This window comes from Cetorhinus maximus, unplaced genomic scaffold, assembly GCF_964194155.1.
Source record: "Cetorhinus maximus unplaced genomic scaffold, sCetMax3.hap1.1 HAP1_SCAFFOLD_737, whole genome shotgun sequence".
NCBI classification, from domain to species: domain Eukaryota; kingdom Metazoa; phylum Chordata; class Chondrichthyes; order Lamniformes; family Cetorhinidae; genus Cetorhinus; species Cetorhinus maximus.
In genome coordinates, this window is record NW_027596679.1 from 1545 (window position 1) to 73633 (window position 72089).

General features: G+C 47.1%; 1 protein-coding gene across 3 annotated transcripts; it reads left to right on the top strand.

The window, feature by feature from the left end:
- The first annotated feature begins 13006 nt into the window (after positions 1–13006).
- Positions 13007–51392, top strand: LOC144674638 (atlastin-1-like). Of its 3 annotated transcripts, XM_078535901.1 has the most exons (13): positions 13007–13145; positions 15661–15895; positions 18599–18733; positions 22879–22983; positions 25754–25804; positions 29057–29113; positions 29704–29790; positions 33005–33128; positions 33354–33484; positions 45687–45740; positions 47948–48022; positions 49557–49820; positions 50592–51392. In XM_078535901.1, the coding sequence occupies exons 2-13, from the start codon at positions 15689–15691 to the stop codon at positions 51150–51152; spliced, it is 1851 nt and encodes a 616-aa protein (XP_078392027.1). In that variant the 5' UTR covers positions 13007–13145; positions 15661–15688; the 3' UTR covers positions 51153–51392. The 3 variants fall into 3 exon arrangements, with proteins under 3 accessions (XP_078392027.1, XP_078392028.1, XP_078392029.1); XM_078535902.1 differs by lacking the exon at positions 47948–48022; XM_078535903.1 differs by lacking the exons at positions 13007–13145; positions 15661–15895; positions 18599–18733 and adding an exon at positions 22298–22370.
- Positions 51393–72089: the final 20697 nt, after the last annotated feature.

A 72089-nucleotide genomic window follows, 5' to 3' on the forward strand; every position in this document is an offset into this window, starting at 1 on the left:
TCTCTTCTTATACTCTCTCTTTAATTCTCTTATTTGCTGAACCTTCAATATTCACCCTGCTTCTCTATTGTATTAACCACGTGACATCTGTCATAAGAACGCTTTTGCTGTTTCATCTTAACCTCTATCACTTTCACCATCCAGGGAGCTCTGGATTTGTTTCCCTGCTTTACATCTTTGTGGGAATATACCTTATCTGTGTCTGAATTACCTCTTCTTTAAAGGCAGCCCATTGTTCAGTTACAGTTTCGCTTGGCAATCTTTCGTTCCAATTTATTTAGGCCAGATCCATTTTTACCCTATTGAAATTGCCTTTCCCCCAGTTAATTATTGTTACTCTGGATTGCTCCTTGTCCTCTTCCAGAGCCAACCTAAACCTTATGATACAATGGTCACTGTCTCCTAATTATTCCCCAGCTGACACTGGATCCACTTTGTCCAGGGGGGGCGGGTTGTATTTTGCACATCCGTGCTTCAGGGAGGCAACTGCACACATTAAGGTGTAGCTGCCCTCAGTCAGGCCTGATTTTCACTTGTGGGATGTCCAGAACATGACTTGTTCACTTTAGACCTGCTGGTAAACGTCTAAACTCATTGGAGTTCTTTGGAGGGGTAGGGTACCTATTTGGAGAGTTAAGGCACCGTTTTGGATATGGCCCTGGTCTACCTTTGGGAGAGGTAAAGTGCCTTTTGAGAGAGGTAACGCACCCTTTTGGATATGGCCTCAGGACATCTTTGGGAGAGGTAAGTTGCCGTTTGGGAGAGGTAAGGTACCCTTTCAGAGAGATAAGGTGCCCTTTGGGAGAGGGAATGTGTTCCTTAAGAGAGGGAAGGTGTCCTTAGGGAGCAGTAAGATACCCTTTGGGAGAGGGATGGTACCCCTTCAGAGAGGTAAGGTACCCTCTGGGAGAGGTAAGGAGCCCTTTGAGAGAGATAAGATACCCTTTGGGAGAGGGATGGTGTCCTTTGGGATTGTTAAGTAGACATGAATGTGCATAAAAAGTGGATAAGCTCAGTGGAACTGTCCAACTCTTTGGAATTGTCTAAGGGAGCTGTGAAGCTGTTAAGGCATTTAACTCTCGTGCCCTTTACATTTTGAAAATAAATACCATATTATGTGTTTTTAAAAAAAATCAGTGCCTGCTATTTCACTTTTGTTTGTTGAATTAAGTCTGAGGGCTATCCTTACAGCGTTAGTGCTGCATGACAAATTTCACAACCTATCATTATCACAGTGGGGTGCCTGCTCATTCACAGTTTGGTTGACAGCTCCAAATACTTATACAGTCTTTGAAGTGAGTCTATGAATACAAGTATTTGTTTATATAAGGGATGAGGGAAGTTAAATATAATGAATGCGTTTTTATCAATGAGGGATTTTTTTTTGCTAAATACTGAATTCATCAATAGATACTTAAGAACTTTATTGAATCTCAACATAGGTGAATTGGCTTGGAGTGTGTAAGGGCAAAGGGTGGTGGGCAGCACAAAGTTGGCATATGGGCTGTAAAGGGCCATGGGGGTGTTGGCAGAGAGCATAGGTTGGCATGGGGTATATGAGGGCCGTTGGGGCCATATGGGGAACATGAGGTGGCATGGGAAGTGCTTGGGGGCAGGAGGGCTGCTTGTTTAATCTTCTTTTCACAGTTGTGACAATGTGACTTATCACCAAGTTCAGCCTCCCCACCCCCAGCCAACGACCCCTCCATCCTGAACAAAATCCAAACTTTGGGGAAAGTTTGGATTGCTTGTTAAGTTTGAGGTTCTGGTGTTGATGTTTTGAGAGCTCAAAGGATGTGGGAGGCTGCACCCTTTTCAGCTTTTTGACACTCAGAGGACTGTTATAGCACAGACAGAGGCCATTCGGCCTGTCATGTCTATGCGGGCTCTTTGATAGAAAAATTGAAATCCTCGCACTCCACAACTCTTTCCTCATAGCCCTGCACATTCCTCCTTTTCCGATAATAATTGCATTCCCTCTCGAACGCCTCGATTGACCCTCCCTCCCCCACACTCTCAGCGCGTTCCAGATCCTAACCCCTCGATTGACCCTCCCTCCCCCACACTGTCAGGCAGCACGTTCCAGATCCTAACCCCTCGATTGACCCTCCCTCCCCCACATTCTCAGCGTGTTCCAGACCCTAACCTCTCGATTGACCCTCCCTCCCCCACACTCTCAGGCAGCGCGTTCCAGATCCTAACCCCTCGATTGACCCTCCCTCCCCCACACTCTCAGGCAGTGTGTTCCAGATCCTAACCCCTCACTGCGTGAAGAAGTTTCTCCTCGTGTTTCCATCGCTCCTTTTACCGATCGCCTTCAATCTGTGTCTCTCTGGTTCTCGATCCTTCCCCCAATGGGAACAGTTTCTCCTCATCCACTCTGTCCCAGACCCCCTCATGATTTCGATCACCTCTATCAAATCTCCTCTCGACCTTCTCTTCTCCGAGGAGAACAGTCCCAACTTCTCCAATCTATCCATGGAACTGAAGTTCCTCGTCCCTGGAACCATTCTCGTGAATCTTTTCTGCACTCTCTCTCTCTCCAATTCCCTCACATCCTTCCTAAAGTGCGGAGCCCAGAACTGGACACAATACTCCAGCTGAGGCTGAACTAGTGTTTAATGAAGGGTTTAACATAACCAGCACTGATCCCTGTGGCACTCTAATAGTTACGCTTTATGAATCCAAAAATGGCCCATTTACCCTGACTCTGTTTTCCATTAGCGAGCCAACCTTTCATCCATTTTTACACAAAAATGTGGCAGGGCAGGTTAAGCAAGTGATTAAAAACACATACTCTATGCCTCTATTAATAAAGCCCAGAATCCCACATGTCTTTTTTATCACTTGCTCAACCTGCCCCTGTCACGTGAGTTGGGACATATCCATCACTTTTAAAAAAAACTTTAATTAAATTTTTAAAGACCTACGAGAAACCCCATCCCGCCCGTGGATAAAGTTTCATGCTTTCTCTAAGGTTGGACAGGCAGGTCCATTAATTACTTTAATGACTCTGTCAATGGCATCAATTGGCCATTGACAGGTCAGTTGACGCACAGCTGATTCAGCTGAGCCCCCGCCTACCTGAAATTCAAATGGGACGTGGTGACGTCAGGAGTTCCGCCCGATGTCACCGTGTGTCATTTTACGTGTCGGCAAGTGGGCCCTGTCCCCCGCTCGCCGACGGGAAAATCCTGGCCTTAATGTGTTGTAACCAACTTTCTGATACTGTTACAATGGTGAGGTTTGTAAGATTATGAGGTTTCAGGACTGTATCTTTTGGTTTATAAGATTACTACATTTGGGGACTGTAGCTTTGGCGATAGGATAGATGAAATGGGCCGTGTGACCAGTCTGGAGTCTGCCTGAGAGTAAAACCTGGGTAGTTGTATTGTCAGAGCTGTGAGGAAGATTCAATTGCTCTATTGAGAGGGAGGTGCAAGGTATTTACGTTCAGGGACAAATCTATAATGAGTAGATTCTGAGGCTGGGATTTCCCAGCCCCGCCATGGAGGCATCCGCTGCGAGGGATGCAGCGGCCCGAATGATCCCGGCGGTGGGCGGGGCTGGAAAATCCCGTCCTGAGTCTCCCAATGCCCCAGAAGGGTGCTTTAGATATTAAGTTGTAAACAGTTTTCCTGTAAACTATCCCTTTACTTCTCATATGAGACGAAGTTGGGATCAAGGGTAACTAATTAGCATTTCTACTTAGATACAAAGTTAATGTGTTTCCTGTTGCCATGGGGAAGAGGGTAGAGGAAGCCATTTTGAGATTGGGTTGCAAGCTTTCCAATAAACTCAGGGATATCACAGACAGGCAGCAGTTGCAGTTTTGTCTTGGCTAGTCTTATGCAGCCATCTGACAGGTAGAGAGAGCAAAAGATCGAATCAGCCAGGCTTGCACCATAAGCAGAGAAAGAGCTGACTCTATTGTTCATCAAACAAAATGTGGATGGGAGCTTGCACTCAGAATGAAGACCGAGTTTGTGAGGAGTTAAAGGAGGCTGGAGGATTTGCCTAACTTGAAGCTGGAGGAAGAAATCTACAGTGTAACCCGCACATGGAGAGATAGTTGCGGGATTAGAAGTTACTCGGCTGGGAACGTGAAAAGGAAGCAATCCTTTGGAAGCTGGGAGCAACTGTGAACTCTTTATGAAAAGGATTGTAGTTCTGTAGAGAGTGTGATGCGCATTAAGTAAAAAGGGACCACTTATTTCTATAGTTTAAAGTATCAGTTGCCTACAAAAGAAATATTGTATTGTCAATAGTATTTGTAGTCAGTGTTACTGTAAAATTTTAAAATTTGAAAGCTGGACGTGTTATTCTTTCAGACATTTCTCTTTAAAGGTTCTTTATTGGCCTCCACAGAGGTAATGACAAAATCAATATAGGTAGGAAAGCAAGTTGTGAGGAGGTTACAAAGATTCTGTAAAGCGAAATAGATAGGTTAATGGAGTGGGAAAAAATGGCAGATACTGTATAATGTGGGAAAATGTGAGGTTGATCACATTGACAGGAAGAATAGAAAACTAGAACAATATTTAAATGGAAAGCGATTGCAGAATGCTGCAGTACGGAGAGATCTGGCTGTCCTTCTACATGAATCATAAAATGTCCGCATGCAGGTACAGATTCAGACATTGGCGGAGTGTCTGGATTGCCCTCAAAGAGCGACACGGTGCAAATGTCTATGGCTTCCTTGAGGGGTACATTGGTGAATAGGCTAGCAATGTCTGAAGAACACATGGACAGCCCTGCTCGAAAGCAAATTACAAAAACGCTTGTTGGACTTGTGTAATAGTCCAGCTGCCAGATGGTATATATGATAGGATTCGTCCTTACGGTTCAATGTGTCCGTTTATGTATGGGCTGTCCAAGACACACAGATGTCCCTTTATGCCCCATCTTATCTATGACTGGGTCTGCATAACATGAAGATAAAAGCAAAGTACTGCGGATGCTGGAAATCTGAAACAAAATACTACAGATGCTGGAAATCTGAAACAAAAGAGCTCTGAAGAAGAGTCGTACGGATTCGAAACGTTAACTCTGTCTTTCTCTCCACAGATGCTGTTACACCTGCTGTGTTTTTCCAGCATTTTCTGTTTTTGTTTCTACAAAACATGAATTGGCCAAATGGTTGGGCGAGTTCTGAGTAAGTTTTCCACATACGGGGTGAAGGATTCCTCCACCTTTGTGAAGACCATACAGGACTTGTATATTAATAGCAATGCCATGTCCATGTGCTCATTTGACATTAATAGTCTATTCACCAATGTACCGATCAAGGAAGCCATAGACCTTTGCACTGTGTCACTATATCATGGCGAGCTGGATGCAGGGCCAATGTCTGAATCAGTATTCACTCTCGTATAGCTGAGTTCAGTTTTAACGACACCATGTATGTCCAAATAGATGGTGTCGGATCCCCTCAAGGCTCAGCCCTCGCAAACATCTTTGTGGGCTTCCATGAGAAATTCACCTTCAATGGAATGATACCTAACCTTCTACCCCATGCATATTTCTGATATGTAGATGATACATATGCTACATTTGAATCTGCAGCTGCATGTAAGAACTTCCTTACAAACCTTAATGGTCTCCATCCTGCGTTCAAATTCACTTTTGATATGGAACTGTCAAATGAGCTCCAATTTCTCAACGTGGTAGTTCTGTACTACTGTGTGCCACAAGCTTACCTTCACTCTTCAATATACGCATTGGGATTCCTTATCAGCAACCTCGTAAATATGGCCCAAACCATTTGCTCATCATGTAAGCTTGATGCCGAAATAAGGCACATCAAAGCCATCCTGTGGGATAATGGCTACTCTGATCAGATCATTAATAAAATTATAAAAACAAAAATAAAAACAAAAGATAAAAACAAAAAACTGCGGATGCTGGAAATCCAAAACAAAAACAGAAACAGAAATACCTTCAACACCTCTTTGTTCTCTTGTCTGTGACATCTTTTGATTATCTGCTCCTATCACTGCTTGCTTGTCCGTACAACCACCACCCCCCCCCCCCACTTCTCTCCCCCCACCCCCCTACCTTAAACCAGCTTATATTTCACCCCTCTCTTATTTTTACTTCTGTTGAAGGGTCGTGAGGGCTCGAAACGTCAACTTTGTTCTTCTCTGCCGATGCTGCCAGACCTGCTGGTGTTTTTCCAGGTATTTCTGTTTCTGATCAGACCATTGCTCGCTATATATCATGCAAACTCATGAATGGACCTAAGGCCATGACCTTTGGTCCTGAAAAGTTCCCAGTCTACCTCAGATTACCCAGGGAGGGTAAGCTGGCTCGAAAAATTGAGCAAGAGGTGAAGCTAGCTGTTTCACGCTGTTAATAAGCAGTAGCAACACAAGTGCTATTCTCCACTAACAGGAGGCCAAAAAGACGTGCTAAGAATTACACTGAAAACCAACTGAAGATTGTCAGTTGAGCTCGCAGTGTGGCTCATTTGTGCATGCCAGAAGCCATGTATATTCACAAACGGGCCCTGTCCTTTGCAGATAGAAGGAGCATGTCCACACACTGCCCATTTTTCCATGAAACAAAAGTTTTGGGGACAGCCATTCCCTGGTTCATTCTTCATGGCGATGCCTTGACCAGTCAGAGTTGTGCTTCCTGGTTTGAATTTGAAGCAAAGCTTGGCAGTAACTGTTTCCTGCTGCCTTCTCCATGGCAACGCCTCTACCAATCAGAGTCCATTTGCCAACCAAACAGAACTGTCTTCTCAAGCAGTATAAATTGTTGTTCCACTTACAGTTGTTATTTCTTGCGAGCTGTACTGAAGAGTGCAAGACGAAAAGCTTTGATAGCATGCCTCTTTTTTTCAGCAATAGTCAAGTTTCAGAAAACGAGGTCTCCCATTTAATACAGAGAAGACGAGGAATTTCTTCTCTCAGAGGGTCGTCAGTCTGTGGAATTCTCTCTCCCAGACAGCAGTGGAGGCCAGGTCATTGAATATGTTCAAGGCTGAGTCAGGCAGATTTCTGATTGACAGGGGAGGCGAGGGTTATGGCGGGGGGGGAGGTTGCAGACAGGAAAGTGGAGTTAAGGCCACAGTCAGATCAGCCATGACCTTATTGAATATGGAGCAGGCTCAAGGGGCTGAATGGCCTACTCCTGCCCCCAATTCTTATGTTATTATGAGAGAAGAAAGTTGTGGATGACCCTCCAACTGTCACCCCTGGAAAATCTACCTTGCAGTTCACTTACAGATCTTAATTCTCTAGCCTTTGTCTCTCCATTCACCATGACATTTCTACAACTACTGATTTGCTCAACCATACCCTCACCTCCATCTTTCATCCCATAGTCGCCATTTAAACAATGACTCCCTCTCTCTCTCTAACCCTGACCATCGTCCTGGTACGGCTCTCATCTCTGGTCTCTTAAGCCCGAGGTTCGCAGACTTGAACAGATATGGCGGACAGTTGGTTCAACCATCCATCACCAGATCTGGCTGCACCACATAAAGCACCATTAGGTTGTGCTCTGGTCTGCTAAAACAGCTCACTATTCCACAGACTAGTCAAGCAACAGCCTGACATAGTTATACTCAGGGAATCACACCTTAGAAGACAATGTCCCAGACATCATCATCCCTGGGTATTTCCTGACCAACCGGCAGGACAGACCCAGCAGAAGTGGTGGCACAGTCGGGAAGGAGTTTCCCGGGAGTCCTCAACATCGATTCCGGACCACCTTGAAGTTTCATGGCATCAGGTCAAACATGGAAAAGTTAACCTCCTGCTGATTACCACATTTCATACCCCACACCGCCACCCCCACTCCCCCTTCAGCTGGCAAATCAGCGTTCAATGTTGAACACCACTTGAAAGAAGCACTGAGGGTGACAAGGGTGCAGAATGTACTCTGGCTGGGGGACTTCAATGTCCATCACCAGGAGTGGCTCGGTAGCACCACTACTGGCCGAGCTGGCCAAGTCCTTAAAGGACATAGCTGCTAGACGGGGTCTGCAGAAGGTGGTGAGGGAACCAACAAGAGGGAAAAACATACTTGATCTCATCCTCACCAACCTGCCTGCCGCAGATGCATCTGTCCATGACTATTGGTAGGAGTCACCACTGCATAGTCCTTGTGGAGATGGAGACCCATCTTTATACTGAGGATACCCTCCATCATGTTGTGTGGAACCACCAACGTGCTAAATGGGATAGATTTTGAACAGATTGTAGCAACTCAAGACTGGGCATCCATGAGATGCTGTGGACCATCAGCAGCAGCAGAAGTGTCCTCGAACACAATCTGGAGCCCACTAGGGAACAGGCAATTCTAGATTTAGTGATGTGTAATGAGGCAAATTTGATAAGGGAGCTTAAGGTGAAGGAACCCTTAGGAGGAAGTGACCATAATATGATAGAATTTACCCTGCAATTTGAGAGGAAAAAGCTGGAATCAGATGTAACGGTATTACAGTTGAATAAAGGTAACTACAGAGGCATGAGGGAGGAGCTAGCCAGAATTGACTGGGAGATGAGCCTAGCAGGAAAGACAGTGGAACAGCAATGGCAGGAGTTCTTGGGAGTGATTTGGGAGACACAGCAAAAATTCATCCCTAGGAAGAAGAAGCATACTAAAGGGACGACGAGGCAACCATGGCTGACAAGGGAAGTCAGGAACAGCATAAAAGCTAAAGAGAAAGCATACAATGCGGCGAAGAGCAGTGGGAAACCAGGGGATTGGGAAGCCTACAAAGACCAACTGAGGACAACTAAAAATTAAATAAGGAGGGAGAAGATTAAATATGAGGGTAAACTAGCCAGTAATATAAAAGAAGATTGCAAGAGTTTTTTTAGATATATAAAGGGTAAGAGAGAGGCAAAACTGGACATTGGGCCACTGGAAAATGACACTGGAGAAGTAATAATGGGGAACAAAGAAATGGCGGAGGAACTGAATAGGTACTTTGCGTCAGTCTTCACGGTGGAAGACACGAGTAACATTCCCAAAATTCAAGAGAGTCGGGGTGCAGAGGTGAGTATGGTGGCCATTACCAAGGAAAACTGAAAGGTCTGAAGGTGGATAAATCACCTGGACCAGATGGATTACACCCCAGAGTTCTGAAGGAGATAGCTGAAGACATAGTGGAGGCGTTAGTGGTGATCTTTCAGGAATCACTGGAGTCAGGGAGGCTCCCAGAGGACTGGAAAATTGCTAATGTAACCCCCCCTGTTTAAGAAGGGAGTGAGGCAAAAGACGGGAAATTACAGGTCAATTAGCCTGACCTCAGTCGTTGGTAAGATTTTAGAGTCCATTATTAAGGATGAGATTTCAGAATACTTGGAAGTGCATGGTAAAATAGAGCAAAGTCAGCATGGTTTCATCAAGGGGAGGTCATGCCTGACAAATCTGTTAGAATTCTTTGAAGAGGTAACGAGTAGGTTAGACAAAGGAGAACCAATGGATGTCATCTACTTGGACTTCCAGAAGGCCTTTGACAAGGTGCCGCACAGGAGGCTGCTCAGTAAGATAAGAGCCCATGGTGTTCGAGGCAAGGTACTAACATGGATAGAAGATTGGCTGTCTGGCAGGAGGCAGAGAGTGGGGATAAGGGGGTCCTTCTCAGGATGGCGGCCGGTGACTAGTGGAGTTCCGCAAGGGTCAGTGTTGGGACCACAACTTTTCACTTTAAACATTAATGATCTAAATGAAGGAACTGAGGGCATTCTGGCTTAGTTTGCAGATGATACAAAGATAGGTGGAGAGACAGGTAGTATTGAGGAGGTGGGGAGGCTGCAGAAGGATTTAGACAGGTTAGGAGAATGGGCAAAGAAGTGGCAGATGGAATACAACATTGGGAAGTGTGAGGTCATGCACTTTGGTAGGAAGAATAGAGGCATAGACTATTTTCAAAATGGGGAGAGAATTCAGAAATCTGGAGTGCAAAGGAACTTGGGAGTCCTAGTCCAGGATTCTCTTAAGGTTAACTTGCAGGTTGAGTCGGTAGTTAGGAAGGCAAATGCAATGTTGGCATTTATTTTGAGAGGGCTAGAATATAAAAGCAGGGATGTGCTGCTGAGGCTTTATAAAGCTCTGGTCAGACCACATTTAAAATATTGTGAGCAATTTTGGGCCCCGTATCTCAGGAAGGATGTGCTGGCCCTGGAGAGGGTCCAGAGGAGGTTCACAAGAATGATCCCAGGAGTGAAAGGCTTAACATATGAGGAACGTTTGAGGACTCTGGGTCCAAACTCGATGGAGTTTAGAAGGATGAGGGGGGAATCTTATTGAAACTTACAGAATACTGAAAGGCCTGGATAGAGTGGACATGGGGAAGATGTTTCCATTAGTAGGAGAGACTAGGACCCGAGGGCACAGCCTCAGAGTAAAGGGAAGACCTTTTGGAACAGAGATGAGGAGAAACTTCTTTAGCCAGAGAGTGGTGAATCTATGGAATTCATTGCCACAGAAGGCTGTGGAGGCCAGGTCATTGAGTGTATTTAAGACCGAGATAGATAGATTCTTGATTGGTAAAGGGATCAAAGGTTACGGGGAGAAGGCGGGAGAGTGGGGTTGAGAAACTTATCAGCCATGATTGAAAGGCGGAGCAGACTCGATGGGCCGAATGGTCTAATTTCTGCTCCTATGTCTTATGGTCTAACCTCATGGCCTTGCATATCCCCCACTCTACCATTACCATCAAGCCATGGGACCGACCTTGGTTCAATGAGGAGTGCAGGAGTGCATGCCAGGAGTAGCATCAGGCATACCAGAAATGAGGTCTCAACCTGGTGAAGCTACAACAAAGGACCAATTGTGTGCCAAACAGTGTTAGCAGCATGGATAGACAGAGCTAAACGATCCCACAACCAATGGATCAGATCCAGGCTCTGTAGTCCTGCCACATACACTGGAGGAAGAGGCTCCACAAATGTCCCCAGCCTCAATGATGCAGTTGCCTAGCACATCAGTGGAAATGATAAGAATCTTCAGCCAGAAATGCTGAGTGGATGATGCATCTTGGCCTCCTCTGGAGGCCCCCAGCATCACAGATGCCAGTCTTCAGCCAATTTGATTCACTTCGTGTCAAGAAATGGTGGAAGGTACTAAATACTGCAAAGGCTGTGGGTCCTGACAATATTCCAGTAATAGTACTGAAGACTTGTACTGCAGAACTTGCTGCGCCCTTAGCCAAGCTGTTCCAGTACAGCTACAACACTGGCATCTACCCAGCAGAGTGGAAAATTGCCCAGGTATGTCCTGTACACAAAAAGCAGGACAAACCCAACCTGGCCAAATAGCGCCCTATCAGTCTACTCTCCACCACCAGTAAAGTGATGGAAGGGGTCATCAACGGTGCTATCAAGCGGCATTTGCTTAGCAATAACCTGCTCACTGACGCCCAGTTTGAGTTCCACCAGGGTCACTCAGCTTCTGACCTCATTACAGCCTTGGTTGAAACATGGACAGAAGAGCAGAATGACTGAGGTGAGAGGGACTGCCCTTTACATCAAGGCTGCATTCGAATGAGTGTGGCATCAAGGAGCCCTAGCAAAACTGGAGTCAGTGGGAATCGGGGAAAACTCTCCGCTGGTTGGAGTCATACCAAGCACAAAGGAAGATGGTTGTGGTTGTTGGAGGTCAGTCATCTCAGCTGTAGGACATCACCGCAAGAGTTCCACAGGGTAGTGTCCTCGGCCCAACCATCTTCAGCTGCTTCATCAATGACCTTCCTTCCATCATAAGGTCAGAAGTGGGGATGTTCGTTATTCATTGCACAATGTTCAGCACCAATCGCCAGTGACGCCCACATCCATGAACGAATGAATAGCAAAACTCCAGAATCAACCTGAAATGGAAAAATAACGCTGCCTTCTCTCCACTGCACTCATCTTCATAAACCCCTCTCCCCTGTCTCCCCAACCCTCACCTCCAACAATAAGTGTGAGGAGCTCATGGATTTCTTTGTCGCTGAGATGGAGACCATCCGATCAACTGCCTGTGCCGTCTCAATCCCACTGGCCCACCGGGTCAAACCTGCTCTCTAAGTGATGTTGGATAGAGGAAACATGGGAATTTAAAGGGATGGGAATAGGGGCAGGGAACCTATAGGGATGAGTATAAGGACGCAGGATCTATAGGAGTGAGTACAGGGACACAGGATCATATTGGGGTGGGTATTTTAAGCAGGACCCTATCAGTCTGGGTAAGTGTGTCCCATAAGCAATGATCAGCAGACATGTTGGGCAGAATTTTGCCCTCAGATGGCGTGTGGGCCCCACTATGCGCTTCCTGTTCCAGGAGGGAGGGAATCCCCAACTGTCAAAGTGCGCTCTTTGCGCATGTGTGCAAAAGAGCGCACTGCTCCCTGAGGCAAAGTCCTGCCTCAGGGAGATTCGTGAAAGGTAAGTAAACTCTAAAAATAGAACAATAGTAAAATTATTAACATGTTCCCCTCATGTGACAATGTCACACGAGATGGGACATGTTAATCATAAACAATTAAAATTTATTACATTTTTAAAAATTGGACTTGAAACTTCATCCCGCCAGTGGATGAAGTTTCATGAATAATCTGGAGCCTGCTGGGGCTCCTGGCCTGCCCGCCAGCCTTAAACTTGGATGGGCAGGTCTTTAATTATGTTAACTAGCTTGTCAATGGCCTCAATTGGCCATTGACAGGTTGGCGGGCAGACAGCTGATTTCGCTGTCTGCCCGCTTTCCTAAAAATTTAAAGGGACCGGGATGACGTCGGGGATTCCTCCTGACGTCATCCCGCGTCACTTTCACCTCAGCGAGCTGGCCCCGCCCCCAAATCACCAAGGGGAAAATCCTGGCCGTTAAGTCAAGTATCTGGATTGAGAATGCAGTAGGGCCAGTTCCTGTGTTTTCTCAAACACTGAGGTTCACGGAGTGATTTCTCAGCATTCGAAAGTGAAATAAATGAGCAAAACTCTGCTCAGTTACTAAACCGCAGCTTCCTCCCACTGGCACTGTAGTGTCTTGCTTGGTGCTGAACCGTTCACACTCCTGGTGAGAGTTTGGGCAGGGTGTGAGAGGAGATCACAGCTGGGTCTGTCCAGGACCATCTTACTGCCTCATCTCTGACGGCTCAGGATACACTTGCTGTTTCCAGTTGCTGCTTCCTGAGTGTCATCGTGTGCCAGGTAAAGACATTGGGATTTAAAGGAGCAAATTTCACTCTCTCTTCAATTTCTGTCGCTCTGTCCCTCTCTCTGTGTCTGTCTGTCTCTCTCTGTGTGTGTCTCTCTGTATCTGTCTCTCTGTCTGTCTCTCTCTCTCTCTCTGTGTCTGTCTCTCTCTCTTTCTCTGTCCGTCTCTTTCTCTCTCTCTGTGTCTGGCTCTCTCTCACTGTGTGTCTCTCTCTCTCTGTGTCTGTCTCTCTCTCTGTGTATGTCTCTCTCTCTCTCTCTCTCTGTGTCTGTCTCTCTCTCTGTGTCCGTCTATCTGTCTCTCTGTCTGTCTCTCTCTCTCTCTGTCTCTCTCTCTCTCTGTGTCTGTCTTTCTTTCTGTATTTGTCTGTCTGTCTCTCTCTTCCCCTGTCCCTCTCTCACTGCCCCTTGTTAATTATATATAAACTGTGTGCTCATTGGATTAAGGTGCTGAGTATGAATTGGAAACTCACCTGTTCTCAGGAGTCGACTGCAGGAGGAGTTTCCTTTGGAGGTGTACAGTATATATTACATGTCTCTGTAAACCAAGGCTTGGGAAAGAATAAAGACTCCAATATCCTATCCTTCGTCACTCAGCTATTCTCTCTCTCCCTGGCTGTGTGTCTATGTTTGCCTCTCTCTTATTGAAACTCTCTCACTTTCTCTTTGTCCCTCTGCCCAAGAATCTGTCTCTCTCTCTACCTCTATTTCTCTCTCTATCTTTTTCCCACTCTTCTTCCCTCTCCCTGTGTGTGACTCCCTCTGTCCCAAACTCTCCCCTTGTCGCTCTCTCTCTCCTCTCATCCCTCTCTGCCCCCTATTCTATTTCTCTGTGCCTCTGTCTCCAGCTCTCCCTGTCTCTTTCTATCCCTGTGTCTCTCTCTACATGTCCCTATCTCACTCTCTGTATTTCCTGCTCCCCTTTTCTGTGTCTCATGCTCTTTCACTCTCTCCATCTCTCTCTACCTCTCCATGGGATACATCTTACCTGTGACAAGCAGAGAGAGTCTTCGGGTTTAATGTATGAACTGAAAGACAGCACCTGTGACAGTGTACCAGACCCTGAACGCTGCCCTCACTCCAGTGCTGCCTGTCCCTGCCGACTCAGGCAGGTTGATCAGCTAGTATGAAATGAAAAAAAGGGAATAAAGCTGGATTCAAAGCCACAGGTTTGGCTGCTTCTGACCTCCAACAGCACCAGAGGTTCAATGGCGGGAGAACAGTGCGGGTTCTGAAATATCAGCAATACACTGCTGGGCGCAAGGTGGGGAGTTCATTCCTGGAAGTTTCCCCAATCAATTTTAAAAATGGGACACAGGCCATTCTGGGAGGAAACAGTACAGGACGAGAGACGATCATCTGAAAAACAGGACCAGCCCATGAAAAGGGGATGATTGGTCCCCTCAAGATCCCACTCCCTCCTCGGTTCCAGGTCTAATCCTTCTCACTCTCTGCTTTTACAATCCGAACGACTGTTCACATGGATCACCAAAACACAGTAATTTTCGCCATCGTGTCACAGAGAGATGTAAAATAGGGAAAGCACAAAAAGGTTTCAGCTCCCCTCTGGGATTGGGTGTTACAGTGCGTTAGATACACTGTCCTTTCCCCCTCTGGGACCGGGTGTCACAGTGCGTTAGATACGCTGTCCTTTCCCCCTCTGGGACCGGGTGTCACAGTGCGTTAGATACACTGTCCTTTCCCCCTCTGGGACCAGGTGTCACAGTGCGTTAGATACACTGTCCTTTCCCCCTCTGGGACCGGGTGTCACAGTGCGTTAGATACACTGTCCTTTCCCCCTCTGGGACCGGGTGTCACAGTGCGTTAGATACACTGTCCTTTCCCCCTCTGGGACCGGGTGTCACAGTGCGTTAGATACGCTGTCCTTTCCCCCTCTGGGACCGGGTGTCACAGTGCGTTAGATACACTGTCCTTTCCCCCTCTGGGACCGGGTGTCACAGTGCGTTAGATACTCTGTCCTTTCCCCCTCTGGGACCGGGTGTCACAGTGCGTTAGATACACTGTCCTTTCCCCCTCTGGGACCGGGTGTCACAGTGCGTTAGATACACTGTCCTTTCCCCCTCTGGGACCGGGTGTCACAGTGCGTTAGATACACTGTCCTTTCCCCCACTGGGACCGGGTGTCACAGTGCGTTAGATACACTGTCCTTTCCCCCTCTGGGACCGGGTGTCACAGTGCGTTAGATACACTGTCCTTTCCCCCTCTGGGACCGGGTGTCACAGTGCGTTAGATACTCTGTCCTTTCCCCCTCTGGGACCGGGTGTCACAGTGCGTTAGATACACTGTCCTTTCCCCCTCTGGGACCGGGTGTCACAGTGCGTTATATACACTGTCCTTTCCCCCTCTGGGACCGGGTGTCACAGTGCGTTAGATACACTGCCCTTTCCCCCTCTGGGACCGGGTGTCACAGTGCGTTAGATCCTTTCCTCTGTTATGGAATTGTATAGTGAAGTTTTGAGTTATTTTCATTCTCTCTCTGTCTCAACAGGTCCTGATAAGACTCTGTGTTCCTGGAGATGGAAGGCAAACTACAAGTCAGAGAATCCATGCGCCTGCTGGCCATTGACAATAACTCAACAACCATTAATGATGATGTTTTGAAACATTGTTTCTTAAAAGAGGATGTGAAAGACCTGCCAGTTTGTCTGATTTCCATCATCGGCAAAGAGGGGATGGGAAAATCCTTTTTACTCAATTACCTTCTTCGGAGATTCAATAATCTGGTCAGTAACAATAAAAAGCACTTGCTCTTACCATGTTTACCTTAATTTTAACTTGTGTTCCTTCATTGCAACACCTATAATCTCTCTTCCCTGCCCCCTCCCACAATCCCATCCCAATTCCCTGTCCCTCCCCCATCCCTCTTCCCCGCCCCACCCCCAATTCCACCCCATTTCCCAATTCCCCACCCCTCCCCTTCCCCAGTCCCTGTTCCCCGCCCCCTCCCCCAATCCCACTCCAAGTCCCAATTCCCTGTCCCTCCCCCATCCCTCTCCCCCACCCCAAATTCCATCCCAATTCCCCTCCCCTCCCCCAATCCCTCTTTCCCACCCAATCCTACCCCAATCCCAATTCCCCTCCCCATACCCCACCCCCAATCCCACCCCAAATCCCAACTCCCTGCCCCTCCCCCTTCCCCAATCCCTCTCCCCCACCCCCAATCCCACCCCAAATCCTAATTCCCCGCCCCCACCCCCAATCCCACCCCAAATCCGAACTCCCCGCCCCTCCGCCTTCCCCAATCCCTCTTCCCCATCCCACTTCCCTGCCCCTTACACATCCCTGTCTCTCTTCCCCGCTCCACGCCAAATTCCATCCCAAATCCCTCTTCCCCGCCCCCTCCCCCAATTCTTTGCCCCTCTCCCATCCCTCTTCCCCACCCCACCCCCAATTCCACCCCATTTCCCAATTCCCCGCCCCTCCACTCCCCCAATCCCTCTTCCCTGCCACCTCCCCAATCCCTCTTCCCCACCCCCACCCCAATCCTACCCAAAATCTCAATTCTCCTCCCCCACCCCCAATCCCACCCCAAATCCCAATTCCCCGCCCCTCCGCCTTCCCCAATCCCTCTTCCCCTCCCCTTCCCCATCACACTTCCCTGCCCCTTCCACATCCCCATCCCTCTTCCCCGCCCCAAACCCGATCCCTCTTCCCCACCCCAATCCCCAATTCCTCTTTGCCTCCCCCACCCCAAATCCCTCTTCCTCTCCCCCTCTCCGATCCCCAATCCCTCTTCCCCATCCCAATCCCTATTTGTCTCCCCCTTACCTCTTCCCCGTCCCTAACCCCAATCCCTCTTCCCCGTCCCTCCCCATTCCCCTACCCCTCCCCCATCGCCAATCTCTCATCCCCTTCCCTGCCCCCATCCGTCTTCCCTGCCCCTTCCCCATCTCCATCCCTCATCACCAATCAGTCTTCCCCACCCCATTCCCAATCCCTCTTCCCCACTGCCACCGCCTCCATCTCCAATCCCTCACACAGTTTCCCCTTAGTCTGGCCCCTCTCTCTCTCCCTTCATCTGCAATTCTGCACTTGCTCAGTCCCTTCAGCTTCATTGTCTTCTCCCCATTCCCATCCCTCTTCCCCTCCCAATCCTCCATCCCCAATCCCTTCTCCTCCCCTCCCCAACCCCTTTTTCCCGTCCCTCCCCATCCCCCTTACCCTCCCCCATTGCTGTTCCCCGCCCTCATTCCCAATCCCTCTTCCCACCCCATTCCCAACCCCTCTTCCCCACTGCCGCTGCCTCCATCTCCAATCCCTCACACAGTTTCCCCAGCAATAATCTCTCAATCTCTCCCTTCATCTGCGATCCTGCATTTGCTCATTGTCATCTCCCCATCCCCATCCCTCTTCCCTGTCCCTTCCCATCCCCATCCCCATCCCTCTTCCTGCCCCAACCCCTATCCTTCTTCCCCTTCCCCGCCCACATCCCTCTTCCCAGCCCCCATCCCCATTCCTCCTCCCCTCCCCCATCTTCACCCCATCCCTTTCCCCCAATCCTTCCCTGCCCCCAACCCCTCTTCCCCGTCCCTCCCCATCCCTATTCCCCTCCCCATTCCCATCCCTCTTCCACACTCCTCCCCATCCCCAATCCTTCTTCCCCTTCCCCACCCCCATCCACATCCCTCTTCACCGCCCCCAACTCCTCTTCCCCGTCCCTCCCCCATCTCTATTCTCCTCCCCCATCCCCATTCCTCTTCTCCGCCCCCAACCCCAATCCCTCTTCCCGTCCCTCCTCAATCCCTCTTCCCCGCCCTTTCCCCATCTCCAATCCCTCTTCCCTGCCCCCTCTCCCATCTCCAATCCCTCTTTCCCGTGCTTCCCCCAACCCCTCCCCATCCCCAATCACTCTTCCCCTCCCCATCCCTTTTCCCCGCACCGCCATCCCTATTTCTCTTCCCCACACCATCCCTCTTCCCTGCCCCTCCCCTGCCCCAATCCCTCTTCTCTTCTCCCACCCCCAATCCCTCTTCCCTGTCCCTCCCCCATCCATCTTCCCCTCCCCTTCCCCATCCCTCTTCCCCGCCCCTGCACTTGCTCAGTCCCTTCTGCTTCATTGTCTTCCCTCCATCCCCAATCTCTCTTCCCTGCCCCCAATCCCTCACTCTCTCTCCAACTCCAATCCCTCTCTCTCACCATCTCCTATCCCTCTCTCTCTTCAATCCCTCAGCCTTAGCTCCGTCACTGAGGTAAATAATGGGAACCCCATTGAATTGTGTCAATATTGGATACTTCCCTTGACTATGACCCTGCTATCTATCCCTGAACCAGGTGTCTATCCCCTGACACCTCCCTCCCTTCAGCCTCTTAACTCACTTAGTGATTCATTTCTCATAATTAATTCTGCCACCTGGGAATGGAGGGACATTTTTCAGATATAGAGCTGTAAATATCGAGCTTGTTTTAACCTTCTCTGATTCCCTCAGGAGAGCAGAGACCAGGAGTGGATGGGAGGGACAGATGAGGACTTGCGTGGATTTGAGTGGAAATCAGGATCGAACACAACCAAAGGTGTTTTTATCTGGAGCAAACCATTCCTGATGGATACTGAGCAGGGTAAGGTAGGTGTGAACTCGATTGTCTTTCGCTCTGTAACACAGTCTTACCCTGTGTCTATCCTGATGGATACGGAGCTGAGTGAGGTAGGTGTGAATTCGATTGTCTCTCGCTCTGTAACACACTCTCACCCTGTGTCTTCCCTGATGGATACCGAGCAGGGTAAGGCAGTTGAGAACTCGATTGTCTCTCGCTCTATAACACACTTTCACCCTGTACCTTTCCTGATGGATACAGAGCAGGGTAAGGTAAGTGAGAACTCAATTGTCTCTCGATTTGTAACACACTCTCACCCTGTACCGTTCCTGATGGATATTCCTGATGGATACAGAGCAGAGTAAGGCAAGTGAGAACTCGATTGTCTCTTGCTCTGTAACACACTCTCACCCTGTACCGTTCCTGACGGATATTCCTGATGGATACAGAGCAGAGTAAGGCAAGTGAGAACTCAATTGTCTCTCGATTTGTAACACACTCTCACCCTGTACCGTTCCTGATGGATATTCCTGATGGATACAGAGCAGAGTAAGGCAAGTGAGAACTCGATTGTCTCTTGCTCTGTAACACACTCTCACCCTGTACCTTTCCTGATGGATACAGAGCAGGGTAAGATAGGTGTGAACTCGATTGTCTCTCACTCTATAACACACTCTCACCCTGTACCTTTCCTGATGGATACAGAGCAGAGTAAGGTAGGTGTGAATTCGATTGTCTCTCGCTCTGTAATACACTCTCACCCTGTACCTTTCCTGATGGATACCGAGCAGGGTAAGGTAGGTATGAACTCGATTGTCTCTCGCTTTGTAACACACTCTCACCCTGTACCTGTCCTAGGAACAGGAGTAGGCCATTAAGCCCATTGTTTTTGCTGCACCAGGCAATTAGATCATGACCGATTATCTAACTCAATGCCACTTTCTCATGCTACCTACATATCCCTTGATGTCATGAATCTCCAGAAATCTATCCATTTCTGTCTTAAACGTGCTCAATGATTGAGCTTCCACCATCCCGGGGGGTGGAGAATGCCAAAGATTCACTACCCTCTGAGTGAAGAAATTCCTCCTCATCTCAATCTCAGCATAAGGGGCAGGCTGTTTAGGACTATGTCACCTGGTTCTAGACTCACCAGCCAGGGGAAGCATCCCATCTACCCTGTCATGTCCTGTAAGAATGTTGTAAACTTCAATGAGATCACATCTCATTCTTCAAAACTCTAGAGAATACAGGCCCAGTTTCCTCAATCTCTCATCACAGGACAATCCCACCATCCCAGGGATCAGTCTGGTGGACCTACATTGCACTCCCTGTATGACAAATATATCCTTCCTTAGATAAGGAGACCAAAACTGCACACATAACTCCAGGTGCAGTCTCACCAAGACTCTATACAATTGCAGCAAAACATCCATACACCTGGACTCAATTGCCATGCAGTGAAGGCCAACATACCATTTGCCTTCCTTATTGGTTGTTGCATCTGCATGTTAGCTTTTAGTGACTCATGAACAAGGACACCCGGGTTCCTTCAGACACCTGCACTTCCCAACCTCTCAGCCTTTAAGAAATATTCTGTCTTTGCTTTTACCAACCAAAGCGGATAACTTCACACGTATTCACATCATATTCCATCTGCCATCTTCTTTCCCAGTCGCTTAGCCTGCTCAAGTCTGCTTGAATCCTCCTTGCATCCTCCTGACAACTTACCTTCCCATCTGGTTGTCATCATCAGCAAATTTGGAAATATTACAATTGGTCCCCAGATCCAAATCACTAACATAAAATAGCTGTGTACCTAGCACTGATTGTTGTGGTACCCCACTAGTAACAGCCTGCCATCCAGTTTACCCCTGCTCCGTGCTTTCTGTCTGTTAACAAATTTTCAATCCATATCATAGCAACAGGGGTCTCATAGAGATGGAGAGGCAGAAAGCAGATTGAGTTCAGTTGGTGATTATGCTCTAAGGTGGAGGAAGCAGTTTAAGACTCTCTCTAGTTGGACATACTAGCAGACTGCTCAGGAAAATAAGTCTACAAGTCATAGATGGCTGCCCGAAAGTTAAAGTAACAGGGAATGTTGAGTCAGTTCTGGATCTCAAGGGAGATACCAGGTTGTCAGCAGTCTACTGAGAGAGGGAACTGCAGGGAGCAGGTCCCAAAGGAAAAGGAGAAAGGTCCCAAGAAGGCCTCCATACCATATTACCCCCAATCCCATGCATTCTAATTTGGCTTACTAACCTGTGTAGGATCTTATCAAAAGCCTTCCAAAAATCTGGATACACCACATCCACTGGTTCTCCTTTCTCCATGCTACAAGTAACATCCTCAAAAAATGGCAACAAGTTTGCAAAATAATATTTCCTTTTCATAAATCCATGTTGACTCTGCCCAATTTTACCTTTAATTTAGAGGGCAGGATCCACCTCCAGGGTTTTAACCTCTCCTTCTGATGTTCCTTTCCCCTGGATCGCCATGTGCCTTCCACGCAGCCTCTCAGAGATACTTAGGCATGCCAACAGAACACCATTGCTCCACAGGCCTGTAGTAAGGAGTCACCAATCTTTGGCTTTGGATCTTCTGGCTTCTCACAAGCCCATTTTGCCTTGATTCTGCTTCCCACAGCTTTCACTCTTTAATTTGGAGCCTTTTCCTCTGCTCCTTACTTGAACTTTACTAAACAGGATCTTATTCCAGATTCCTGTCCTTTGATTTAACCTAAAGGTCTTCTTAGGACCTTTCTCCTTTTCCTTTGGGACCTGCTCCCTGCAGTTCTCTCTCTCAGTAGACTGCTGACAACCTGGTATCTCCCTTGAGATCCAGAGCTCACTCAACATTCCCTGTTACTTTAACTTTAGAGCAACGCATCTAAGACTCTTAGAGATATTTTCCTGAGCAGTCTGCAAGTATGTCCAACTAGAGAGAGTCTTAACTACTTCCTCCACCTTAGAGCATAATCACCAACTGAACTGAAACTGCTTTCTGCCTCTCCATCTCTGTGAGACCCCTGTTGCTAAGCAAAAGCACAGTGTTCCCGGCTTTGTTTTAACTTTCCTAAACACTTCAAGGGTCATAAAGTCTCATTAACATGCAAGTATACAAACAAACCCACAGACTTGCAGGCAACTCCTTAAAGTGAAACTAAAACTCAGGTTCCCCTTTGCTTAATACAGAGATACAGAACACAAAATTAAAATCGAACTTAAAGCTATAGCTGATTCCGAACACCCATAAATACAAATACAACGTAACTTAACCTATATCTAGTTCCTAACATTTACTAACTTTACTTAATTAACTTACTTTACTTACACATTAATACCAGTTCAATGTTAATTGCAGAACAGACTTTTAGAAAAATATTGACACTTGACAATCACTACACACACCAATCTCAAATCTGCTTTCTCAGCTGGCAAACTGCATTCCATTTGTAAAGCTGCATCCAGACCTCTATATTAGTACTCTGAAGCCGAGGCCGCAACAACGAGATTGGACGAATTAGCTAATTAACGAATCAGCAGCTCTCCACTAGAGCTTGTTAATCCTGCTCAAGGCTAGGAGGAATGTGATCCTGATGGATGCAGAGCAGGGTGGTATGGAATGCCAATGTTGAGGGTGCCATTACTGAGGAAGCACCGGAGGGTCAGTACTGAGGGATCTCCGCACTGCCAGAGGGTCAGTACTGAGGGAACGCCACACTGTCGGAGGGTCAATACTGAGGGAGCTCAGCACTGTCGGAGGGTTAGTACTGAGGGAGCTCAGCACTGTCAGAGGGTCAGTACTGAGGGAGCGCCGCACTGTCAGAGAGTCAGTACTGAGGGAGTGCCGCATTGTCGGAGGGTCAGTACTGAAGGAGCTCCACACTGTCGGAGGGTCAGTAGTGAGGGAGTGCCACAGTGTCAGAAGGTCAGTACTGAGGGAGTGCCGCACTGTTGGAGGGCCAGTACTGAGGGAGTGCCGCACTGTCGGAGAGTCTGTACTGATGCCCTCTGTTTAGAAATTTGTTTAGAGGCGTCAGCCTCAGGATTAATATGCATGGGGGAAGGTGAAGCTTGAGTACCGAATGATATAAATAAGGCCAGGAACAAATCCCGGATGCGGAATGACAGAAAATAGCTATAACAAGCCAGATTTCCCATTGCATTTTCAGGTGGCCGTCTTCCTGATGGACACAGAGGGATATAATGGTGTTGACCAAGACAAAGGCATCAGTGTCCAGCTGTCAACACTCAGCATGTTACTGAGCTCTTACCTTGTAAGTGCATATCTCTGTTCATCTGCGTAGGAGTGAGTTACGACCGTTAGTGTAGCACTTTGGGTATATTATAACAGTCAGTATAGTATGCAGGATATATTACAGCAGTCAGCGTCACACTTGGGGTGTATTATAACAATCAGTGTGACACTTGGGTTGTATTGTATAGGGTTTCCTCTTTTCTCTCAGAGACCCTCCCCACACCCAAGTTCGTGATACCAAGTTCACATGTGTTTGGCTTGAAGACAATGACCGGAGAGACAAGTTTCTTCTGATAATTCACAATCGCTTTTTTTGAAGCACCCACAACCCCACGGTACAAAATCCTACAATTTAAAACAACCCGTTCCCAGTGCCCGACACGAGGTCCCCACAACTCAGGCTTAAACTTACAAAAACACAGGCAAAACACATGTCTTATCCTGAAACCTTAAGATGAAAAACCCCCAGACCAATATCACCACGATAAGGCTGAAACTTACATTCCCCAACACGCCTGGTCTGTCCGGTGTTGACTGTAGGCCTGAGTCAAGGTGACCAGCCCTGACCCTCCTTCCGACTGCAGCCCAGATACTCAGATCTGCTCTTCTTTTATAATAATTTAATCAAATGTGTCAAAACATATTTCCTGTTGTTCCAATGTCCATTTAGTTGATTCCACGCAAAGTCCAGAAAATGTCATCAGCTCCTGCTGGGCGGAACAATACATGGATTTCTATGGAAGATGTATCCAGACGAATGCGATTAGTTGTCATTGTATGAACAATTCTTCTGTTGTTTGAGGTGGCACAGTAACAGCATATAACAGGACCTGGCTCCAAAGTTAATGAGGGTTTGATTGACCCCATTCCAGTACTATTGTCTGTGATGCAGACCTTAGTTGCATAATTCCTTGAGTGTATTGTATTGGTGACATGTCCTTTGTGCCATTGCATTGGGTAATCTGACTTTGTGATTGCATTAGTCAACGTCCGAATAATTTTGATGAGTTACTGCTCTTTTTACTGGATGTCTGAATTAGCCCATTGCTCCCCAGCCCTGTACTGCTGGCTGCAGCTTGGCTTTTGCAATTTATAGTTGCAAGCATGAGGTCAAAACATGTCCGTGGGTTTGAAATTATGTTCCATAAATTTCACAGTCGGAGGGGATTCTAATCCTATAATTGTCACAGCCAGTGTGACATACTAGGTGCATTATAACAGTCAGTGTGACACTCGGGGTGTATTATACCAGTCGGTGTGACACTTGAGGTGTATTATACCAGTCGGTGTGACACCCAGGGTGCATCATAACAGTTGGTTTGACACTCAGGCTGTGTTATAATAGTCACTGTGGCACTTGGGGGGTGTGTTATAACAGTCAGTGTGAAAGTTGGGGTGTATTATAACAATCACTGCGGCACTCGGGGTGTATTATAACTGTCAGTATGACACTCGGGGCGTATTATAGCAGTCAGTCTTACAGTAACAGTCAGCGTTACTCAGAGTTACTATAGCAGGTTGTGTGGCATACGGGGTATAGCATTACAGTCAGTGTGACACTCGGATATTATAACGATCAGTGTGATACTCAGGGTATGTTATAACTATCAGCGTGACACTCAGGGTGTATTATAACAGTCAGCATGACACTCAGGGTGCATTATAACAGTCAATGTGACACTCGGGGTATATTGTACCAGTCAGTGTGACACTCGGTGTGTATTATAACTGTGAGTGTAACACTTGGGATGTACTGTAACAATCTGTGACACTCAGGGTGCACTATAACTGTCAGTGTGACATTCTGTGTACATTATAACAGCCAGTGTGACACTGGGGGTACAATAGAACAGTCAGTGTGACACTTGGGCTATTTTATAGCAGTCAGTGTGATAATCGGGGTGTATTATAACAGTCAGTGTGATGGTCGGGGTGTATTATAACAGTCAGTGTGACAATTGAGTATTGTAACGGTCAGCGTGACACTCAGGGTTTATTATAACAGTTTGTGTGACACTCGGGGTGTATTATAACAGTGTGTGTGACACCCGGGGTGTATTATAACAGTTTGTGTGACACTCATGGTGTATTATAACAGTCACTGTGGCACTTGGGTTGTATTATAACAGTCAGTGTGATGCTTGGGGTGTATTAGAACATTCAGTCTGACACTCGGGGTGTATTTTAACAGTTTGTGTACACTTGAGGTGTACTATAGCAGTCAGTGTGACAGATGCTGTGTATTGTCACAGTCACTGTGACACTCAAGTGTCTTGTCACAGTTAGTGACGAAACCGCAATCGTAACACTGACTGCTATAATACACCCCGAGTGTCACACTGATTGTGAAAATACACCCTAAGTGTTAGACTGACAGCTATAATACACCTTGAGTGTCACACAAACTGTTATAATACACCGAGTGTCACACTGACTGTTATAACACACCCCGAGTGTCACACTGACTGTTATAACACACCCCGAGTGTCACACTGACTGTGTTAATGCACCCCAAGTGTCGACTGTGACAATACATCCCGAGTGTCACATTGACTGTTATAATAGACCCCGAGTGTCATGCTGACCGTGATAATACACCCCGAGTGTCACACTGACTGTGCTAATGCACCTCAAGTGCCGACTGACTGTGACAATGCACCCCGAGTGTCACATGGGGTGTAACAAACAGTCACTTTATCTCTCGGATTTTACCAAGTGCATCGATCTAAGACGCATGGCAGAGTGTTACTTACTCTGATGCCAGCCAAGTTCTCTCTCTTCCTTTTCAGATATATAACATTTCCAAGAAGATTCAACAGACAGACCTGGAGTTTTTGGAAGTGAGGATCCTGTGAATTGATTTAATTGATTATACGACAATGCTTAATTTACATTGGCTCCCACTCCTTTTACCAAATTAGTTCTGTGCCGAGCTCTTTGTCTGCAGGGATTTGACATGTTAGAATTCAATCTCTCCAGCTCAACACAGCGCAGGAGAGGCCCAGGCTTCATTTCTGGCCTCCTCACTGAGTTAGTTAATCTCTCCTTGTGTGGGACTGATTCTCACTCCCACAGGGAGCAGGAGATGCCCAGGCTTCATTCTGGGCCTCCTCGCTGAGTTAGTTAATCTCTCCCCATGTGGGACTGATTCTCACCCCCGCACGGAGCAGGAGAGGCCCAGGCTTCATTCCCGGCCACCTCGCTGAGTTAGTTAATCTCTCCCCATGTGGGACTGATTCTCACCCCCACAGGGAGCAGGAGAGGCCCAGACTCCATTTCCGGCCTCCTCACTGTGTTTAAGTCCCTCACAACATACAACCCATAATACACTTAACTTCACTGTCCCAGATTTGCACAAAGTGTGGTAGCAGGCGGGAAAAATTACGTTTTACCAGCTGGCTGCAATGGCGGGCTTTCGCGCCATATCGTCCCATCCCCGCCTCATTAATTCTGTAGCCGCAGAAAACACGCCGCCTCGCTGGCGGGCAGCCTCCGATTTGTCCGCCATGCCATTACCTCGCCACTTCCTCAGGCAGGGTGCCACATTTAAACTGTAGCCCGTGCACACCCCTTGACGCTCGAAGCCCAGGAGGGCTCTGGTAAAGACATGACCTCAAAAGCCAAGAAGGGTGCAGCTCCCCGATTCAGTGATGCATCCCTGGGATGCCTTCTGGGTGCTGTGGGGGCCCATTGCGATGTCCTCTACCCCAGCCCTGGCCGCAGGAGGCCCCATCAGTCTCATCACTCCGGCTTGGGAGAGGTGGTCAGTGCCAACGCTGCACACAAGAGGTCGGCCATCCGGCGCAGAAAACGGATGAATGATCTCATCCGTGCAGCCAGGGTAAGGCAACCATCTCATCACTCTAAACTCACTCACTCAAGCCCATCACACATTTACTGGCATCTCACTCACTGCCAGCTCAAGGGGCATCACCACTCACTCTCACACACACCCTCACATCTCCATCTGGCCTCATCTCCTCTGCACGCTGCCTCCTCAGCTCTCACCGTCTTGAGGCCACTTGCACAGATCAACATGCGACCCCCCCCTCCCCACACACACACAACCTGGGACAACCCCCTCCTTCCCCAGTACGGCCCTCATCCTGCAGCCTCTCCCTCACCTGAGGCCACTTCTCCCCCTTCTCCTGGCAAGCCCTAGCCCCGCAGCCGTTGAAAAGCCACCTCACAGCTGATCTGGTAGGCAGAGACCTGCGCGTGAGCGCACCCCCCTAAAGGTGATGTGGTGCTGCCTGTGAAGCCTGGTGCTGATGACCACGAATGCTGCCCGAAGCAAGGTAGGCACACAAACCTTGAAGTCCTGAGTGAAGTGCAGCTCGCCAGGTGCATGTTCCTTATATGCAGTTGTGAGACATGTCGGCGTGCAATCGCACCTAAGTGCCCAGATGATCCAGCGAGGGGCTATGATTCCGGTGAGCAGAGCTTATAATCAGATAGGAAAGTATTGAAATTAGGTTACCGAGTGCTGCCACTGATGGGTGGAGCGGACGATAGCAAGCTGGTTTGACGATGGCGTGAAACCGATTTTTGGCCTTCTTGCCATATTGTCGTTCCCCCACACCCACCATGACGCCCGACACCAACGGTCCTGAATAATTACGACCATAGTCTCTCTCCTTGACCCTGTCAACGCTGTTCATTGCTGCTCCCTTGAAGTTCCAAGTCGCTCCCCAGATGCTCCAATGCTGCAGTGTGTACCATCTACAAGATGCACTGCAGCAACTCACCAAGGCTCCTTCGACAGCCCCTTTTAAACCCACGACCTCTACCATCTAGAAGGACAAGGGCAGCAGCCACATGGGAACACCACCACCTGGAAGTTCCCCTCCGAGCCACTTACCATCCTGACTTGGAAATATATCGGCCGTTCCTTCACTGTCGCTGGGTCCAAATCCAGGAACACCCTCCCTAACAGCGCTGTGGGTGTACCTACACCACACGGGACTGCAGCAGTTCAAGAAGGCGGCTCACCCACCACCTTCTCAAGGAGCAATTAGGGATGGGCAATAAATGCTGACCTATAAGCAATGCCCATATTCCTTGAAAGAGTAAAAAAAAATACTGATATTAGACAAATACGAATCCCCCTCCCCACCTAACTTGTCCCCCCGCTGACAAATATTCTCAGCAGCCCCTCTCCCCAACCTCCCTTTTTCCCCCTCTCACTCAGAAGCCCCTGTTCCAAAAGCCCGGCCCATCCCGCCACTCAATCAGCAGACACTACCCCTTTCTCACCTGCCCCTAGGGCCTGAGACTTTGAGTGCTGCTGTCAGCCTAACCCGTTTGGGCCCTGCCTCAGGTCTGAGTCCCTGATGGCGCCTGAGTGTCGCTGGACCCCCCACCCCCTGTCCCCTCCATCCTGAGCATCCGTTTGCAGAGCAATTTCACAGCAGAGTGCTGGGCTGCTGCTTAGTGTTTCACTGTTCCCCTTTCCTCCTGCTCCTTGTGGCTGAGACGGCGTGGGCTCTAGGCTGCACAGCGCACATGCACAGACTCCAAAGGTACTTGGGATAGTGACAGCAGGAAGCTCTGAGCAAACTGCTCAGAGACTGCCCTGAAGAATCCCGAACAAATGGTGCCCCCGGAAGCCCATGCGTGGGACGTGGGACAGGAAGGCCAATTCTGGGACAGCCCCCTCACATTCGGGATGGTTGGTCACTCTGATGGCTTCTGCCCCAGAAGGAAAAACATTAAAGCTTGGAAATGACTGGTACTGGCCGAACGGGGTCATGTGTACCTGAAACTGGAACTCCAGTAGTGCTATGGGGTGCCAGTAGTACAGGTTTTAGACAAATGTTTTCTCTATTTGCGGCTTCAGGCCAGGGACGGCACATTTCGCCTCAGTAAAGCTCATACCCAAGGCGACTGGCCAAAGGTGGACTATGGTTAGGTTGTGTTTTGTTGTAAGTGCCACCAAAGGGCCTGAGCTGACATTGGGATGTCCATGCACTGCTCAGATACTGGACAGTCAGGGGTGTCCGCACAACCCAAACTGCAGCGGGGGTTATGAGAGTTAAGGAACATCGTCAAAGGGGGGGGCCATTGACGTCTTCTTTCTGCTTCCTTTGCAGCTGTTTCTCCATGTGGCCCAACAGGTCGGGGAGGTTTCCGACTTGGAACCTATTCAGGTACCAGAGCCACCACCGACTCATTCCCATCGAACTGTAAGGTGACAGGGAGGGCGAGAAGGGGAGGGAGAGGGTGTGAGCGAGGGAAGGGAGGAAATAAGCAGAATACTTGCATTCCTAAAGCGCCTTTCACCACTTCAGCACGTCCCAAAGTGCTTCACGCTGCAAAAACACTTCTACAGTGTAGTCACTGTTGTAATGCAGGGAAACAGCTAATGTTTGCACAGAAAGATCCCACAAACAGCAATGATCCAGGTCACCTGTTTTTGAGTGATGTTGATTGAAGGATAAAGATTGGGTCACAGGATAAGGGATCATTTTAGAGGACAGTTAAAAGTCAAACAAGTGGTTGTGGGTCTGGAGTCACATGTAGGTTCAGGGCAGACCCAGTGCTCAGACTCTCAGTCACTCAGACATACACACTGACTGTTACACACTTACACATGCAGATGCAAGCACAAAACACACGCACACACACACCCCTTCAGGTCCAAGCACAAACACAAAGGCACACATAGGCAGAAGAGGACAGACAACATGTTCATTTTCTGCACATGCCAATGCTAATGAAATGTTCCCTCTCCAATTAGCATCTGGATATTCTCGTTCGAGACTGGCAGGGGTCCAAGAACTATGGTATGCAGGCTGGAAAACAACATCTTGATGAAACCATACAGGTGAAGGAGATTTTGGATTGACAGTGTAAGGGAGCTGGATTAACATAATAGAGATATAAAACAAAAACAGAATCACCTGGAAAAACTCAGCAAGTCTGGCAGCATCGGCGGAGAAGAAATCAGTTAACGTTTCGAGCCTTCATGGCCCTTCGGCAGAACTGGAGCATAGTTAGAAGAAGGGAGAAATATAAATTGGTTTAAGGTGGGTGGGGGGGTGGAGAGACACATTGAGGGTGTGGTGTGGTGATTGTGGAGATGAGCAGATAATCAAAGGATGTCACAGACAAAAGGGTCAAAGAGGTGTTGAAGGTGGTGGTATTTGTCTGAGAAAAGTGCTAATTAAGAATGGAAGACAGGATATTCAAAGTACAGCTCTAGTGGGGGTGGGGTGGAAAGACTAAAGGTTTTAGTTTTAGATTTAAAAATAATGGAAATAGGTGGGGAAAGAAGAATCTATATAAATTATTGAAAAAAAAGCGGGGGGGGGGGGGCGGGGAAAGAAACGGGGTGGGGATGGGGGGAGGGGGAGTTTAAGATCTAAAGTTGTTGAATTCAATATTCAGCCCAGAGGGCTGTAAAGTGCCTAGTCGGAAGATGAGGTGCTGTTCCTCCAGTTTGCGTTGGGCTTCACTGGAACAATGCAGCAAGCCAAGGACAGACATGTTGGCAAGAGAACAGGGTGGAGTGTTAAAATGGCAAGCGACAGGGAGGTTTGGGTCTTTCTTGCGGACAGACCGCAGGTGTTCCGCAAAACGGTCGCCCAGTTTGCGTTTGGTCTCTCCAATGTAGAGGAGACCGCATTGGGAGCAACGAATGCAGTAGACTAAGTTAGGGGAAATGCAAGTGAAATGCTGCTTCACTTGAAAGGAGTGTTTGGGCCCTTGGACGGTGAGGAGAGAGGAAGTGAAGGGGCAGGTGTTGCATCTTCTGCGTGGGCATGGGGAGGTGCCATAAGTGGGGGTTGAGGAGTAGGGGGTGATGGAGGAGTGGACCAGGGTGTCCCGGAGGGAACGATCCCTACGGAATGCCGTCAGGGGGGGTGAAGGGAAGATGTGTTTGGTGGTGGCATCATGCTGGAGTTGGCGGAAATGGCGGAGGATGATCCTTTGAACGCGGAGGCTGGTGGGGTGATAAGTGAGGACAAGGGGGACCCTATCATGTTTCTGGGAAGGAGGAGAAGGCGTGAGGGAGGATGCGCGGGATATGGGCCGGACACGGTTGAGGGCCCTGTCAACGACCGTGGATGGAAAACCTCGGTTAAGGAAGAAGGAGGACATGTCAGAGGAGCTGTTTTTGAAGGTAGCATCATCAGAACAGATGCGACGGAGGCGAAGGAACTGAGAGAATGGGATGGAGTCTTTACAGGAAGCGGGGTGTGAGGAGCTGTAGTCGAGGTAGCTGTGGGAGTCGGTAGGCTTGTAATGGATATTGGTGGACAGTCTATCATCAGAAATTGAGACAGAGAGGTCAAGGAAGGGAAGAGAAGTGTCAGAGATGGACCATGTGAAGATGATGGAGGGGTGGAGATTGGAAGCAAAATTAATAAATTTTTCCAGGTCCCGACGAGAGCATGAAGCAGCACCGAAGTAATCATCGATGTACCGGAGAAAGAGTTGTGGGAGGGGGCCGGAGTAGGACTGGAACAAGGAATGTTCCACATACCCCATAAAGAGACAGGCATAGCTGGGGCCCGGCCCATATCCCGCGCATCCTCCCTCACGCCTTCTCCTCCTTCCCAGAAACATGATAGGGTCTGGGCTGAATATTGAATTCAACAACTTTAGATCTTAAAATCCCCCTCCCCCCATCCCCACCCCGTTTCTTCACCCCCCCCCCCCCCCCCCCCCCGCTTTTTTTTCAATAATTTATATAGATTCTTCTTTCCCCACCTATTTCCATTATTTTTAAATCTAAAACTAAAACCTTTAGTCTTTCCACCCCACCCCCACTAGAGCTGTACTTTGAATATCCTGTCTTCCATTCTTAATTAGCACTTTTCTCAGACAAATACCACCACCTTCAACACCTCTTTGACCCTTTTGTCTGTGACATCCTTTGATTATCTGCTCATCTCCACAATCACCACACCACACCCTCAATGTGTCTCTCCACCCCCCAACCCACCTTAAACCAATTTATATTTCTCCCTTCTTCTAACTATGCTCCAGTTCTGCCGAAGGGCCATGAAGGCTCGAAACGTTAACTGATTTCTTCTCCGCCGATGCTGCCAGACTTGCTGAGTTTTTCCAGGTAATTCTGTTTTTGTTTTGGATTTCCAGCATCCGCAGTAGCTTTTAGCTTTTTGTTTTTATAATAGAGATATAGTCAGTAACACTGGGAGCTGGGGGGGAGAGGGGTTACTGAGTGACAGTGTGAGGGAGCTGGATTAACATCAGTAGAGATACAGTCAGTAACACAGGGCGCTGGAGGAGAGGGGTTACTGAGTGACAGTGTGAGGGGGCTGGATTAACATCAGTAGAGATACAGTCAGTAACACAGGGCGCTGGGGGAAGAGGGGTTACTGAGTGACAGTGTGAGGGAGCAGGATTAACATCAGTAGAGATACAGTCAGTAACACAGGGCGCTGGGGGGAGAGGGGTTACAGAGTGACAGTGTGAGGGAGCTGGATTAACATCAGTAGAGATACAGTCAGTAACACAGGGCGCTGGGGGGGAGAGGGGTTACTGAGTGACAGTGTGAGGGAGCAGGATTAACATCAGTAGAGATACAGTCAGTAACACAGGGCACTGGGGGGGAGAGGGGTTACAGAGTGACAGTGTGAGGGAGCTGGATTAACATCAGTAAAGATACAGTCAGTAACACAGGGAGCTGGGGGAGAGGGGTTACTGAGTGACAGTGTGAGGGAGCTGGATTAACATCAATAGAGATACAGTCAGTAACACAGGGCGCTGGGGGAGAGGGGTTACTGAGTGACAGTGTGAGGGAGCTGGATTAACATCAGTAGAGATACAGTCAGTAACACAGGGAGCTGGGGGAGAGGGGTTACTGAGTGACAGTGTGAGGGAGCTGGATTAATATCAGTAGAGATACAGTCAGTAACACAGGGCACTGGGGGGAGAGGGGTTACAAAGTGACAGTGTGAGGGAGCTGGATTAACATCAGTAGAGATAGTCAGTAACACAGGGCACTGGGGGGGAGAGGGGTTACAGAGTGACTGTGAGATTCACAAAACTGTTTAAATTTCTATTATCAGAAAGTTGAGAATGGCAACACGCAATATCAACCTTCCATCAAGATGCAACTTTCAAGATCTCAATGCTTCCTCATGCCCTATCCAGGCAAGAAGATTGCAATGGGGTTCACAGGACATGTGAAAGGTTTGTGAGGGAGGGAAAGGACAGGGTATCTAACGCACTGTGACACCCGGTCCCAGAAGGGGAAAGGACAGTGTATCTAACGCACTGTGACACCCGGTCCCAGAGGGGTAAAGGACAGTGTATCTAACGCATTGTGACACCCAGTCCCAGAGGGGGAAAGGACGGTGCATCTGACATGTTGTTACACCCTGTATTCAATTGAACTCCTGCCTCTTTTCCTGGTAGATATGGATGAGGACTTCAGAGACTTGCTGGTGGATTACTTCAGCTCTGTGCTAGAAACGCTGCCCACCTGTGCAAGAAGAGACATCAGGGACTCCATCCTAAGCTGCTCCCAGTTGTTTGATCTGATGAAGGTATGAAGCCACTGAAAGCAACTGATTGCCTTTGTTTCCCTGCCTTTGGTGTATCAGTTATGTGTTTGAAAGTGCGTGGGTGTTTGCATGTGTGTGTGTCTGTGTGTGTGTTATAGTGTAACCGAGTATGTTTGTCCATGTCCCACAAAGGGTTAATTGTAATTGGAATAAAAACAGAAAATTCTGGAAGAACTCAGCAGTCCTGGCAGCCTTTGTTGTGAGAGAAACAGAGTTAACGTTTCCAGTTCAATATGACTCTTCCTTGTAGCTGGGTAGCTGGCAGTTTTGGGGAATTATTGAAACTGCTTCAACCCAACAAAATAGTCATATATGGTAGCCAACGGATAAAGATGGTGATAGAAAAATCTCTCCCTAACTTGGAAGTGCTTTGAGAAAGTTTTAAGCCCTAATCAGGCAGAAACCTGGTCAACCTGGCACAGGATATTCACACGATTTTCATATCATTGGCTCTTGCAGTGAAGCCAGACTATAAGCAGGTCAGTACATGTTTGTATGCAGTGAACAACATACTCTCTCACACACTCTCGATCGATGTGGGTAAAGCCATATATGCCAAAGTGATTGATATGTTGGCAATGATACCAATTAGGAGGGACTGACGAGTATTGTCATTTTAAAGAGGAGCTAATTCACAACAGTATGGTTGTTGGAGTAATCAAATAATGAACTCACAGATAGTTTGCAGTCCTAAATCGACTGGTGAAGGCAACTCAATTTCATAGGCAAGCCGAGATCAGGAGGCAGAATTGATGGGTCATCAGAGGAGTGAGTGACAGCCCGAATCCTGCACTAACAGGTGCAGCTAATTCATCAGGCATAAAGGAAGGGAGAATAGAGAGAAGGAGACACATGCACCATGTAAAGCAATTAATGGCGGCAGTCCAGACTAGTTGTTGCTGGTGTGGAAGAGAAAGGAATGGGCATGGGAACTATACTTCCAAAACCATGCAATGCCGTTGGTGCAAAAAATGGGGCATTTCCAGGCAGAATGTCTGCACGAGATTCCGCTCCCGTTCCCCCCCTGTAGTAGTTCTTGGGCACCAGGGTGCGTGTGTGTGTGTGAGAGAGTGAGTGTGTGTGTGTGAGAGTGAGTGTGTGTGTGTGAGAGAGTGGGTGTGTGTGTGAGAGTGGGTGTGTGTGTGAGAGAGAGTGAGTGTGTGTGTGAGAGAGTGAGTGTGTGTGTGAGAGAGAGTGAGTGTGTGTGTGAGAGAGTGAGTGTGTGTGTGAGAGAGAAAGAGTGTGTGTGTTTGAGAGAGAGTGAATGTAAGTGTGTAAGAGTGAATGTGTGTGAGAGTATGTGGGTGTGTGTGAGAAAGTGAATTTGTGTGTGTGAGAGATTGAGGCTGTGTGTGTAAGAGAGTGAGCCTGTGTGTGTGAAAGAGAGTGTTTGTGTGAGAGAGAGCGTGTGTGAGAGAGAGAGAATGTGTGTGTGAGAGAGAGAGAATGCGTGTGTGAGAGAGAGTGAATGTGTGTGTGGAGAGTGTGAATGTGTGAGAGTGAATGTGTGTGTGAGAGAGTGAGGCTGTGTGTGTGTGTAAGAGAGTGTGTCTGTGAGAGAGAGTGGGTGTGTGAGAGAGAAAATGTGTGTGAGAGAGAGAGCGAATGCATGTATAAGAGTGAATGTGTGTGGAGAGTGTATGTGTGAGAGAGAGAGTGTGTGTGTGAGAGAGAGAGTGTGTGTGTGAGAGAGAGTGTGTGTGTGTGAGAGAGAGAGAGTGTGTGAGTGAGAGAGAGAGAGTGTGTGTGTGTGTGTGTGAGAGAGAGTGTGTGTGTGAGAGAGAGTGAATATGTATGTGTGAGAGAGTGAATGTGTGTGTGAGAGAAAGAATGTGCGTGTGAGTGTGTGTGAACGAGAGAATGTGTGGGAGAGGGAGAGTGAATGTGTGTGTGTGTGTGAGTGAATGTGTGAATGAGAGAGTGAATCTATAGTGTGTATGTCAGAGCGAATGTGTGTGCGTGAGTGAATGTGAATGAGAGAGTGAATTTATGGTGTGTGTGTGTGAGAGAGAGTGAATGAGAGAGTGAATTTATGGTGTGTGAGTGTGTATGTGTCAGTGAGAGTGAATGTGTGAATGAGAGAGTGAATTTATGGTGTATGTGTGAGAGTGAATGTGTGTGTGTGAGAGTGAATGTGTGTGTGTGTGAGAGTGAATGTGTGAGTGTGAATTTATGGTGTATGTCTGAGAGTGAATGTGTGTGTGTGAGAGTGAATGTGTGTGTGTGAGAGTGAATGTGTGGGTGTGTGTGTATGTGTGAGAGTGAGTGTGAATGAGAGAGTGAATTTATGGTGTGTGTGAGAGTGAATGTGAGTGTGAGTGAATTTATGGTGTGTGTGAGAGAGTGAATGTGTTTGTATGCGTATATGTATGAGAGCAAGTATGTGTGTGACTGAGAGTGAGCATGTGACTCTCCTCTCTCACTCTCTTTCTCTCGCACACACATACACTCTCTCAATTTCACACTCGAACAGATCTAGCAATTCAAGATTGGGCAACCATGTGGCGCTGTGGGCCATCAGCAGCAGCAGAATTGTACTCAAACACAATCTGTAACCTCAGGACCTGGCATATCCCCCACTCTACCATTGCCACCAAGACAGGGGGTCAACACTGGTTCAATGAAGAGTGTAGGAGGGCATGCCAGGAGCAGCACCAGGCATACCTAAAAATGAGGTGTCAACCTGGTGAAGCCATAACACAGGACTACTTGAGTGCCAAACAACATAAGCAGCAAGTGATAGACAGAGCAAGTGATAGACAGAGCTAAGCGATCTCACCACCAACAGATCAGATCTAAACTCTGCTGTCCTGCCACATCCAGTCATGAATAGTGGTGGACAATTAAACAACTCACTGGAGGAGGAGGCTCCACCAATATCCCCATCCCCAATGATGGAGGAGCCCAGTACAGCAGTGCAAAAAGATAAGGCTGAGGCATTTGCAACAATCTTCAGCCAGAAGTGCTGAGTGGATGATCCATCTCGGCCTCCTCCGGAGGTCCCCAACATCACAGATGCCAGTCTTCAGCCAATTCGATTCACTCCGCTTGATATCAAGAAATAAGAACATAAGAAATAGGAGCAGGAGTAGGCCATTCGGCCCCTCAAGCCTGCCCCGCTATTCAAAAAGATCATGGCTGATCTGCCCCAGGCCTTACCTCCTCTTTGTGTCAGCTCCTCATAGCCCTCAACTCCCCGATATTTCAAAAATCTATCTACCTTCCTTTTTAAAGACTCTGTGATCTAACCTCCACAGCTGTCTGAGGTAGAGAATTCCAGACATTCACTACCCTCTGAGAGAAGAAATTCCTTCGCATCTCAGTTTTAAATGAGTGTCCCCCTTATACTATAACTATGTCCCCTAGCTCGAGATTCCCCCACTAGTGGAAACATCTTCTCAACATCAACCCTGTCGAGCCCTCTCAGAATCTCGTACATTTCAATAAGATCACCCATCATTCTTCTAAACTCTAATGAATAAAGGCCTGACCTGTTTAGCTGTTCTTGTTAAGTCAACCCCTTCATCCCAGGAATCTTTTGAACTGCCTCCAATGCCAGTATATCCTTTCTTAAATACTGGAACCAAAACTGTACACAGTACTCCAGGTGCGGCCTCACTAACACCCTGTACAGTTGTAACAGGACTTCCCTATTTTAAACCCCAACCCCCTAGCAACACAGGCCAAACTTCCATTTGCCTTCTTAATTAATTGCTGTATCTGCATGCTAACATTTTGTGTTTCATGCACAAGAACAGCTAGATCCCTCTGTGCTGCACATTTTTGGAGTCTCTCTCCATTTAAATAACAGTCGGCCTTTTGATATTTCCTACCAAAGTGCATGACCTCACACTTTCCTTCATTAAATTCCATCTGCAAATTTTTTGCCCACTCACTTAATCTGCCTATATCCCCTTGCAGATCCCTTACAACCTCATCACAACATGCCCTCCCACCTATTTTTGTATCGTCAGCAAATTTGGATATATTACACTCTGCCCCCTCCTCTAAGTCATTAATATAGATAGTAGTTAATTGAGGCCCTAGGACTGTTCCTTGTGGTACTCAACTAGTTACGTCATTCCAACCTGAAAAAGACCCATTAATCCAGACTTTTGGTATCCTGTGTGTTAAACGATCCTCAATCCATGCTAATACGTTATCCCCAAAACTATGAGTCCTATCTTGTGCAATAAGCTTTTACGTGGACCTTATTGAATGCCTTCTGGAAATCCAAATACACATCTACCGGTTCCCCTTTATCAACTCTGCTTGTTATATCCTCAAAGAACTCTAGCAAATTTGTCAAACATGATTTCCCTTTCATAAAACCATGTTGACTCCATTTGATTGTGTTAAGCTTTTCTAAATGTCCAGCTATTTCTTCCTTAATAATGGACTGTAGCATTTTCCCAATGACAGATGTCAGACTGACTGGCCTATAGTTCCCTGCTTTTTGTCTCCCTCCCTTCTTGAACAAGGGCGTCACATTTGCGGTTTTCCAAACCGCTGGGACCCTCCGGAATCCAGTGAGTTCTGAAATATTTCGACTAATGCCTCCACTATCTCTGCAGCCACATCCTTTAAACTTCTTGGATGCAGGCCATCAGGTCCTGGTGACTTGTCTGTCTTTAGTCCCATTAGTTTGTCAAATACTTTGTCCCTCGTGATAGAGACTGTTACAAGATCTTTCCTCCCATTAGCTTCTTGCTTATCTGATATCTTTGGAATGTTTATAGTGTCCTCCACCGTGAAGACCAATGCAAAATATTGGTTTAAATTATCTGCCATTTCCCTGTTCCCCATTATCAATTCTCCAGTCACATCCTCGAAGGGTCCCATCCTGGGGGCTGAAGTACTGGACGTTTAAATGGCTATGGGCCCTGATAATATTCCAGCAATAACACTGAAGACTTGTGCTCCAGAACTTGTCGCGCCCCTAGCCAAGCTGTTCCAGCACAGCTACAACACTGGCATCTACCCGGCTATGGGGAAAATTGCCCATGTATGTTCTGTACACAAAAAGCAGGACAAATTAAACCCAGCCAATTACTGCCCCATCAGTCTACTCTCGATCATCCGTAAAGCAATGGAAGGAGTCATCAACAGTGCGATTAAGCGGCACTTGCTTAGCAATAATCTGCTCACTGATGCTCAGTTTAGGTTCTGTCAGGGTCACTCAGCTCCTGACCTCATTACAGCCTTGGTTCAAACATGGACAAAAGAGCTGAACTTCTGAGGTGAGAGTGAGAGTGACTGCCCTTGACATCAAGGCTGCATTTGACAGAGTGTGGCATCAAGGAGCCCCAGTAAAACTGGAGTCAATGGGAATCAGGATGAAAACTCTCCGCTGGTTGGAGTCATATTGAGCACAAAGGAAGATGTTTGCGATTGTTGGAGGTCAGTCATCTCAGCTCCAGGACATCACCGCAGGAGTTCTTCAAGGTAGTGTCCACGGCCCAACCATCTTTAACTGCTTCATCAATGACCTTCCCTCTATCATAAGGTCAGAAGTGGGGATGTTTGCTGATGATTGTACAATGTTCAGCATCATTCACGACTCCTCAGATACTGAAGCAGTCCATGTCCAAATGCAGCAAGACCTGGACAATATCCAAGCTTGGGCTGATAAGTGGCAAGTAACATTCGCGCCACACAAGTGCCAGGCAATGACCATCTCCAACAAGAAAGAATCCAACCATCGCCCACTGACATTCAATGGCATTACCATCACTGAATCCCCCACTATCAACATCCTGGGGATTATCATTGACCAGAAACTGAACTGGACCAGCCATTTAATGTAAGAGAAGGTCAAAGGCTGGGAATCCTGTGCTGAGTAACTCAGCTCCTGACTCCCCAAAGACTGTGATGGAATACTCCCCACTTGCCTGGATGAGTGCGGCTGCAACAACACTCAAGAAACTGGACACCATCCAGGACAAAGCAGCCCCGCTTGATTGGCACCACATCCACAAACATTCACTCCCTCGCCCTCCCCTGCACACTGTCTCACTCCCCCGCACATTCTCACCCTCCCCCGCACGCTCTTTCCCTCCCCCGCACGCTCTCTCCCTTCCCCGCACGCTCTCACCTTCCGCACACTCTCTCCCTCCCCCGCACACTCTAACCCTCCCCTGCGTACTCCCCTGAGTACTCTCTCCCTGCTCCATACCCTCTCACCCTCTCTCGCACACTCTCTCCCTCCCCCACACATTCTCTCCCTCTCTCGCACACACTCTCTCCCTCTCCCTCTCTCTCCCACATACTCTCTCCCTCTCTCTCTCCTGCACACACTCACTCCCTCTCTCTCGTTCATTCCCTCTCCCTCTCTTTCCTGCACACAATCTCTTCCTCTCTCTTGCACACACTCCCTCACACACATGCTCCCTCTCTCTCGCACTCTCCATCTCTCTCTCTTCATTGCACACTCTCTCTCTCTCTCTACCCACACACTCTCCCTCTCTCTCTACCCACACACTCCCTCTCCCTCTCTGTCCCACACACACTCTCTCCCTCTCAAACCCGCACACACACTTTCTCCTCTCACACTCACCCTCTCCCACTCTCTTTCCCGCACACTTTCTGCCTCTCTCTCCCACACACTCTCTCCCTCTCTCTCTCCTTCACTCACTCTCTTCCTCTCTCTCCTGCACACATTCTCTCTCCCTCTCTCTCTCCCACACACACACTCTCCCTCTCTCATGCACACAGCCTCTCCAGCACACATTCTCCATCTCTTGCTGCTGGACACTCTCTCCTTCTCTCTCCCCCGCAGACATTCTCTGTCCCTCTCCCTCCCACGCACACTCTCTCCCTCTCTCTCTCGCACACACTCTCTCCCTCTCTCTCTCTCCCACACACTCTCCCTTTCTCTCTCCTGCACACACACTCTCCCTCTCCAACCCGCACGCACACTCTCTCGCACTCACTCTCTCCCTCTCTCCCACACACACTGTCTCCCTCTCTCTCCCACACAGTCTCTCCCTCCTGCACACACCCTCTTCCTCTCTCTCCTGCACACATTCTCTCTCCCTCTCTCCCGCACACATTCTCTCCCTTTCCCGCACACTCTCTACCTCTCTCTCTCCAAAACACACCCTCTTCCTCTCTCTCCTGTACACAATCTCTCTCCTCTCTCTCCCGCACACATTCTCTCCCTCTCTCTTGCACACACACTGTCCACCACACAATCTCCCTTTCTTTCTTCTGGACACTCCCTCTCCCTCGCCCGTAGACATTCTATCTCCCTCTCCCTCCCGCGCGCACTCTCTCCCTCTCTCCGACACATTCTCTCCCTTTCTCTCTCCTGCACACACTCTCTCCCTCTCTCTTGTACATGCTCTCTCCCTCTCTCTCTCTCTCCCATACAATCTGTCCCTCTCTCTCTCCTTCACACTCTCCCTCTCTCTCGTACATGCTCTCTCCCTCTCTCTCTCTCCCATACACTCTGTCCCTCTCTCACTTGCACACTCTCTCTCACTCTCTCTCCCACACACGTTCTCTCTCCCGCTCTCTGTCACTCGTACATGCTCTGTCTCCCTCTCTCTCTCCCTCCCACATAAACTGTACTCCTGTCTCTTGCACACACTTTCTCCCTCTCTGTCTCCTGCACACTCTCTCCCTCTCTCCCGCACACATGCTTTCCCTCTCTCCCAAACACACTCTCTCCCTCTCTCCCACACACTCTCTCCCTTGCTCTCTCCTGCACACACTCCCTCTCTCTCATACACTCCCTCTCCCTCTCTCTCTCTCCTATACATTCTGTCCCTCTCTGTCTCCCGCACACTCTCTCCCTCTCTCTCTCCCACGCACAAGCTCTTCCTCTCTCTCTCACCCGCACACACTCCCTCTCTCTCTCCCGCAGACGCTCTCTCCGCTCCTCCCTCTCCCGCACACATTTCCTCTCCCTCTCTCCCAACCACACACCCTCTCTCACTCTCTCCCTTGCCCGCGAACACTCTCTTTCCATCTCTCTCCTGCACATACACTCCCTCTCTCTCACACACACTCCCTCTCTCTCCCACGCACACACTGTCCCTCTCTCTCGCACTCTCTCTCCCTCTCCAACCCGCACACACACACACTCCCTCTGTCCTGCACACACTCTCACTCTTCATCTCTCTCGCACACTCTCCCCCTCTCTCTACCCACACACTCTCTCTCCCTCTCTGTCCCGCACACACTCTCTCCCTCTTCAACCCGCACACATTCTCTCCCTCTCTCTCCCACACACTCTCTCCCTGTCCCTCTCCTGCACACACTCTCTTCCTCTCTCTCCTGCACACATTCTCTCTCCTCTCTCCCACAAGCACATTCTCCCTATCTCCTGCACACACTCTCTCCCTCTCCAACCTGCACACACTCTCTCCCTCTCTCTCCCACACACTCTCTCTCTCCTGCACACACTCACTTCCTGTCTCTCCTGCACACATTCTCTCTCTCTCTCTCTCTCTCCCACACACACACTCTCCCTATCTCTTGCACACACTCTCTCCAGCACACTCTCTCCCTCTCCAACCCGCACACACACACACTCCCTCTGTCCTGCGCACACTCTCACTCTTCATCTCTCTCGCACACTCTCCCCCTCTCTCTACCCACACACTCTCTCTCCCTCTGTCCCGCACACACTCTCTCCCTCTTCAACCCGCACACACTCTCTCCCTCTCTCCCACACACTCTCTCCCTGTCCCTCTCCTGCACACACTCTCTTCCTCTCTCTCCTGCACACATTCTCTCTCCTCTCTCCCACACGCTCATTCTCCCTATCTCTTGCACACACTCTCTCCCTCTCCAACCTGCACACACTCTCTCCCTCTCTCTCCTACACACTCTCTCTCTCCTGTACACACTCACTTCCTGTCTCTCCTGCACACATTCTCTCTCTCTCTCTCTCTCTCACACACACACACTCTCCCTATCTCTTGCGCACACTCTCTCCAGCACACTCTCTCCCTCTCCAACTCGCGCATACATCTCTCCCACACACACTCTCCCTCTCTCTCTCCTGCACGCACTCTCTTCCTCTCTCTCCTGCACACACCGTCTCTCCCTCTCTCTCGACCACACACTCTCTCCCTCTCTCTTGCCCGCGCACACTCTCTCCCTCTCTCTCCTGCGCACACACTCTCCCCATCTCTCTCTCGCACTTTCTCTCTCCCTCTCTCTCTCGCACTCTCTCTCGCACACACTCTCTCCCTCTCTCTCCTGCATACACACTCTCCCTCTCTCTCTTCTGCACACACTCTCTCCCTCTCACACACACTCTCTCCCCATCTCTCTCTCGCACACTCTCTCTCGCACACTCTCCCTCTCTCTCGTACTCTCTCTCGCTCCCTCTCTCTCTTGCACATACTCTCTCCCCCTCTCTCACACGCACACTCTCTGCCTCTCTCGTGCATACACTCTCTACCTCTCCAACCTACACACACACACACTCTCTCCCTTTCTCCCACACACTCTTCCTCTCTCTCCACACTCTGTGTCCCTCCCTTTCCCCCGCACACTTTCTCTCTCTCCTGCACACTTTCTCCCTCTCTCTCACCCATACACGCTGTATCCCTCCATCTCACACACACTTTCTCCACATTTCTCTCTCGTGCACACTCTCTCCATCTCTACCCGCACACACTCTGTATCTCTCCAACCCGCACATACACTCTCTCCCTTTCTCCCACGCACACTCTCTTCCTCTCTCTCTTGCACACACTCTCTGTACCTCTCTTTCTCCGGCACACTTTCTCCTCTCTCTGCTGCACACTCTCCCTCACTCTCTCCCTCTCTCTTGCACACGCTGTCTCCAGCACACACTCCCTCTCTCTCCCACACAAACTCTCTGCCTCTCCCTTGCACACACTTCCTCTCTCTCCCACACACTCTCTCCCTCTCTCTCATCCGCGCACACTCTCTCCCCTCTCTCCCACACACACTCTCTCCCTCTCTCTTACACATACTCTCTCCCTCTCTCTCTCCTGCACACTCTGTCTCTCCCTCTCTCTCCCGCATACACATTCTCCCTCTCTCTCCCACACACAAACTCTCTTTCAATTTAGCCCCTAGCTGCTCATACTCCCTCCCATTTCCCCATGTCTACCAACGTCTTTGGTACCAACGTAGACCATGTCACCAGTATCCTCCCCACCCACTGAATCAGATGTCCTGAACCTCGGCAAGCTACATTTCCACCTGGACTCCTGCTCTCAGTTGCAGAGGACTGTGTCTGTCTCCCTGACTAAACTGTCCCCAATGCCACTGCATTCCTATTAGCTCTCCCCACTTGAAAGACTTCCCTGTACCTTGATGTCATGATCAGTTTTCCCCTCCACCCTGCAGCCACCACTTTCACCAATACAGGCTGCAGGAACCTCAATTCAGTTGGACAATTGCAAAGACTGAGAATTACCTCCACTTCTACCTTCTCGATCCCCATTATCTGCCTCATTTGCAGTCACACCCTCCTGTCCCTGACCACTGACCAAATCTGAAGACCCTATCCTGAATGGTGTGACTGCTTCCATGTACAAAGTGTCCAAGTAACTTTCCTCCTCCCTGTTGCATCACATCGTCTGCAGCTTAGCCTCCAGCTCAATAACTCTGAGCCGAAGATCCTCAAGTTGCTGACACTTACTGAAGATGTGCTGATCCTGGTTTATACTGGGTATCCAGGAGCTTCCACATTATGCATTTGCAACGTATCACCTGTCCTACCATCTTTATTATATATTAATTAATTTATTTTCTAAATTAGCTTATAATTAATATAACCTACCACTACAGCTAGTAAAGTTTATTAATAGTAATAAAACCTTAGGCTTTACACAAATGTGCAAAGGAAAACAAACAAAATACTCCCCAACCCATCACCTATTTCTCTGGGACTGCATTTTTCAGAAGTTAGTCGGTCCACGGCCTGAGCCCCTCTCTCTCCCTCACAGTGAGAGGAGGGAGACACTGGATCACAGTAAGAGGAGGGAGATACTGGATCACATTGAGAGGAGAGAGGCACTGCATGACAATATGAGGGACACACTGGATCACAGATAGAAAAGAGAGACACAATCACAGTAAGAGGAGACAGCCACTTGATCACAGTGGGAGTAGAGAGACACTAGATCACAATGAGAGGAGAGAGGCATTGGATCACAGTGAGAGGGGAGAGAGGCTGGATTACAGTGAGAGGAGAGAGACACTATTAGAGTGAGAGGAGAGAGACACTGGATTACAATGAGGAGAGAGACACCTAATCTCGGTGACTAGGAGAGGCACTGGATCACATTGAGAGGAGAGAGAGACACTGGATCACAGTGAAAGAAGGGGGACAGTGGAACTCTGAGAGGGTGAGACACTGGATAACAGTGTAGGAGAGATACTGAATCACTGAGAGGAGAGAGACACTGGATCTCAGCGAGAGGGGGTGACACTGGATCACAGTAAGAGGAGAGGGACACTTCATCACAGTGAGAGGAGGGAGACACTGGATCACTAAGTGTAGGAGAGACTGGATCACAGCGAGAGGAGAGAAAGACGATCGAGGTGAGAGGAGGGGACATTGGATCACAGTGAGAGTGGAGATAAACTGGAACACAGTGGGAGGAGAGAGAGACACTGGATCAGAATGAGAGGGGAGAGGCACTGGATCACAGTGAGTGGGGAGAGACAGTGGATCACAGTGAAAGGAGGGAGACAGTGTATCACAGTGAGAGGGTGAATCACTGGATCACTGAGTGTAAGAGAGACACCATCACAGTGAGAGGAGGGAGAGATTGCGTTCCAGTGAGAGGAGGGACACTCTGGATCACAGATAGAGGAGAGAGACACAGGATCACAGTCAGAAGGGAGACACACTGGATCATAGTGAGAGAAGAGAGACAATGGATGACAGTGAGGGGGGAGAGACACGGGTCATCGTGAGAAGGGAGAGGCACTGGATCACAGTGAGAGGGGAGACACTGGGTCACAGTGAGAAGGGAGAGACACTGGATCACTGAGAGGGGAGAAACACTGGATCACAGTGAGAGGGGAGAAACACTGGATCACAGTGAGATGAGAGACACTGGACCACATGATTCTGATTTGCAGTCTTCGCTCATTCACATCTGCCGTAATCCAAACCTACCGTGCAAAAATCTAGATACCCAACTCCAGAGTCCCCAGTCTAAAACCCTTGTATGTTTATCCACAGGCATTTACCAAAACCATCAGAAAATATTCCGTTCAGATCAAAACGCCACTGCAGGTGAGATATTCATATCACTTCAATCAATAAGCAAGCATGACTGCCGGTAATACCAAAGAAATGGACTGAGAGACACAAGTCAGTGTACAGATATCTTCCTGAGAGAGAGGCGACTGAGAGACACCAGTCAGTGTACAGATATCTCCCTGAGAGAGAGAGGACTGAGAGACACCAGTCATTGTGCAGATATCTTCCTGAGAGAGAGAAATGGGACTGAGGGACACCTGTCAGTGGACAGATATCTCCCTGAGAGCCCGGGGACTGAGAGACACCAGTCAGTGTCAACTATCTCCCTGAGAGAGAGGGGACTGAGGGACACCAGTCGGTGGACAGATATCTCCCTGAGAGAGAGGGATTGAGAGCCACCAGTCAGTGTGTAGATATCTCCCTGACAGGGGGGCTGAGAGACACCTGTCAGTGTGCAGATATCTCCCTGAGAGAGAGGCAACTGAGTAACACCAGTCAGTGTACAGCTCTGCCCCTGAGAGTGAGAGGGGACTGGGAGACATCAGACAGTGTACAGATATCTCCCTGAGAGTGACAGGGACTGCGAGACACCAGTTAGTGTGTAGATATCTCCTTGAGAGTGGGCTGAGAAGCACCAGTCAGTGTACAGATACCTCCCTGAGAGAGAGAGGGGACTGAGAGACACCAGTCAGTGTATTGATATCTCCCTGAGGGAAAGGGAACTGAGGGGCACCAGTCAGTGTACAGATATCGCCATGAGAGAGAGGGACTGAGAGACTCCAGTCAGTGTACAGATATCTTCCTGAGAGACAGGGGACTGAGAGACACCAATCAGTGTACAGATATTTCCCTGAGAGTGAGGGGAGTGAGAGACACCAGTCAGTGTACAGATATCTCCCTGAGAGAGAGGGACTGAGAGACTCCAGTCAGTGTACAGATATCTTCCTGAGAGACAGGGGACTGAGAGACACCAATCAGTGTACAGATATTTCCCCTGAGAGAGAGGGAGTGAGAGACACCAGTCAGTGTACAGATATCTCCCTGAGAGAGAGGGGACTGAGGGACACCAGTCCATGTACAGATATGTCCCTGAGGGAGATGGGACTGAGAGACTCCAGTCAATGTACAGAAATCTTCCTGAGAGAGATGGGACTGAGAGACACCAGTCAGTGTATTGATATCTCCCTGAGAGAGAGGGTCTGAGATACACCAGTCAGTGTACAGATATCTTCCTGAGAGAGACGGGACTGAGCGACAACAGTCAGTGTACAGATATCTCCCTGAGAGAGAGGGGAGTGAGAAACACCAGTCAGTGTACAGATGTCTCCCTGAGATAGAGAGGGGACTGAGAGACCCCAGACAGTGTACACATACTTCCCTGAGAACAAGAAGAACTGAGACACACCTGTCAGTGTGCAGATATCTCTCTGAGTGAAAGAGGGAGTGAGAGACACCAGTCAGTGTGCAGATATCTCCCTGAGTGAGAGAGGGAGTGAGAGACACCAGTCAGTGTACAGATATCTCCCTGAGAGAGAGGGACTGAGAGACACCAATCAGTGTACAGATATCTCCCTGAGTGAGAGAGGGAGTGAGAGACACCAGTCAGTGTACAGATATCTCCCTGAGAGAGAGGGGACTGAGGGACACCAGTCCATGTACAGATATGTCCCTGAGGGAGATGGGACTGAGAGACTCCAGTCAATGTACAGAAATCTTCCTGAGAGAGATGGGACTGAGAGACACCAGTCAGTGTATTGATATCTCCCTGAGAGAGAGGGTCTGAGATACACCAGCCAGTGTACAGATACCTCTCTGAGGGAAAGGGGACTGAGGAGCACCAGTCAGTGTACAGATATCTCCCTGAGAGAGAGGTACTGAGAGACACCAGTCAGTGTACTGAACACTCCCTGAGAGAGAGGGACTGATAGACACCAGTCAATGTACAGATATTTCCCTGAGAGGGGGCTTAGTGACACCAGTCAGTGTACAGATATTTCCCTGAGAGAGAGGGGAGTGAGAGACCCCAGGCAGTGTACAGATACTTCCCTGAGAACGAGAAGGACTGAGAGACATCAGTCAGTGTACAGATATCTCCCTGAGTGAAAGAGGAAGTGAGAGACACCAGTCAGTGCGCGGATATCTCCCTGTGGGAGGTCTGAGCGACAAAAGTCAGTGTACAGATATCTCCCTGAGAGAGAGAGATTGAGATAAGTCAATTACAGTATATCTAATCTTCTCAGATGTCGAATGCCTTCTGGAATGTAAAACTAAGGGACAAGAAGCTGAACGAGTTTCAAAGTTACTTCAAACAGCTGGTACTTCAGTTTGCATATTCCCTCAGTTTGTGAATGGAACAGTGGAGAGGACCAAACTTTACTCTGTACCTTACCCGGTGCTGTACCTGTTCTGGGAGTGTTTGATGGGGACAGTGTAGAGGGACCTTTATTCTGTCCCTAAGCCCATGCTGTACCGGTCCTGGGAGTATTTCATGGGGACGGTGCAGAGGGAGCTTTACCCTGTATCTAACCCCGTGCTGTACCTGTCCTGGGAGTGTTTGATGGGGACAGTGTAGAGGCATCTTTACTCTATCTAACCCCGTGCTGTATCTGTCCTGGGAGTGTTTGACGGGGACGGTGTTGAGGGAGTTTTACTCTGTATCTAACACAGTGCTGTACCTGTCCTGGGATTGTTTGATGGCGACAGTGTAGGGGGAGCTTTACTCTGTATCTAACCCCGTGCTGTACCTGTCCTAGCAGTGTTTGATGGACACAGTGTAGAGGGAGCTTTACTCTGTATCTAACCCCGTGCTGTACCTGTCCTGGTAGTGTTTGATGGGGACAGTTTAGGGGGAGTTTTACTCTGTATTTTACCCCGTGCTGTAACTGTACTGGGAGTGTTTGATGGGGACAGTATAGAGGGAGCTTTACTCTGTATTTAACCCATGCTGTAACTGTCCTGGGAGTGTTTGATGGGGACGGTGTAGAGGGAGTTTTGTTCTGTCTCTAATCCCATGCTGTACCGGTCCTGGGAGTATTTCATGGGGACAGTGTAGAGGGAGCTTTACCCTTTATCTAACCCCGTGCTGTACCTGTCCTGGGAGTGTTTGATGGGGATAGTATAGAGGCATCTTTACTCTGTATCTAACCCCGTGCTGTACCTGTCCTGGGAGTGTTTGATGGGGACAGTTTAGGGGGAGTTTTACTCTGTATTTTACCCCGTGCTGCAACTGTCCTGGGAGTGTTTGATGGGGACAGTATAGAGGGAGCTTTACTCTGCATTTAACCCGTGCTGTAACTGTCCTGGGAGTGTTTGATGGGGACAGTGTAGAGGGAGCTTTACTCTGCATTTAACCCGTGCTGTAACTGTCCTGGGAGTGTTTGATGGGGACGGTGTAGAGGGAGCTTTACCCTGTATCTAACTCCGTGCTGTACCTGCCCTGGGAGTGTTTGAATAGGAGTGTCGAGGGAGCTTTACTGTGTATTTAACCCCGTGCTGTACCTGCCCTGGGAGTGTTCGTTGGGGACGATGTAGAGGGAGTTTTACTCTCTATCTAACCCCGTGCTGTACCTGTCCTGGGAGTGTTTGATGGGGACAGTGTAGAGGGAGATTTACTCTGTATCTAACCCCGTGCTGTACCTGTCCTGGGAGGTTTTCATGGGGACAGTGTTGAGGGAGCTTTACTCTGTATTTAGCCCCGTGCTGTACCTGTCCTAGGAGTGTTGGGGACGGTGTAGAGGGAACTTTACTCTGTATCTAACCCCGTGCTGTACCTGCCCTGGTAGTGTTTGTTGGGAACAGTGCAGAGGGATCGTTAATCATGATCTAGCATTTTTTGTCTTTGTTGCTCAGAATGAAGATGAAGACCTTCATGTGAGAACTCCAGGTTCTATGCGAGCCTGCCTGTTGAGTAAGGCCGCTGAGCTGGCAGAGGATTGTCACAGGCTTCTCAGAGGGACTGCGGTGGAGAAGAGGACAGAAGCTACTGAGTTCCTCCACCTACTGGATCAAGAGATAGAAATCTCCTGCAACACTTACAATGTGACATTCCAGGGCCAAATGGAAAGGCAAATGGATGCAAAACTTAATGATTTACTAAATTGCTACACAGAAGAGGTAGAATAAAGTGCCTTCCTGATCGGAACACTGCAGACGGAGCTTTACTCTGTATATAACCCCGTGCTGTACCTGTCCTGGGAGTGTTTGATGGGGACGGTGTAGAGGGAGCTTAATCTGCATTTAACCCCGTGCTGTACCTGTCCTGGGAGTGTTTGATGGGAACAGTATAGATGGAGGTTTACTCTGTATCTAACCCCGTGCTGTACCTGTCCTGGGAGTGTTTGATAGAGACGGTGTAGAGGGAGCTTTATTTTGTATCTAACCCCATGCTGTACCTGCCCTGGGAGTGTTTGATGGCGACAGTGCAGAGGGGGCTTTACTCTGTACCTAACCCTCTGCTGCACCTGTCCTGGGAGTGTTTGATGGGGGCAGTGCAGAGCGAGCTTTACTCTGTATCTAACCCCATGCTGTACCTGTCCTGGGAGTGTTTGATGGCGACAGTGCAGAGGGGGCTTTACTCTGTACCTAACCCTCTGCTGCACCTGTCCTGGGAGTGTTTGATGGGGGCAGTGCAGAGCGAGCTTTACTCTGTATCTAACCTCATGCTGTACCTGTCCTGGGATTGTTTGATGCAGACAGTGTAGAGGGAGCTTTACTCTGTATCTAACCCCATGCTGTACCTGTCCTGGGAGTGTTTGATGGGGACTGTGTAGAGGGAGCTTTACTCTGTATCTAACCGCATGCTGTACCTGTCCTGCGAGTGATTGATGGGGACATTTTAGAGGGAACTTTTATCTGTATCTAACCCTGTGCTCTCTATGCATTCAGGTGCCCAATATAGATGCAGCCTGCAAGTGTGTGAGGACCACTCCAAGTGTAATGAGGAATCTCCTGGGGCAGAAGTCCATGGAGCTGAGTGTGGGTTTTCAGATGTGTCTGCGAGGTTCTCGTGCGGAGATCCAGATCGAGGTGACGAATCTGAATACACAGCTGCTGAGAAAACGCCAGGACCTCTGTGAGATTTACAACAAGAAATACAAGCAAGACCTGCAGTGCATCTGTGCCATGTTGTTGGCTGCTGTGTTTGCAACCATTGGGATGGTCTTGGGGGCGCTGGAAGCTGGTCCTGTGTTGGCGAGGTGCGCATTGCTGATCTTTTTACCTCAGGCAGCCACCCTGTGTACTGCGCTGGGCTGTTTCTTGGGGCTTGCCCTCGGGTTAACCTTTGGCGTAGTGGTGGGCATCGGGCTGGGGACGTGTGTGGTGGTTTGCATAGTAGCCAGTGAGCCAGCAGAAGATGCCCCCCATAATGGAAGAACCAGCAACCGCATTATTACGGAGAGAGATCCACTCCTTAGTACGAGGGGTCACAGCGAATGTTCCTGCTGATGACCTGAGGCCACATCCAGAGCATGAAAAGTGAGAAATATAGAATGATCCTGGTGCACATGCTGAGCTTTTGCTGTCCCTGCTCTTTAACGATTTTAATATAAGATGATATTCCCCCATTGCAGCGAGGCGCTGATGACGGAAAGTCAAGTTGGGGACTTCCTCTCACAATAGGTTTCTCTGACAACTTTAAATTATGTTCCCATCAGCTTTCCAAATAAACAGAGCAGTCTAAAATTTAAGTTAGCGTTCATGTTCTGTCATTCATTTCCTGCTCACAAGTGTCCGCAGTCACACACTGCGTATCACTCTATCCCCTCCCTGTCTCCTCGATCCGAGGCTCCATAACTCATAAAACGAGGTCTGATAGTCACCGCATGTCAGTAATGAAGGACGTGAAAGAGTTAGCCCCGAACTGAAGGAAGTGAAACAGTTAAACCCAAAGTGAAAAACGTAAAACAATTAACCCTCGAACTGAAGGACGTGAATCAGTTAACCCCTGAACTGAAGGAGGTGAAACAGTTAAACCTGAACTGAAGGAGGTAAAACAGTTAAACCCTGAACTGAAGAAAGTGAAACAGTTAAACCCTGAACTGAAGGAGGTGAATCACTTAAACTGCAAACTGAAGGAGGTGAAACAGTTAACCCCAGAATTAAAGGAGGTGAAACAGTTAAACCCCGAACTGAAGGAGGTGGAATAGTTAAACCCAAAACTGAAGGAGTTGAAACAGTTAAACCATGAACTGAACGAGGTGAATCAGTTAACCCCCAAACTGAAGGAGGTGAACAGTTAAATTCCGAAATGAAGGAGGTGAAACAGTTAATCCCTGAACTGAAGCAGCTGAAGCAGTTAAACGCCAAACTGAAGGAAGTTAAACAGTTGAATCCCGAACTGAAGGACTTGAAAGAGTTAACCCCCGATTTGAAGGAATTGAAGCAGTTAAAACCCGAACTGAAGGAGGTGAAACAGTTAATACCCGAACTGAAGGAGATTAAACCCTGAACTGAAGGAGTTGAAACAGTTAAACCCCGAACTGAAGGAGGTGAATCATTTAAACACCGAACATAAAGATGTGAAACAGTTAAATGTCGAACTGAAGGACGTGAATCAGTTAAACACCAAACTGATGGACATGAAATTATTCAAACCTGAAATGAAGGATGCGAAACAGTTAAACAGAGAATTGAAGAACGTGAAACAGGTAAACCCCGAACTGAAGTAGGTGAATCAGTTAAAGCCCGAACTGAAGGAGGTGAAACAGTTAAACATGATCTGAAGAAGGTGAAACAATTAACCCCCAAACTGAAGGAGGTGAAACAGTTAAACCCCGAGATGAAGGTGGTGAAACAGTTAAACCCTGAACTGAAGGAGGTGAAAAAGTTAAACCCCGAACTGAAAGATGTGAATCAGTTAAACCCCGAACTGAAGGAGGCAAAACTGTTCACGCCAAGCTGAATGAGGTGAAACAGTAAAACCCCCAAATGAAGGAAGTGAAACAGTTAAACAACAAACTGAAGGAGGTGAAACAGTTAAACCCCGAACTGAAGGACGTGAAACAGTTAAACACAGAACTGAAGGACGTGACTCAGTTAAACCCTGAAATGAAGGACGGGAATCAGTTAAACCCTGAACTGAAGGACGGGAATCAGTTAAACACTGAAATCAAGTACGTGCAAATGTTCAACCCAGAACTGAAGGAAGTGAAACAGTTAGTCCCCGAACTAACGGATTTGAAACAGTTAACACCGAACTGAAGGATGTGAAACAGTTAACCCCGAACTGAAGGATGTGAATCACTTAAACACCAAACTTAAAGAGGTGAAACAGTTAAACCCCGAACTGAAGGACGTGAAACTGTTAAAACTTGAACTGAAGAATGCGAAACAGTTAAACCCTGAACAGAAGGATGCGAAACAGTTAATCCGGAACTGAAGGAGGTGCAACAGTTAAAGCCCGAACTGAAGGAGGTGAATCAGTTAAACACCAAACTGAAGGACGTCATACAGTTAAACCTTGAACTGAAGGAGGTGAAACAGTTAAAGCTCGAACTGAAGGAGTAGAGACAGTTAATCCCTGAACTGAAGGACATGAAACAGTTAAACCTCTTATTGAAGGTGGTGCAACAGTTAACCCCCGACCTGAAGCAGGTGAAACAGTGAAACCCGATGTGAAGGAGGTGAAATGGTTAAATCCGAACTAAAGGAGGTGAAACGGTTAAACCTGATCTAACGGAGTTGAAAATGTTGAAATTGATAAACCCGAATTAAAGCAGGTGAAACAGTTAAACCCCGAGCTGAAGATGGTGAAACCGTTAACCCCTGAACTGAAGGAGGTGAAACAGTGAAACCCCGAACTGAAGGAGGTGAAACAGTGAAACCCCGAACTGAAGGAGGTGAAACAGCGAAACCCCGAACTGAAGGAGGTGAAACAGTTAAACCCCGAACTGAATGACGTGAAACAGTTAAACACTGAAATCAAGGACGTGCAAATGTTCAACCCAGTACTGAAGGAGGTTAAACAGTTAATCCCCGAACTAAAGGATTTGAAACAGTTACACCGAATTGAAAGAGGTGAAACAGTTAACCATCAAACTGAAGGAGGTGAAACAGTGAAACCTGAACCGAAGCAGGTGAATCAGTTAAACCCCGAACTGAAGGAGCTGAAACAATAAACCCCGAACTGATGGACGTAAAACATTTAAACCCTGAAATGAAGTAGGTGGAACAGTTAAACCCTGAACTGAATGACGTGAAACAGTTAAACACTGAAATCAAGCACGTGTAAATGTTCAACCCAGAACCGAAGGAGGTGAAACAGTTAATCCCCGAACTGAATGATGCGAAACTGTTAAACCCTGAACTGAAGGATGTGAAGCCGTTAAACCCCGAACTAAAGGAAGTGAAACAGATAAATACCAAACTGAAGGACGTGCAACAGTAAAACCCTGAACTGAAGGAGGGGAATCAGTTAAACACTGAAATCAAGGACGTGCAAATGTTCAACCCAGAACTGAAGGAGGTGAAACAGTTAATCCCCGAACTGAAGGAGGTGAATCAGCTAAACTCCGAGCTGAAGGTGCTGAAACAGTTAAACCCCGAACTGTTAGAGGTGAAACAGTTCAACCCAGAACTGAAGGAAGTGAAACAGCTAACCCACAAACTGAAAGACGTGAAACAGTTAAACCCCGCACTGGAGGTGGTGAATCAGTTAAACCCCGAACTGAAGGAGCTGAAACAGTTAAACACGAGCTGAAGGAGGTGAAACAGTGAACCACCAAACTGAAGGTGAAACAGTTAAACCTGAACCGAAGCAGGTGAATCAGTTAAACGCCGAACTGAATGAGCTGAAACAGTTAACCCCGAACTGATGGACGTGAAACATTTAAACCCCGAAATGAAGGAGGTGGAACAGTTAAACCCTGAACTGAATGACGTGAAACAATTAAATACTGAAATCAAGGACGTGCAAATGTTCAACCCAGAACTGAAGGAGGTGAGAAAGTTAATCCCCAAACTGAAGGATGCGAAACTGTTAAACCCTGAACTAAAGGACGTGAAGCCGTTAAACCCCGAATTGAAGGATGTGAAATATTTAACCCACAAACTGAAGGAGTTGAAGCAGTTCAATCAAGATCTGAAGCAGGTTCAACAGTTAAAGTACGAACTGAAGGAGGTGAATCAGTTAAACACCAAACTGAAGGACGTGATACAGTTAAACTTTCAACTGAAGGAGGTGAAACAGATAAAAGCTCGTACTGAAGGAGGAGAATCAGTTAATCTCCGAATTGAAGGACATGAAACAGTTAAACCTCTTATTGAATGGGGTGCAACAGCTAACCCCCGACCTGAAGGAGGTGAAACAGTGAAACCCCGAACTGAAGGAAGTGAGACCGTTCAACACTGAACTGAAGGAGATGAAACAGTTAACCCCGAGCTGAATGAGGTGAAACAGTAAAACCCCAAACTGAAGGAGGTGAAACAGTTAAACCCCGAACTGATAGATGCAAATCAGTTAAGCCCCGAGCTGAAGGAGGCAAAACTGTTAACCCCGAGCTGAATGAGGTGAAACAGTAAAACCCCGAAATGAAGGAAGTGAAACAGTAAAGCCCCGAAATGAAGGAAGTGAAACAGTTAAACAACAAACTGAAGGAGGTGAAGCAGTAAAAACCCGAACTGAAGAAGGTTAATCAGTTAAACCCTGAAGTGAAGGAGGTGAATCAGTTAAACTCCGAGCTGAAGGTGGTGAAACATTTAAACCCCAAACTGAAGGAGGTGAAACAGTGAAACCCCGAGCTGAAGGAGGCGAAACAGTAAAACCCCGAAATGAAGGAAGTGCAACAGTTAAACAACGAACTAAGGGAGGTGAAGCAGTTGAAACCCGAACTGAAGGAGGTGAATCAGTTAAACCCTGAAGTGAAGGAGGTGAATCAGTTAAACCCTGAACTGAAGGAAGTGAAAAATTAAAATCCCGAAGTGAAAGAAGTGAATCAGTGAAATCCCGAGCTCAAGGAGGTGAAAAAGTAAAATCCCACATTGAAGGACGTGAAACAGTTAATCCCCAAACTGAAGGCGGTGAAACAGTTAATCCCTGAACTGAAAGAGGCAAAACTGTCAAACCCCGAACTGAAGGAGGTGAAACAGTGAAACCCTGAACTGAAGGAGGTGAAACAGTTAAACCCCGAACTGAATGACGTGAAACCGTTAAACACTAAAATCAAGGACGTGCAAATGTTCAACCCAGTACTGAAGGAGGTGAAACAGTTAATCCCCGAACTAAAGGATTTGAAACAGTTATTACCGAATTGAAGGATGTGGAGCAGTTAAACCCTGAGCGAAGAAGCTGAAACGGTTAAACCTGATGTGAAGGAGGAGAAATGGTAAAGCACCGAACTGAAGGAGGTGAAACTGTTAAACCCCGAACTGAAGAAAGTGAAACAGTGAAACCCCGAACTGAATGACGTGAAACCGTTAAACACTGAAATCAAGGACGTGCAAATGTTCAACCCAGTACTGAAGGAGGTGAAACAGTTAATCCCCGAACGAAAGGATTTGAAACAGTTAATACCGAATTGAAGGATGTGAAACAGTTAAACCCGAACTGAAGGATGTGAATCACTTAAACCCGACCTGAAGCAGCTGAAACAGTTACATACAAATTGAAGAAGGTGAAACAGTTGACCTCCAAACTGAAGGATGTGAAACAGTTAATCCCCGAACTGAAGGAGGTGAAACTGTTAAACCCCGAACTGAAAGAGATGAAACAGTTAAACTCAGAACTGAAAGAGGTGAAACAGTTAAACCCAGAACTGAAGGGGGTGATAAATTTAAATTCCGAACTGAAAGAAGTGAATCCGTGAAATCCCGAGGTCATGGAGGTGAAAAAGTAAAATCCCAAACTGAAGGACGTGGAACAGTTAATCCCCAAACTGAAGGCGGTGAAACAGAAAAATCCCGAACTGAAGGAGGTGAAACAATTAAACACAGAACTGAAGAATGTGAAACAGTTAAATCAAGAACTGAAGGAGGTGCAACAGTTAAAGCCCGAACTGAATGAGGTGAATCAGTTAAACACCAAACTGAAGGACGTGATACAGTTAAACCTTGAACTGAAGGAGGTGAAACATTTAAAGCTCGAACTGAAGGAGGAGAGACTGAACTGAAGGACATAAAACAGTTAAACCTCTTACTGAAGGTGGTGCAAAAGTTAACCCCCGACCTGAAGAAGGTGAAACAGTGAAACCCGATGTGAAGGAGTTGAAATGGTTAAATCTGATCTGAAGGAGGAGAAATGGTTAAACCCCGAACTGAAGGAGGTGAAACAGTTAAAATCCGAACTGAAGGAGATGAAACGGTTAAACCTGATCTGACGGAGTTGAAACTGTTGAAATTGTACAACCCGAATTGAAGCAGGTGAAACAGTTAAACCCTGAACTGAAGGAGGTGAAACAGTTAAACCTGATCTGACGGAGTTGAAACTGTTGAAATTGTTCAACCCAAACTGATGCAGGTGAAACAGTAAAACCCCGAGCTGAAGATGGTGAGACCGTTAACCCCTGTACTGAAGGAGGTGAAACAGTGAAACCCCGAACTGAAGGAGGTGAAACAGTGAAACCCCGAACTGAAGGAGGTGAAACAGTTAAACCCCGAACTGAATGACATGAAACCGTTAAACACTAAAATCAAGGACGTGCAAATGTTCAACCCAGTACTGACGGAGGTGAAACAGTTAATCCCCGAACTGAAGGTTGTGAATCACTTAAACAACAACGTGAAGCAGGTGAAACAGTTACACACAAACTGAAGAAGGTGAAACAGTTGACCTCCAAACTGAAGGATGTGAAACAGTTAATCCCCAAACTGAAGGAGGTGAAATAGTTCAATCCCGTACTGAAGGAGGTGAAACTGTTAAACCCCGAACTGCAGGAGGTGAAACAGTTAAACCCAGAACTGAAGGAGGTGAAACAGAAAAACCCTGAACTGAAGGAGGTGATAAATTTAAATCCCGAACTGAAAGAAGTGAATCCGTGAAATCCCGAGACCAAGGAGGTGAAAAAGTAAAATCCAAAACTGAAGGACGTGGAACAGTTAATCCTCAAACTGAAGGAGGTGAAACAGAAAAACCCTGAACTGAAGGAGGTGAAACAATTAAACACAGAACTGAAGAATGTGAAACAGTTAAATCAAGAACTGAAGGAGGTGCAACAGTTAAAGCCAGAACTGAAGGAGGTGAATCAGTTAAACACCAAACTGAAGGACGTGATACAGTTAAACCTTGAACTGCAGGAGGTGAAACAGTTAAAGCTCAAACTGAAGGAGGAGAGACAGTTAATCCCTGAACTGAAGGACGTGAAACGGTTAAACCTCTTACTGAAGGTGGTGCAAAAGTTAACCCCCGACCTGAAGAAGGTGAAACAGTGAAACCCGATGTGAAGGAGTTGAAATGGTTAAATCTGATCTGAAGGAGGAGAAACGGTTAAACCCCGAACTAAAGGAGGTGAAACAGTTAAAATCCGAACTGAAGGAGGTGAAACGGTTAAACCTGATCTGACGGAGTTGAAACTGTTGAAATTGTTCAACCCGAATTGAAGCAGGTGAAACAGTTAAACCCCGAACTGAAGGAGGTGAAACGGTTAAACCTGATCTGACGGAGTTGAAAGTGTTGAAATTCTTCAACCCAAATTGACGCAGGTGAAACAGTTAAACCCTGAGCTGAAGATGGTGAAACCGTTAACCCCTGTACTGAAGGAGGTGAAACAGTGAAACCCCGAACTGAAGGAGGTGAAACAGTTAAACCCTGAACTGAATGACGTGAAACAGTTAAACACTGAAATCAATGACGTGCAAATGTTCAACCCAGTACTGAAGGAGGTGAAACAGTTATTCCCCGAACTAAAGGATTTGAAACAGTTAACACCGAATTGAAGGATGTGAAACACTTAACCCCGAACTGAAGGATATGAATCACTTAAGCCCCGACCTGAAGCAGGTGAAACAGTTAAACACTGAACTGAAGGAGGTGAAACAGTTAATCCCTGAACTGAAGGAGGTGAAACAGTTAACCCCGAACTGAAGGAAGTGAAACAGTTAACCCCGAAATAAACGAGGTGAAACAGTTCGATCCCGAACTGAGGGAGGTGAAACAGTTAAACCGTGAACTGAAGGTGGTGAAACAGTTCAATCCCGAACTGAAGGATGTGAAACTGTTAAACCCCGAGCGGAAGGAGGTGAAACAGTTAAACCCGATGTGAAGAAGCTGAAACGGTTAAACCTGATGTGAAGGAGGAGAAACGGTAAAGCACTGAACTGAAGGAGGTGAAACAGTGAAACCCCGAACTGAAGGAGGCGAAACAGTAAAACCCCGAAATGAAGGAAGTGCAACAGTTAAACCACGAACTGAAGGAGGTGAAGCAGTTGAAACCCGAACTAAAGGAGGTGAATCAGTTAAACCCTGAAGTGAAGGAGGTGAATCAGTTAAACCCTGGACTGAAGGAAGTGAAAAATTAAAATCCCGAAGTGAAAGAAGTGAATCAGTGAAATCCCGAGCTCAAGGAGGTGAAAAAGTAAAATCCCACACTGAAGGACGTGAAATAGTTAATCCCCAAACTGATGGCGGCGAAACAGTTAATCCCCGAACTGAAAGAGGCAAAACTGTTAAACCCCGAACTGAAGGAGGTGATACAGTGAAACCCCGAACTGAAGGAGGTGAAACAGTTAAACCCGGAACTGAATGACGTGAAACCGTTAAACACTAAAATCAAGGACGTGCAAATGTTCATCCCAGCATGTGGAGCAGTTAAACCCTGGGCTGAAGGAGGTGAAACAGTTAAACCCGATGTGAAGAAGCTGAAACAATTAAACCTGATGTGAAGGAGGAGAAACGGTAAAGCACCGAACTGAAGGAGGTGAAACAGTGAAACCCCGAACTGAATGACGTGAAACCGTTAAACACTGAAATCAAGGACGTGCAAATGTTCATCCCAGTATTGAAGGAGGTGAAACAGTTAATCCCCGAACTAAAGGATTTGAAACAGTTAATACCGAATTGAAGGATGTGAAACAGTTAAACCCGAACTGAAGGATGTGAATCACTTAAACCCCGACCTGAAGCAGCTGAAACAGTTACACACAAATTGAAGAAGGTGAAACAGTTGACCTCCAAACTGAAGGATGTGAAACAGTTAATCCCCAAACTGAAGGAGGTGAAACAGTTCAACCCCGAACTGAAGGAGGTGAAACAGTTAAACCCGATGTGAAGAAGCTGAAACGGTTAAACCTGATATGAAGGAGGAGAAACGGTAAAGCACCGAACTGAAGGAGGTGAAACAGTGAAACCCGAACTTAAGGAGGTGAAACAGTTAAACCTGATCTGACGGAATTGAAATGGTTGAAACTGTTAAACCTAAACTGAAGGAGGTGAAACAGTTAAACCCAAACTGAAGGAGGTGAAACAGGTAACCCTGAACTGAAGGAGGAGAATCAATTTAACCCGAACTGAGGCAGTTGAATTAGATTACCCCTGAACTGACGGAGGTGAAACAGTTAAACCCCAAACTGAACGACGTGAAATAGTTAAAGACCGAACTGAAGGAAGTTAAACAGTTAAACCCCGAACTGAAGGAGGCAAAACTGTTAAACCCCGAACTGAAGGAGGTGAAACGGTTAACCCTGAACTGAAGGAGGATAATCAATTAAGCCCGAGCTGAGGCAGTTGAATTAGATTACCCCTGAGCTGACGGAGGTGAAAAAGTCAAACCCCGAAATGAAGGAGGCAAAACTGTTAAACCCCGAACTGAAGGAGGTGAAACAGTGAAACCCCGAACTGAAGGAGGTGAAACAGTTAATCCCCGAACTGAAGGAGGTGAAACAGTTAAACACCAAACTGAAGCACGTGAAACAGTTAATCCCCGAACTGAAGGAAATGAAACAGATAAAACCCGAACTGAAGGAGGTGAAACAGTTAAACCCCGAACTGAAGGAGGTGAAACAGTCAAACCCCGAACTGATGGACGTGAAACAGCTAACCCCTGAACTGGAGGACGTGAAACTGTTCAACCTGATCTGAAGGACATGAAAATGTTAATCCCCGAACTGAAGGAGGTGAAACAGTTAAACCCCGAACTGAAGGAAGTTCAACTGGTAAGCCCCGAATTGATAGAATTAAAGAGTAAAACCTCAAACTGAAGGAGGTGAATCAGTTAAGCCACGAACTGAAGGAGGCGAAACAGTTAAATCCCGAACTGAAGGAGGTGAATCAATTAAACATAGAACTGAATGAGGTGAAACAGTTTACCCCGGACTGAAGGAGGTGAAGCAGTTAAGGCCTGAACTGAATGACGTAAATGAGTTAAACCGCGAACTGAAGGAGGAGAAACATTTAAACCCCGAACTGAAGGAAATGAACATTTAAACCCCAAACTGAAGGAAGTGAAACAGATAAAACCCGAACTGAAGGCGGTGAAACAGATAAATCCCGAACTGAAGGACTTGAACCAGCTAAACCCCGAACTGGAGGACGTGAAACTGTTCAACCCGATCTTAAGGACATGAAACTGTTAATCCCCGAACTGATGGAGGCAAAACAGTTAAAACCCGAACTGAAGGAAGTTCAATGGTGAAGTCCCGAACTGACATAAGTAAATGAGTAAAAGCTCGAACTGAAGGAGGTGAAACAGCTAAACACCGAACTGAAGGAAGTGAACATTTCAACCCAGAACTGAAAGAAGTGAACAGTTAATCCCCAAACTGAAGGAATTGAAACAGATGAAACCCGAACTGAAGGAGGTGAAACAGTTAAACCCCGAACTGATGGAGGTGAAACAGCTAAACCCTGAACTGGAGCAGGTGAAACTGTTAAACACGAACTGAAGGACATGAAACACTTAATCCCCGAACTGAATGACGTATATGAGTTAAACCGCGAACTGAGGAAGGAGAAACATTTAAACCCCGAACTCAAGAAAATGAAAGAGTTACCCCCAAAACCGAAGTAGGTGATACTGTTAAACTATGATCTGAAGGAGGTGAAACAGTTAAATCACAATCTGAAGGGGGTGAATCACTTAAACCCTAAACTGAATGAGTTGAAAATGTTTACTCCGAATTGAAGGATGTGAAACAGCTAAACCCCGAACTGGAGCAGGTGTAACTGTTAAACCTGAACTGAAGGACGTAAAACAGTTAATCTCCGAACTGAATGAGGTGAAACAGTTTACCCCGAACTGAAGGAGGTGAAACAGTTAAACCCTGAACTGAATGACGTAAATGAGTTAAACCGCGAACTGAAGGAGGAGAAACATTTAAACCCTAAACAGAACGAAATGAATATTTAAACCCCGAACTAAAGGAAGTGAAACAGATAAAACCCGAACTGAAGGAGGTGAAACTGCTCAACCCGATCTGAAGGACATGAAGCTGTTAATCCCCGAACTGAAGGAGGTGAAACAGTTAAACCCCGAACTGAAGGAAGTGAAACAGTTACACACATAACTGAAGTAGGTGATGCAGTTAAACCACGATCTGAAGGAAGTGAATCACTTAAACTCCGAAATGAAGGTGGTGAAACTGTTAAACCCCAAAGTAAAGGAGGTGAAACAGGCAAAACCCCGAACTGGAGGAGGCGAAACAGTTAAATCCTGAACTGAGGGAGTGAAACAGTTACACCCCGAACTGAAGGAGGCGAAACAGTTAAACCCCGAACTGAATGAGGTGAACTAGTTTACGCCGACCTGAAGGAGGTGAAACAGTTAAACGCGAACTGAAGGACGTAAATGAGTTAAACCGCAAACTAAAGGAGGAGAAACAATTAAAACCCGAACTGAAGGAGGTGAACATTTAAACTCCGAACTGAATGAAGTGAATCTCTTAAACCCTGAACTGATGAACGTGAAACAGTTTAACCCCGAACTGAAGGAGGTGAAACAGTTAAGCCCCGAACTGAAGGAAGTGAACATTAAACCCCGAACTGGAGGAGGTGAAACAGTTAACCCTCAAACTGAAGGAAGTGAAAGAGTTAAACCCATAACTGAAGTAAGTGAAGCCGTTAAACCACGATCTGAAGGAGATGAAACAGTTAAATTACGATCTGAAGGAGGTGAATCAATTAAACCCCGAACTGAAGGAGGTGAAACGGTTAAACCCCGAACTGAAGGAGGTGAAACAGTTAAACCTCGAAATGAAGGAGGTGAAACAGTAAACGCCCGAACTGAAGGACGTGAAACAGTTAAACCCCGAACTGAAGGACGTGAAACAGTAAAACCCCAAACTGAAGGAGGCGAGACAGTTAAATCCCGAACTGAGGGAGGTGAAAGAGTTAAACGCGAACTGAAGGAAGTGAATCATTTAAACCCCAAACTGAGGGAGGGGAATCACTTAAACCCCAAACTGAATGAGGTGAAACAGTTAAACGCGAACTGAAGGAAGTAAATGAGTTAAACCGCAAACTGAGGGAGGAGAAACAGTTAAACCCCGAACTGAGGGAAGTGAACATTTAAAACCCGAACTGAATGAGGTGAATCACTTAAACCCTGAAATGATGGACGTGAAACAGTTAAACCCCGAACTGAAGGAGGTGAAACAGTTAAACACCAAACTGAAGCACGTGAAACAGTTAATCCCCGAACTGAAGGAAATGAAACAAATAAAACCCGATCTGAAGGCGATGAAACAGTTAAACCCCGAACTGAAGGAGGTGAAACAATCAAATCCCGAACTGATGGACGTGAAACAGCTAACCCCCGAACTGGAGGACGTGAAACTGTACAACCTGATCTGAAGGACATGAAAATGTTAATCCCCGAACTGAAGGAGGTGAAACAGTTAAACCCCGAACTGAAGGAAGTTCAACTGGTAAGCCCCGAATTGATAGAATTAAAGAGTAAAACCTCAAACTGAAGGAGGTGAATCAGTTAAGCCACGAACTGAAGGAGGCGAAACAGTTAAATCCCGAACTGAAGGAGGTGAATCAATTAAACATAGAACTGAATGAGGTGAAACAGTTTACCCCGGACTGAAGGAGGTGAAGCAGTTAAGGCCTGAACTGAATGACGTAAATGAGTTAAACCGCAAACTGAAGGAGGAGAAACATTTAAACCCCGAACTGAAGGAAATGAACATTTAAACCCCAAACTGAAGGAGGTGAAACAGATAAATCCCGAACTGAAGGACTTGAAACAGCTAATCCCCGAACTGGAGGACGTGAAACTGTTCAACCCGATCTGAAGGACATGAAACTGTTAATCCCCGAACTGATGGAGGCGAAACAGTTAAACCCCGAACTGAAGGAAGTTCAATGGTGAAGTCCCGAATTGACATAAGTAAATGAGTAAAAGCTCGAACTGAAGGAGGTGAAACAGCTAAACACCGAACTAGAGGAGGTGAAATTGTTTAACCCGAACTGATGGACGTGAAACAGTTAATCTCCGAACTGAAGGAGGTGAAACAATTGAACCCCGAACTGAAGGAGGTGAAACAGTTAACCCCCAAACTGAAGGAGATGAAACAGTTAAACCCCGAACTGAAGGAGGTGAAACAGTTAACCCCCAAACTGAAGGTGGTTAATCACTTAAACCCTGAACTGAAGGAGGTGAAAGAGTTAAAGCCCGAACTGAAGGAGGTGAAACAGTAAAACCCCGAACTGAAGAAGATGAAACAGTTCAACGCGAACTGATGGAAGTGAATCATTTAAACCCCGAACTGAAGGAGGTGAATCACTTAAAACCCAAACTGAATGAGGTGAACCAGTTTACCCCGAATTGAAGGAGGTGAGTCATTTAAACCACGAACTGAAGAAGGTGAAACATTTAAACCCCGAACTGGAGGACGTAAATGAGTTAAACCGCAAACTGAAGGAGGAGAAACAATTAAACCGCAAACTGAAGGAAGTGAACATTTAAACCCCGAATTGAATGAGGTGAATCACTTAAAACCCAAACTTAATGAGGTGAACCAGTTTACCACGAATTGAGGGAGGTGAAACAGTTAAACGCAAACTGAAGGCGGTGAATCATTTAAGCCACGAACTGAAGGAGGTGAAACATTTAAACCCCGAACTGGAGGACGTAAATGAGTTAAACCGCAAACTGAAGGAGGAGAAACAATTAAACCGCAAACTGAAGGAAGTGAACATTTAAACCTCGAATTGAATGAGTTGAATCACTTAAATCCTGGGCTGATGCACGTGAATCCCGAACTGAAGGAAGTGAACAGTTAATCCCCAACCTGAAGGAAATGAAACAGATTAAACCCGAACTGAAGGAAGTGAAACAGTCAAACCACGAATTGAAAGAGGTGAAACAATTAAAGCCTGAACTGAAGGACATGAAACAGCTAAAGCCCGAACTGGAGGACGTGAAACAGTTGAACCCGATCTAAAGGACATGAAACTGTTAATTCCCGAACTGAAGGAGGTGAAACAGTTAAACCCCGAACTGAAGGAGGTTCAACTGTTAAGCCCCGAATGGATAGACGTAATTGAGTAAAACCTCGAACTGAAGGAGGTGAATCAGTTAATCCCCGAACTGAAGGAGGCGAAACAGTTAAATCCCTCACTGAAGGAGGTGAATCATTTAAACCCCGAACTGAATGAGGTGAAACAGTTAAACCCCGAACTGAAGGCCGTAAATGAGTTAAACTGCGAACTGAAGGAGGAGAAACAGTTAATCCCCAAACTGAAGGAATTGAAACAGATGAATCCCGAACTGAAGGAGGTGAAACAGTTAAACCCCGAACTGAAGGAGGTGAAACAGCTAAACCCCGAACTGGAAGAGGTGAACCTGTTAAACAGGAACTGAAGGACGTGAAACAGTTAACCCCCAAACTGAAGGTGGTGACACAATTAAAACCCGAACTGAAGGAGGTGAAACAGTTAAACCCTGAACTAAATGACGTAAATGAGTTAAACCGCGAACTGAAGGAGAAACATTTAAACCCCGAACTGATGTAGGTGAAACAGTTAAACCCTGAACTGAATGACGTAAATGACTTAAACTGCGAACTGAAGGAGGAGAAACATTTAAACCCCGAACTGAAGGAAATGAACATTTAAACCCCGAACTGAAGGAAGTGAAACAGATAAAACCCGAACTGAAGGAGGTGAAACTGTTCAACCCGATCTGAAGGACATGAAACTGTTAATCACCGAACTGAAGGATTTGAAACAGTTAAACCCCGAACTGAAGGAAGTTCAACTGTTAAGCCCCGAATTGATAGAAGTAAATGAGTAAAACCTGGAACTGAAGTAGGTGAAAGAGTTAAACCCCGAACTGAAGGATGTGAAACAGCTAAACCCCGAACTGGAGAAGGTGAAACTGTTAACCCCGAACTCAAGGAGGTGAAACAATTAAACCCCGAACTGCAGCACATGAAACAGTTAAACCCCGAACTGAAGGAAATGAAACAGGTAAAACCCGAACTGGAGGAGTTGAAACATTCAAACCCCGAACTGAAGGAGGTGAAACAGCTAAAACCCGAACTGGAGGATGTGAAACTGTTCAACCCGATCTGAAGGACGTGAAACTGTTAATCCCCAAACTGAAGGAGGTGAAACAGTTAAACCCCGAACTGAAGGAGGTGAAACAGTTCAACCCCAAACTGAAGGAAGTGAACAGTTAATCCCCGACCTGAAGGAAATGAAACAGATAAAACCCGAACTGAACGAGGTGAAACAGTCAAACCCCGAACTGAAGGAGGTGAAACAGTTAAAGCCCGAACTGAAGGACATGAAACAGCTAAACCCCGAACTGCAGGACGTGAAACTGTTCAACCCGATCTGAAGGACATGGCACTGTTAATCCCCAAACTGAAGGAGGTGAAACAGTTAAACCCCGAACTGAAGGAGGTGAAACAGTTAAAGCCCGAACTGAAGGACATGAAACAGCTAAACCCCGAACTGGAGGACGTGAAACTGTTCAACCCGATCTGAAGGACATGACACTGTTAATCCCCGAACTGAAGGAGGCGAAACAGTTAAATCCCTAACTGAAGGAGTTGAATCATTTAAACTGGAACTGAATTAGGTGAAACAGTTTACCCCGAACTGAAGGAGCTGAAACAGTTAAATGCGTACTGAAGGAGGGGAATCATTTAAACCCCGAACTGAAGGAGGTGAAACAGTTAAATCCTGAACTGAATGAAGTAAATGAGTTAAACCGCGAACTGAAGGAGGAGAAACATTTAAACCCCGAACTGAAGGAAATGTACATTTAAACCCCGAACTGAAGGAAGTGAAACAGATAAAACCCAAACTTAAGGAGGTGAAACTGTTCAACCCGATCTGAAGGACATGAAACTGCTAATCACCGAACTGAAGGATTTGAAACAGTTAAACCCCGAACTGAAGGAAGTTCAACTGTTAAGCCCCGAATTGATAGAAGTAAATGAGTAAAACCTCGAACTGAAGTAGGTGAAAGAGTTAAACCCATAACTGAAGGATTTGAAACAGCTAAACCCCGAACTGGAGGAGGAGAAACTGTTAAACCCGAACTGAAGGACGTGAAACAGTTAATCTCCAGTTCGAAGGAGGTGAAACAATTAAACCCCGAACTGAAGGAGGTGAAACAGTTAACCCCCAAACTGAAGGAAGTGAAACAGTTACACCCATAACTGAAGTAGGTGATGCAGTTAAACCACGATCTGAAGGAAGTGAATCACTTAAACCCCGAACTGAAGGAGGTGAAACAGGCAAAACCCCAAACTGGAGGAGGCGAAACAGTTAAATTCCGAACTGAGGGAGGTGAAACAGTTAAACCCCGAACTGAAGGAGAATCAACTGTTAAGCCCCGAATTGATAGACGTAAATGAGTAAAACCCCGAACTGAAGGAGGTGAATCAGTTCATCCCTGAACTGAAGGAGGCGAAACAGTTAAATCCCTAACTGAAGGAGGTGAATCATTTAAACCCCGAACTGAATGAGGTGAAACAGTTAAACCCTGAACTGAATGACATAAATGAGTTAAAGCCGAACTGAAGGAGGAGAAACATTTAAACCCCGAGCTGCAGCACATGAAACAGTTTAACCCCAAACTGAAGGAAATGAAACAGTTAAACCCCGAATTGAATGAGGTGAATCACTTAAACCTTGAATTGATGGACGTGAAACAGTTAAATCCAAACTGAAGGAGGTGAAACAGTTAAACCCCAAACTGCAGCACGTGAAACTGTTATACCTGAACTGAAGGACGTAAAACAGTTAATCTCCGAACTGAAGGAGGTGAACAGTTAAACCCTGAACTGAAAGACGTAAATGAGTTATACCGCGAACTGAAGGAGGAGAAACATTTAAACCCCGAACTGAAGGAAATGGAGATTTAAACCCCGAACTGAAGGAAGTGAAACAGATAAAACCCGAACTGAAGGAGGTGAAACTGTTCAACCCAATCTGAAGGAAATGAAACTGTTACTCCCCGAACTGAAGGAGGTGAAACAGTTAAAGCCTGAACTGATGGAAGTTCAACTGTTAAGACCCGAAATGATAGAAGTAAATGAGTAAACCCTCGATCTGAAGTAAGTGAAACAGTTAAACCCCGAACTGAATGAGGTGAACTAGTTTACGCCGACCTGAAGGAGGTGAAACAGTTAAACGCGAACTGAAGGACGTAAATGAGTTAAACCGGAGACTGAAGGAGGAGAAACAATTAAAACCCGAACTGAAGGAAGTGAACATTTAAACCCCGAATTGAATGAGGTGAATCACTTAAACCTTGAACTGATGGACGTGAAACAGTTAAACCCCGAACTGAAGGAAATGAAACAGATAAAACCCGAACTGAAGGAGGTGAAACTGTCAAACCCCGAACTGAAGGAGGTGAAACAGTTATAGCCCGAACTGAAGGAGGTGAAACTGTTATTCCCCGAACTGAAGGAGGTGAAACAGCTAAACCCCGAACTGAAGGAAGTTCAACTGTTAAGCCCTGAATTGATAGAAGTAAATGAGTAAAACCTTGAACTGAAGTAGATGAAAGAGTTAAACCCCGAACTAAAGGATTTGAAACAGCTAAACCCCGAACTGGAGGAGGTGAAGCTGTTAAACCCGAGCTGAAGGACGTGAAACAGTTAATCTCCAGTTCGAAAGAGGTGAAACAATTAAACCCCGAACTGAAGGAGGTGAAACAGTTAACCCCCAAACTGAAGGAAGTGAAACAGTTACTCCCGTAACTGAAGTAGATGATGCAGCTAAACCACGATCTGAAGGAAGTGAATCACTTAAACCCCAAACTGAAGGAGGTGAAACCGTTAAACCCCAAACTGAAGGAGGTGAAACTGTCAAAACCCGAACTGAGGGAGGTGAAACAGTTACACCCCGAACTGAAGGAGGCGAAACAGTTAAACCCCGAACTGAATGAGGTAAACTGGTTTACCCCGATCTGAAGGAGGTGAAACAGTTAAACGCGAACTGAAGGACGTAAATGAGTTAAACCCAAAACTGAAGGAGGAGAAACAATTAAAACCCGAACTGAAGGACGTAAATGAGTTGAACTGCGAATTGAAGGAGGAGAAACAGTTAAACCCCGAACTGAAGGAAGTGAACATTTAAACCCCAAACTGAAGGAAGGGAACAGTTAATCCCCAAACTGAAGGAATTGAAACAGATGAAACCCGAACTGAAGGAGGTGAAACAGTTAAACCCCGAACTGAAGGAGGTGAAACAGTTAAACCCTGAACTGGAGGAGGTGAAACTGTTAAACACGAACTGAAGGACATGAAACAGTTAACCCCCAAACTGAAGGTGGTGAAACAATTAAACCCCGAACTGAAGGAGGTGAAACAGTTAAACCCCGAACTGAAGGAGGTGAAACAGTTAAATCCCGAACTGAGGGAGGTGAAACAGTTAAACCCCGAACTGAATGAGGTGAACTAGTTTACGCTGACCTGAAGGATGTGAAACAGTTAAACGCGAACTGAAGGATGTAAATGAGTTAAACCGGAAACTGAAGGAGGAGAAACAATTAAAACCCGAACTGAAGGAAGTGAACATTTAAACCCCGAACTGAATGAGGTGAAACAGTTAAACCCCAAACTGCAGCAGATGAAACAGTTAAACCCCAAACTAAAGGAAATGAAACAGATAAAACCCAAACTGAAGGAGTTGAAACAGTTAAACCTCAAACTGCAGCACATGAAACAGTTTAACCCCGAACTGAAGAAAATGAAACAGTTAAACCCCGAACTGAATGAACTGAAATAGATAAAACCCGAACTGAAGGAGGTGAAACTGTCAAACCCCAAACTGAAGGAGGTGAAACAGTTAAACCCCAAACTGAAGGAAGTGCACAGTTAATCCCCGATCTGAAGGAAATGAAACTGTCAAACCCCGAACTGAAGGAGGTGAAACAGTTACATCCTGAACTGAATGAGGTGAACTAGTTTACGCTGACCTGAAGGAGGTGAAACAGTTAAACGCGAACTGAAGGACATAAATGAGTTAAACCGGAAACTGAAGGAGGAGAAACAATTAAAACCCGAACTGAAGGAAGTGGACATTTAAACCCTGAATTGAATGAGGTGAATCACTTAAACCTTTAACTGATGGACGTGAAACAGTTAAACCCCGAATTGAAGGAGGTGAAACAGTTAAACCCCAAACTGAAGGAGGTGAAACAGTTAAAGCCCGAACTGAAGGAGGTGAAACAGTTAAAGCCCGAACTGAAGGAGGTGAAACAGTTAAAGCCCGAACTGAAGGCCATGAAACAGCTAAACCCCAAACTGGAGGAGGTGGAACAGTCAAAGCCCGAACTGAAGGAGGTGAAACAGTTAAACCCCGAACTGAAGGCCATGGAACAGCTAAACCCCAACCTGGAGGACGTGAAACTGTTGAACCCGATCTGAAGGACATGAAACTGTTATTCCACGAACTGAAGGAGGCGAAACAGTTAAACCCCGAACTGAAGGACGTAAATGAGTTAAACCGCGAACTGAAGGAGGAGAAACAATTAAACCGCGAACTGAAGGAAATGGACATTTAAACCCCGAACTGAAGGAAGTGAAACAGATAAAACCCGAACTGAAGGAGGTGAAACTGTTCAACCCATTCTGAAGGACATGAAACTGTTAATCCCCGAACTGAAGGAGGTGAAACAGTTAAACCCCGAACTGAAGGAGGATTAACTGTTAAGCCCCGAATTGATAGACGTAAATGAGTAAAACCTCGACCTGAAGGAGGTGAATCAGTTCATCCCCGAACTGAAGGAGGCGAAACAGTTAAATCCCTAACTGAAGGAGGTGAATCATTTAAACCCCGAACTGAATGAGGTGAATCATTTAAACCCCGAACTGAAGGACGTAAATGAGTTAAACCGCGAACTGAAGGAAATGAAACAAATGAAACCCGAACTGATGGAGGTGAAACAGTTAAACCCCGAACTGAAGGAGGTGAAACAGTTAAACCCTGAACTGGAGGAGGTGAAACTGTTAAACACGAACTGAAGGACATGAAACAGTTAACCCCCAAACAGAAGGTGGTGAAACAATTAAACCCCAAACTGAAGGAAATGAACAGTTAATCTCCGAACTGAAGGAAATGACACAGCTAAACCCCGAACTGGAGGAGGTGAAACAGTCAAAGCCTGAACTGAAGGCCATGAAACTGTTATTCCCTGATCTGAAGGACATGAAACTGTTATTCCCTGAACTGAAGGAGGTGAATCAGTTCATCCCCGAACTGAAGGAGGCGAAACAGTTAAATCCCTAACTGAAGGAGGTCAATAATTTAAACCATGAACTGAAGGAGGTGAAACAGTTAAACCTCAAACTGCAGCACGTGAACAGTTTAACCCCGAACTGAAGAAAATGAAACAGTTAAACCCCGAACTGAATGAAATGAAACAGATAAAACACGAACTGAATGAGGTGAAACAGTTAAACCCTGAACTGATGGAAGTTCAACTGTTAAGCCCCGAATTGATAGAAGTAATTGAGTAAAACCTCGAACTGAAGTAGGTGAAAGAGTAAAACCCCGAACTGAAGGATTTGAAACAGCTAAAGTCCGAACTGCAGGAGGTGAAACTGTTAAACCCGAACTGAAGGACGTAAGACAGTTAATCTCCGAACTGAATGAGGTGGAACAGTTTACTCCGAACTGAAGGAGGTGAAAAAGTTAAACCCTGAACTGAATGACGTAAATGAGTTAAACCGCGAACTGAAGGAGGAGAAATATTTAAACCCCGAACTGAAGGAAATGGACATTTAAACCCCGAACTGAAGGAAGTGAAACAGATAAAACCCGAACTGAAGGAGGTGAAACTGTTCAACCCGATCTGAAGGACATGAAACTGTTAATCCCCGAACTGAAGGACGTGAAACAGTTAAACCCCGAACTGAAGGAAGTACACCTGTTAAGCCTCGAATTGATAGAAGTAAATGAGTAAACCCTCGAATTGAAGTAGGTGAAAGAGTTAAACCCCGAACTGAAGGATTTGAAACAGCTAAACCCCGAACTGCAGGAGG

Bases quoted from the DNA above. Each gene is read 5' to 3' on its own strand.
- LOC144674638 (XM_078535901.1), top strand. From the start codon at position 15,689: ATGGAAGGCAAACTACAAGTCAGAGAATCCATGCGCCTGCTGGCCATT. The intron at 33,129-33,353 runs GTTTGTGAGGGA...TTTTCCTGGTAG, and splicing joins GTTCACAGGACATGTGAAAG to ATATGGATGAGGACTTCAGA. The intron at 48,023-49,556 runs GTACTTCAGTTT...TTTGTTGCTCAG, and splicing joins AAAGTTACTTCAAACAGCTG to AATGAAGATGAAGACCTTCA.